The 58392-nt window shown below is 43.7% G+C and overlaps 2 protein-coding genes and 1 non-coding gene across 3 annotated transcripts in view; 1 reads left to right on the top strand and 2 right to left on the bottom strand.

Moving 5' to 3' along the window:
- Positions 1–233: 233 nt before the first annotated feature.
- Positions 234–307, bottom strand: TRNAT-CGU (transfer RNA threonine (anticodon CGU)). Its single transcript has one exon. It is a non-coding gene; the product is annotated as a tRNA-Thr (tRNA).
- Positions 308–18424: 18117 nt separating this feature from the next.
- Positions 18425–28922, bottom strand: GPX6 (glutathione peroxidase 6). The gene is made up of 6 exons (XM_072813760.1): positions 28766–28922; positions 28502–28640; positions 25335–25488; positions 21411–21528; positions 20814–20913; positions 18425–19351 (listed from the first exon to the last, which is right to left on the bottom strand). The coding sequence occupies exons 2-6, from the start codon at positions 28586–28588 to the stop codon at positions 19145–19147; spliced, it is 666 nt and encodes a 221-aa protein (XP_072669861.1). The 5' UTR covers positions 28589–28640; positions 28766–28922; the 3' UTR covers positions 18425–19144.
- A 22980-nt stretch (positions 28923–51902) lies between these two features.
- The window catches only part of GPX5 (glutathione peroxidase 5), an 8964-nt gene continuing 2474 nt past the window's right edge, over positions 51903–58392 (top strand). The window contains exons 1-3 of the mRNA XM_072813758.1: positions 51903–52103; positions 54998–55151; positions 58156–58273. Of these exons, the coding sequence (XP_072669859.1) occupies positions 52017–52103; positions 54998–55151; positions 58156–58273 (359 nt within the window). The 5' untranslated portion in view covers positions 51903–52016. The remainder of the gene's footprint in view (positions 52104–54997; positions 55152–58155; positions 58274–58392) is intronic.

Raw genomic sequence — 58392 nt, 5'->3', positions numbered from 1 at the left:
GGAGGTTAAGGTCACATGCATTATTTTTTGGCAGTGGTTTGCATTTCAATTGTCATCTCCTTAGAATCTACTACTTTTCAGGACTAAGGAAGTCTAGCAAGCTGCAACCCAGCAGCTTATAATACATGTGATCGGGTTCTTTCGCTGTAAATTTGGTGAGAATTTTGGGGGATCACGCAAATTAACCTGCCTACATAAAATGATTTTCAGAAACAGCTTCTCGAGAAAAGACCAGGCCCTACTGGGAATCGAACCCAGGATCTCCTGTTTACGAGACAGGCGCTTTAACCAACTAAGCCATAGAGCCACCTGAGCAGCTCTGCGCAACCGAATGAGCCTCATTTTATCCGGACTGGGTGCGAACAAGACTGTACAGTCCGGTGTTTTGGGTCTTCTGAAACATGCCAACCGCAGGGAGATGCTTCACTTCCACCGGACTCGCCAGAGGCAGGAAAATACCAAAGGCAGGACAGACGGGGGATTTTCTACTATCCCGAGGAAAAGCGTTACAGAAAGTCGGGGCTATGCAGTACGTGGTAAAGACCATTTAAAGGAAAAACTATTCATAATTTCAAAAGGACTCCAAGGATTGGCCTAGAGTCGCTGGTCCTGTGCGACTTCTTAACTCTGAGCCGCCTGGAGGCTCCGGATTGGGGAGGAAGGACCGCTCGGTTCTGGGGGCCACAGGAGTTCCTCCCGCGACAGGGCTCCGCGGCCTGGCTCCTCCGCACATCCCGGCGAGTCCCCTGCGGTAACCGCGGCCCAGGCGGAGCAGACTGGCGCGGGGGGTTCGGGCGGGGGTTGGGGATGGGGTGTGGGGTGCGGGGGAAGGGTTGGGACGGTGGTACGGGGTGTGCAGGGGAGGGTGGCGGAACCTTTGAAAATTCCAACGAAGAAAAGAGCCATTTGTTGGCTCCCCTTCTGTTCCTCTCGGGCTTTTATACTCGGACGGCTCTGAAAATCGGCTCCCAGGGAACGCGAGGCCTTTTCCCTCCGACCTCGGGGACCCGCCTCGCCGCCCCCGGGGTGATCCCCCCGAGGTCGCACCCCTCACAGGCCGACCGGCCCCCGCGGTGACCAGCGCCGCCTCCCCGAGGTCGTAAGCCCCGCGGTGACCCGCATCCCCAAGGTCACACACACACCCCGCGATGACTCGCGCCCCCTCCCGAGGTCGCACCCCGGGATGGGGGACCTGGACCAGGGGGTGCGAGCGGGCGGAGGCACCCGGGCGGCGAGGACTAGGCTGGGAGGCTGGGGCGCGGGTGCACCCGGACGCGCGCTCAGACCCCGCGGGGAGCGCCAGGCGGGTTCATTCTCCGCGGTGGCCTCCTCTGCAGCTGCCTGCTCCGCGGCCTGGCCCGCGGGGACCCTCGGGCTGCACCGGGCGGGGCCGAGCACCTACTGTCCAGCCGGCGGGGCCAACGGAAGGTCCGAGCACCGGGTTCCGACTCGTTGTGCGAGTTGAACGCTGCAGACTTCCCGACGCCTGTGCGAACAGGACGGGGTGCGCATGACCCCACCCGTCTTTGACCTCCTCACGTGTCTTCTGAACAATACAAGTAGCTCTGAAAAAATCTGCTTGGGGGGCGGGGGGAGGGGCGGGAAGGTCAGGACCCCAGGCCCGAGCGCTGGGTGAGGGATTAGAATCCCACCCCGGCGCTTGACGGGATGAGCACTGGGTGTTATTCTATAGGTTGGCAAATTGAACACCAATAAAAAATAAATTTATTAAAAAAAAAAAATCCCACCCCGCCAGTCAACTTGGTGCAAAAGCTACAGAGCGTTCTGGGGAGCGCCTACCGGTCCCCTGCCGCGGCACTTGGTGTCCTCGGGAGGTGGTGGTGTGGCCCAGGCGGAGGCAAACACGGCTTTATCACAATAAACTAAGGATAATTAAGATCCAGTTCAAAAAAAAAAAAAAAAAAAAAAAAAAACACACGAACCCACACTCTTCCTGTATTTCCCCTTTCTTTTCACATCTTTGGTCAAGCTCTGGAGTCCCAAAGGGACTTATTTTTCGTAGAACGATGATACGCCGCAGAGGTAACATTTTGACATAGGCCCAGCCAGAGAGAGTCAAAGCAGACCCTCCTTACCTCTTTACCCTCCTCCCCGCTCTCCCACCCCACCTCTCTAAGATTCAACCTCCCAGGCAAACATTTATTTCCAGGGACTTCGTTTCTGCACACAAGTGCATGCATGCCCATATATTCATTGTCCCCACTTTTTACTCAAACACACTCTTAAGCACTTTAATCGCTTCAGATACTCTTGAGTTATTCCCATAGGAAAACATAAAGAGCCCCCTTACCCCAGTATTTTAACTTCCACTGAATCTATACAGCCTCTCACTTTTGCCCAGACAACCCATGCTGCTGCAAACAACTTTGTATATGAAGCCTTTCACGTTTGTGGCAAGTTTCTGGAAGTGCAATGGATAAGTCAAAGAAAGTGAGATGGTAATTTTGATGGATCTTGCCTAGTAGCCTCCCCTAGATATTCATGCCAATTTTCACAACCACCAGCTACTTTGGAGTTCCCCTCTCACCATGCCAGGACTAGCGGAGTTTGTTAAATAGGAACGTTAAGCATTTATATAGTGCTCACTAGATGCCGAGTATTTATTGTCTTATCTTTACATTCCTTGACATTTGATCTTCATAACAATTCCATGAGGATAGTAGCATGTTTACCCATATTTAATTGATAAGAAAATAGGCTTTTCCTTTTAAAAAGCCTGCCTAAAGAGAACAGAGAACAATCAAGATTAGGTATCTGTGTTTGTATCAAAGGATTTTTTTTAGGGGGGCTATTTAATAGATATTTAATAAAGTAGTATCTCACTATAGTTTTATTTGTCCATACCTTCCCAATATTATAAGACTAAAATCTTCTCAAAAATTGTAAAGCCACTTGCTTTTCCTTTCTATGAAATGTCTACTAAAATTTTTGTCCATTATTTCTCTTGCAGTGATTGATTGGATTTTTTTCTTTGATATATGCTATCTCTATATTAGAGGTGTGTGTGTGTGTAACGAGCTATGAACGTTATTTTTGGGTCAGTTACTCATTTTTCTTTTCACTTTACTTGCAAGTTTTTTTTTTTTAAGCCAGACAAATGATTTGAAGCTCACAAACTGAAGAAAATTAGACATTACTCACCCAAACACTTTAGGGATCTGAAGTGTTTGCAATTATGGAGGTGGGAGAGAGGTTCTGGCCTTTCTATTTAGCCAGAAATCATGAGACCACTTTCTGGCATTTGTAAAGTAATGCCATTAAAAAAATTTTTTTTTAATTGTCACTAAAAAAAAAAAAAAAAAAAAAATCCTTTAACTCCTAGCATGAATTTTGTTTGGTGCTGTTGAATTAATTATTCTTGCTGGATTCTACTTATTAATATTTTATGTGAGATGTTGATCTTTAGCTGTGAGACTTGAATTATTCTCATTTGATTGGTTTTCTCTTGGGTGCTATTTGTATCAAGTTTTGGTGGTCCTAATGAGTGAATTAGGCAGTTTTCCATTTCTTATGCCCTGGAACTGTTCTCAATCCACAAGATCTGATCCTTGGCAATTTGATGGAACTTGCATAAGGGAATGAGCGTTTTTATGGGGGTTAGAAACGTAAAGAGCTCTGATACCCTCTTCATTTACCTCTGAGGTTAACACTCTATAAGAATGAAATGGGCATGTCCTATGGTGTCTGTTATTCTCAGTGTCCTCATTTGTTGAGAGATAACAATACTAAAAAAGTTAACCGATCCACTGTCTCTATTGTCCTAGTACACTCCCTGGAACAGGAAAGCTTTCAGTCAATGTTTTTCATTATTATTATCACATCCATATTGATAATTTATATTATCCTAAACTCTGTCATTCATTACACTTAGAACATCAGATACAGATGTATAAAGTCATAAATGGTATTTGATTTTTACTTAAGACATCTCTCAAAAAAAGACATCTCTCATCTATTCATATATCCACTCTTCATTTACTAATTTTGAATTCTGATTTCATATTTTCCTTTGATTAGACTTTCCACTGGGTTGTATTTTGGTTTCATTTACCAAGAATACTTTCTTAGTCTTCTTAGCATGTAAACACCTTTTCTTTATTAATTTCTTTCTTCTACTTTCATTTGATAGGTTTTGTGGTCTTTTATTTGCTTCTTAAGTGGGATACTAAACAGTAATCTAATCATTTTTAATCTTACCCATTTTCTTTTAAAAAATGTATCTGAAGTCATAAGTTTTTCCCTTCGGACTTACTTTAGTTACATCCTACTGGTAATGATATGTTGTCGTATTGTCATTCTATTCTATAAGGCTTCAGTATCAGTTTTGCTTTTCTGTCCAAGATATTTTTGGAAGAATTTGATATTTTAAGGAAAAAAAATTATATTTTTCTGATTATATTTTGATTCTAATTTTGTTCCTTATTTTTTAGTACATTATATTCTTTTTTTAAAATTTTTATTTATTTATGATAGTCACACAACAGAGAGAGAGAGAGAGAGAGAGAGACAGAGACAGAGACACAGGCAGAGGGAGAGGGAGAAGCAGGCTCCATGCACCGGGAGCCCGACGTGGGATTCGATCCCGGGTCTCCAGGATCGCACCCTGGGCCAAAGGCAGGCACCAAACCTCTGTGCCACCCAGGGATCCCCAGTACGTTATTTTCTAAAAAGAAATATTTCAACATTTTCTTACTGGATCAATATATAGTCAAGTTATGAAATTCCACAGGAAATTTTAAAAGAAATATTTTTTGGAAATAATTTCATTGTATTTATAAGGTTAGTTTTATTGCTTGTTTTTTAAGTTTCTTATAATATTACTTATTTCTTTGTCCATTGCTAGTTCCTGGACTGAGAATGATGAATTAAAGCCAATTATTAATTGTATCTTTCTACCTGTTTCTTCTGCAGGATGAAATTGTTCCTCTTTTAAAATATAAATATTGAAAGAAATATTTGTGGGGTTTTTGTATATATATTTTTTTATTTTTTCTTTCTTTGTTTCTTTCTTTCTTTTTTATTGGAGTTCAATTTGCCAACATATAGCATAACACCCAGTGCTCATCCCATCAAATGCCCCCCTTACTGCCTGTCACCCAGTCACCCCATCCCCCTGCTCACCTCCCTTTTCACTACCCCTTGTTCTTTCCCAGAGTTAGGAGTCTCTCATGTCCTGTCACCCTCGCTGATATTTCCCACTCATTTTCTCTCCATTCCTCTTTAATCCCTTTCACTATTTTTTATATTCCCCGAATGATTGAGACCATATAATGTTTGTCCTTCTCCGATTGACTTACTTCATTCAGCATAATACCCTCCAGTTCTATCCACATTGAAGCAAATGGTGGGTATTCGTCGTTTCCAATAGCTGAATAATACTCCATTGTATATATAGACCACATCTTCTTTATCCATTCATCTTTCGATGGACACCGAGGCTCCTTCCACAGTTTGGCTATTGTGGACATTGCTGCGATAAACATCGGGGTGCAGGTGTCTCGGTTTTTCACTGCATCTGTATCTTTGGAGTAAATCCCCAGCAGTGCAATAGCTGGGTCATAGGGTAGCTCTATTTTTAACTTTGAGGAACCTCCACACAGTTTTCCAGAGTGGCTGCACCAGTTCTCATTCCCACCAACAGTGCAAGAGGGTTCCCCTATCTCCACATCCTCTCCAACATTTGTTGTTTCCAGCCTTGTTAATTTTCACCATTCTCACTGGTGTGAGGTGGTATCTCATTGTGGTTTTGATTGGTGTTTCCCTGATGGCCAGTGATGCAGAGCATTTCCTCATGTGCTTGTTGGCCATGTGTATGTCTTCTTTGGTGAAATTTCTGTTTCATGTCTTTTGCCCATTTCATGATTGGATTGTTTGTTTCTTGGGTGTTGAGTTTAATAAGTTCTTTATAGATCTTGGATACTAGCCCTTTACCTGTTATGTCATTTGCACATATCTTCTCCCATTCTGTAGGTTGTCTTTTAGTTTTGTTGACTGTTTCTTTTGGTGTGCTGAAGCTTTTTATCTTGATTAAGTCCCAATAGTTCATTTTGGCTTTTGTTTCCCTTGCCTTCATAGATGTATCTTGCAGGATGCTGCTGCGGCAAAGTTCAGAAAGGGTGTTGCCTGTGTTCTCCTCTAGGATTTTGATGGATTCTTGTCTCACATTTAGATCTTTCATCCATTTTGAGTTTATCTTTGTGTATGGTGTAAGAGAATGGTCTAGTTTCATTCTTCTGCATGTGGCTGTCCAATTTTCCCAGCACCATTCTGTCCCATTGATCTATGTGTCTGTTTTTTTGCCAGTACCACACTGTATTTTTTTAATTTATTTATTTATGATAGTCACACACACAGAGAGAGAGAGAGAGAGAGAGAGAGAGGCAGAGACACAGGCAGAGGGAGAAGCAGGCTCCATGCACCGGGAGCCCGATGTGGGATTCCATCCCGGGTCTCCAGGATCGCGCCCAAAGGGCAGGCGCTAAACCGCTGTGCCACCCAGGGATCCCGTACCACACTGTCTTGATGACCACAGCTTTGTAGTACAACTTGAAACCCAGCATTGTGATTGCCCCCGGCTCTGGTTTTCTTTTTCAATATTCCCCTGGCTATTCAGAGTCTTTTATGATTCCACACAAATCTTAAGATGATTTGTTCCAACTCTCTGAAGAAGGACCATGGTATTTTGATAGGGATTGCATTGAATGTGTAAATTGCCCTGGGTAACATTGACATTTTCACAATATTAATTCTTCCATCCATGAGCACGGATTATTTTTCCATCTCTTTGTGTCTTCTTCAATTTCTTTCAGAAGAGTTCTGTAGTTTTTAGGGTATATATCTTCTACCTCTTTGATTAGGTTTATTCCTACGTATCTTATGCTTTCGGGTGCAATGGTAAATGGGATTGACTCCTTAATTTCTCTTTCTTCAGTCTCATTGTTAGTGTATAGAAATGCCATTGATTTCTGGCCATTGGTTTTGTATCCTGCCACACTGCCGAATTGCTGTATGAGTTCTAGCAATCTTGGGGTGGAGTCTTGGGTTTTCTAGGTACAGTATCATGTCACCTGCAAAGAGGGAAAGTTTGACTTCTTCTTTGCCAATTTGAATGCCTTTTATTTCTTTTTGTTGTCTGACTGTTGATGGTAGGATGACTGCTTCAATTTCCTCCCTGGTAATTGGCTTCTTCAGGCTTTTTTATTTCTTCCTCTTCCAGTTTTGGTACCTTGTGGTTTTCCAGAAATGTGTCCATTTCTTTTAGATTGTCTAACTTATTGGTGTATAGCTGCTCATAATATGTTTTTTTTTTCATAATATGTTTTAAAAATCATTTGTATTTCCTTGGTATTGGTTGTGATCTCTCCTCTTTTATTCGTGATTTTATTAATTTGAATCTTTTCTCTTTTGTTTTTTTAAAAGATTTTTAAAATTTATTTATTCATAGAGACAGAGAGAGAGAGAGAGAGAGAGAGAGGCAGAGACACAGGCAGAGGGGTAAGCAGGCTCCATTCCATGCAGGGAGCCTGACATGGGATTTGATCCCAGGTCTCCAGGACCACACCCTGGACTGAAGGTGGTGCTAAGCCGCCGAGCCACCCTGGCTGCCCCTCTTTTGTTTTTAATAAGGCTGGCTAATGGTTTATCTATCTTATTAATTCTTTCAAAGAACCAACTCCTGGTTTTGTTGATCTGCTCTACAGTACTTCTGGTCTCTATTTCAATGAGTTCTGCTCAAATCTTTATTAACTCTTCTTCTGCTGGGTTACTAGGTTTTATTTGCTGTTCTTCCTCCAGTTCCTTTAAGAGTGAGGTTAGCTTGTGTATTTGAGTTTTTTCCAATTTTTTGAGGGATGCTTATATTGCCATGTATTTCCCTCTCAGGACTGCTTTGCCGTATCCCAAAGATTTTGAACGATTGTATCTTCATTTTCATTAATTTCCATGAATCGTTTTAATTCTTCTCTAATTTCCTGGTTGACCCTTTCATCTTTTAGCAGGATGTTCTTTAACCTCCACGTGTTTGAGTTTCTTCCAAATTTTTTCTTGTGATTGAGTTCGTTTCAAAGCCTTATGGTCTGAAAATATTTAGGGGAAATTCCCAATCTTTTGGTATCCGTTAAGACCTGATTTGTGACCCAGGATGTGGTGTATTCTGGAGAAAGTTCCATGTGCACTTGAGAAGAATGTGTATTCAGTTGCGTTCAGATGCAAAGTTCTGTGTTTATCTGTGAAATCCATCTGGTCCAGTGTATCATTTAAAACTCTTGTTTCTTTGGAGATGCTGTGCTTAGAAAATCTGTCATTTGCAGAAAGTGCTGTGTTGAAATCTCCTACTAATAGTATATTATTATCTAATTATGTCTTAACTTTGGTTATTAATTGATTGATATACTTGGCAACTCCCACATTAGGGGCATAAATATTCATGATTGTTAAGTCCTCTTGTTGTATAGACCCTTTAAGTATGATATAGTGTCCCTCTTCATCTCTTACTACAGTCTTTGGGATAAACTTTAATTTATCTCATATGAGGATTGCTGCCCCAGCTTTCTTTTGAGGACCATTTGAATGGTAAATGGTTCTCCACCCTTTCATTTTCAGGCTGTAGGTGTCCTTAGGTACACCTAACGAGGTGTAGGTGAATCTCTTGTAGACAGCAAATAGATGGGTCTTGCTTTTTAATCCAGTCTGATACCCATGTCTTTTGATGGGATCATTTAGCCTATTCATGATCAGAGTTACTATTGAAAGATATGAATTTAGTGTCATTGTAATACCTATTCAGTCCCTGTTTTTATGGATTATTTCTTTGGGCTTTCTCTTTCTTTTACAGGGACCCCTTAATATTTCTTGCAGAGCTGGCTTGGTGGTCACATTTTCTTTCAGTTTATGCCCATCTTGGAAGCTCTTTATCTCTCCTTCCATTCTGAATGAGAGCTTTGCTAGATAAAGTATTCTTGGCTGCATGTTCTTCTCATTTAGTACCCTGAATATATCCTGCCAGCCCTTTGTGGCCTGCCAGATCTCTGTGGAGAGGTCTGCTGTTAATCTAATATTTCTCCCCATATAAGTTAGGGATCTCTTGTCTCTTGCTGCTTTAAAGATTTTCTCTTTATCTTTGGAATTTTCAAGTTTCACTATTAAACGTTGAGGTGTTGAACAGTTTTTATTGATTTTGGGTGGGGGACCTCTCTATCTCCTGGATCTGAATGCCAGTTTTGCTCCCCAAATTAGGGAAGTTCTCAGCTATGATTTGTTCAAATATGCCTTCTGGCCTTCTGTCCCTCTCGGTGCTCTCTGTAACCTCAATTATACGTAGATTTTTCGTTCTGAGACTGTCATTTATTTCCCTTATCGTTCCTCGTGGTCTTTTTTTTTTTTCCTCATGGTCTTTTAATTGTTTTTCTCTTTTTCCCTCAGCTTCCCTCCTTGCTATCAATTTGTCTTCTACGTCACTCACTCTTTCTTCTACCTCATTAACCCTTGTCGTTAGGACCTCCATTTTGGATTGCATCTCATTCAATTGATCTTTAATTTTGGCCTCATTAGATCTAAATTCTTCTGCAGTCATGAAGTCTCTTGATTCCTTTATGTTTTTTTCCAGAGCCACCAGTAGCTTCATAATTGTGATTCTGAATTGGCTTTCTGACATCTAATTGTAATCCAAACTCTGTAACTCTGTGACAGAGAGTACTGTTTCTGATTCTTTCTTTTGTGGTGAGTTCTTCTTTCTAGCCATTTTGCTCAGTGCAGAGTGGCCGTATGAGTGGGCTGAGTCAAGAATATAAACCACGACCTAAGTGAATTTCACCCTAGGTGATTCTATCAAGGTCAGGGACCAGAAATTGAAAACAAAGATCAGAATGAGACAAAACAAAAGGACCACTAAAGTGAAAAACAAATTTTAAAACAAAGTGATAAAAAATAAAAGGCCAAGAATCCCAACAAAGAAGAGAGAGAAAAAGAAGAAAAGAAAAAAGAAAAAAAAAGAAGAAGAAAGGGGGGGGAGACTAGGAGATGGTGGTGGTGACAAAGTTGTAGTGGAGGGAGAATGTAGTCTACCTGAGGGGCTCTAAAAGGGGATCCTCTTGTTTCTGAGTATATTAAGTTCTGTATGTTAGAAGATGCTCAGTCCCAAATTTATATAAACCAGAAATACTTGTAGAAGGCCCCAACATTGACCACCAGAACATAAATGAGATAAAGAGGGGGGCAGAATTGGAATGAGGAATCTCACGGAATGAACCAGCACAGTATACCACTTGGTTTCTGGGTGCATGCTGGTCATGTTTTAGAAGATATTAACTTCTGCCATTGTAGAACAAAATGAGGCAGAGAAAACAAAAAACACAAAACAAACAAACAAAAAAACATATCTCGTATATCTCCCAAAATTGAGTGTGTTGAAGGGAATCTAGAAGTGGAAAATATATCTAGGACCTGTAATTGTATAAATATGAAAGTCAAAAAGGAAGAATCTTAAAAATGAAGAAGTGGTAAAATATTGTAGTTAAGGTGGGAAAAGAGAAAAAAATTGAAAATTTACAGTCTGATATAAAAACGAATTGTCCTCGAAAAAGGAAGAAAAAAATAGGAGGGGTACCCTCTGGTTCTATATACTGTAAATCCTTCAACTCCCCCTGGAGCTTTCTAGCACTTCTTGGTCAAGAACGTACTCTTCCGGGATCCCTAGGTGGCGCAGCGGTTTGGCGCCTGCCTTTGGCCCAGGGCGTGATCCTGGAGACCCAGGATCGAATCCCACATCGGGCTCCTGGTGCATGGAGCCTGCTTCTCCCTCTGCCTATGTATCTGCCTCTCTCTCTCTGTGACTATCATAAATAAATAAAAATTAAAAAAAAAAGAACGTACTCTTCCCCTGTCCTTCCAGCTGGTCTTCTGGGGGAGGGGCCTGCTGTGCTGATTTTCAGGTGTGTGCACCTGCGGGAGATGCCCCGCCCCTTGCTGGGCGGGGCTCAGTGGGAGCTGTTTACCCCTTGAGGCCTCTGTTCCCTGGCACCCCGCCCCTCCCAGGCATTGGGTGAAACAAAGAGAAACAACAACACTGGCGGGGGCCAGCTCGCTCTCCAGCTCTGGAGTCAGCTTCCGCAGTAACTACCACAGTCTCCCAGTCCGCACTGGCCTAGATGTTCCCAGGCTGGCGGGGGCGCTGATTTGCACAACTTGGGGGCCCTGGGTGGCAGGATAGTCCTCGCTGTCCTGTGCCCTCCCCGCCTCCGCCTGTGGGGTGGGCGGGGGGAACGCAGGATCGTGGGCTGTGTCCGCCCAGCGCCCTGGGATCCGGGGCCTAGAATCATGCTCCCAGCACGGCTCCCAAAGACAGCAGGGCGCAGACCCCTCCATGAGGAGCCGCCTGCCTGACCTACCGGCCTCTCCCCATGCCCTGCTGCAGCCCTTTACTGAGATCCGCCCGAGGTTTGTGGCGCAGTTTACCGGGGGGCGCACTACTTCTGTTAGTGATTCTGGGAAACTGGAGGCTCCACTGCCCCTGCTGCAGTTCTGCTCCGATTTCCCTGCTAAGCGCCTTTCCATCAGGGAAGAATCTGGTGCAGATTTTTTAAAGTTCCTGCTTCTCTGGGGCTGGGCTTTCCTGTCCCGGAGGCTTTTGCAGCCTGGCTTTAGCCCGGCTCCTCACGGGGCCCCTCCCCCACTTGATTCTTTTTTATCCCCCCCCCCCCCCCCACACACACACACACCTTGCTAGAAGCGAAAATCCTTCTCTTTGTAGTTCTAGCTGTTCTCTCTTTAAATCTCAGGTCAAATTCGTATGTGTTCAGGATGGTTTGAAAGTAATCTAGGTAAGTTGGTGGGGCTGGGTGAGTTGATGACCCCTACTCCTCCACCATCTTTCCCTCTTTCCACCAGACAGAAATCTTTGTGTCTCCACTTATAACTTTCAGTATTTTCAAATTATGATTTGAAATTTTAAAATGCTGGAAAAAATTGAAATTGAGATATTGAGTAGATCTAATGTGTATCTTTGTAGAGAAATTCTAAGGGAATGGCATTTCTCATTCTGGCCCAAAACTCCCCAGAGACTTGAATATCTGGTGCAAGTGGGAGACTCACTCTTTTAATTAATTAATTAATTTTTAAAGATTTTATTTACTTAGTTTTTAGAAAGAGAGAGAATGCATGTGTGAGCAGGGGAGGGGCAGAGGAAGGAGAGAAGCTCAAGCAGACTCCATGCTGAGCAGGGAGCCCCATGTGGGACTCAATCTGATGATCCCAAAAGCATGACCTGATCCAAAAGGAAGAGTCCCATGCTTAACCAATTGAGTGACCCAGGTGCTCCTACCCTTTTATTTTTAAAAAAAGATTTTATGTATTTATTTGAGAGAGAGAGAGAGAGCATGAGCAGGGAGGAGGGGCAGAGGGAGAGGGAGAAGGAGACTTTCCACTGAGCACGGAGCCCCACTCTGGACTCCATCTCAGGACCCTGAGATCATGACCAGAGCCAAAGATAGATGCTTAACCAACTGAGCCCCCCAGGTGCCCCAAGAATTATCCTTTTAATATTGATATTTTCTAGGTTCTCTTTCATTTTCCTACTTTCCTCTCTGAGAGAATATCCATATGATTCCATAATTCACATCTTCAAACTATCCAGAATATGCTGATGACTTCTAAATATCTTTCTCACATAGACTTATTTAGAATTTCATAGGATGATAGCTGCCTGTAAGTCATTTCCACCACAGAGACTTGAACTCATCAGGTCCTTCCAATGATTACTTTTCTCCTTGTTATCACCACAATCTAGAAACTAGAGAATCACTCTAGATGACTTTCCATCATTCATTCCCTCCTCATGAACATATTCATCAAGTGAATATGTCACTTGCTGTTTAGGCTCAAATAAGAAACCTTTCCTAATTGTGGCAATCACAGCATTCATAGAGCATTCTAAGTAGAACCTACTATCGTGAAATCATAATTTGATTTGATTGAGAGTTATTACTATAAATTCAGTTAACTCATCAATAAGCCAACGAGTCCAAAGATAAAACTCTAGTTTAAAAATGATACTTGTTTTGTCTCTAGAGAAGCTTATAGTCCATATAGATACAAATCTGAGTTTTTGACTGGACAAAAAATTCTAGATCAAGTTTACCATAAGGTATAGTTGAATTTGCCCCCCAAATTATGAAAAGCAATCCTAATTGATGGCGAACAGTGTCCAGAGTTTGTTCTTCTTTTCATAGAGGGAGTTGTAGCCATTGGGCAACCTGATTGGTGGAACTGTAAGGGGCAGAGTGAGCCATAGCCCCATGGCATTTGAAATTCCAAGGTAAGCCCTTCATCCTCAAATCCATGCTACTTTCTGACCCCTGACTGACAGTGTCTCTTAACATGTAGGATGGGTGTGAGCTTTGGTTCCTGATGAACAACCAATTATGGAGCATCTGGCACAGTCTTTTTTCCCTGGGCCCTATATCACATGTATCTAATGCCAGATGTGCATCAACTACCCATTGTCTCTTAGACTGAGAGAAGACAAGTAGAAATAGAAAGTTTAAAGTTAGTTCACACTTTGGCTAGGGTTTGTAGACATGGTTTGCAAAAATGTACTGGCATAAAGTGGCTGATTTCCGGAGAACTTGATGGCAGATATCAAGAGCATGGTTTCTACATAACTTCACAAATTAGGAATATGTGTTGAAGACAGAAGATACCCTTAGAGCTCTTAGAACATGCTGATTAATTAAAATTTATTTTCTTTAATTTTATATTAGAATTTTAAACAGACAAAGTCATAAATGATTTCCCCTCCTTTGGTGGGAAGTCATCGTTTGAGACTCAGTTCTCTCTAAAAAGGGAATAGAAAAATTGCCTTGCTGAATGTCATTTAGTTTTGATTACCATGCATGTTTCTACTACTTTGTAAGTAACACTCCAATTTGTTGCATCATATAATCCTTGCATTCCATCTATCTTTAATGTATCTTGCAAGTTACTAATGTACTTACTATCTATATTTAACACAATTTATGAATTCTGCCTTTCTCACCAGCGACTTGCTTACTTGCTTATTAATTATCTGTACTTTGCACATCCTATGCATTTTCCCCTTTATCTCATAAAGCTACTAGCTTATGATCCATATAGGCTTTATCTATCCAATTTGTGTTCCCATTTTCCATATCAGAATATTATCAAATAATATAGCAAATTCCTATTTCATGAACCCATCAAGCTGAGTGTTCTGTATTTCTAGAGTAGGCTCCCACTGTCCTGTATGTGAATAATTCTGAGGTTCATAGGAGTCCCCAGGCTCAGGCTGTTAGGGATAGGGTATGAGGCTAAGGTATTAGAGTATCAGGTTCTCCAAAAATAATTTGGTGACAATTTCATTTCCTATTGATTTGTCTGTTGGAAGCAAAGAATATAAACAGGGGAAATTGGAAAGAGAAAGATCTGAAAAAAAAGAAAAGATTCTGTTATCTTAATTCTTTAGTTCCTCTGAAATGATCATCTAAAAATTGATTTGAGCTGTATGTACGCTCCAGGTGTCGCCCTGAGGATATGAAATGCTTCACACAGACCACTGCATTTCAGAGGCTAAAGGGCATCTGAAAGAATTAAAAGTATGTCGCTCTTCCTTTTTTTTGCAGAGGAATAAAAGGGTGGATAGTCTGTATGGTTTCATAGGGAAAATTTAGGGGATGGGGAGGGGAGCAGAATCTCTATCAGGAGCTTCCCAGATTCAAAGAAAATAGTGTTTCTGACCTGAAACTTGAAAGGGCAAGAGAAAACTTCTAGTCAGAGCAATGGATGAATGGGCAGCAGGGGGTGAAGGGAGAACAGGAGGTGAGACTTGGCTACAAATCACAACATACATCTGAGTCAATGGGAAGATGTGTTAAAGGGAAATTGCTTTGACTTGTTAAAAAAGTAATGAAGACTTTATTTAAGACAATTGCCACAGAGAGCAAGTATGGCAGTAGGAGAGCAAGGCTGAACTCAGCTCTGAACACAACAGGGACACTTGGGGACCTACAGCTAATAGGCAGAGTGAGAGCAATGGACAGAATACCACCAGATGACATATCAAGGGCAGAAGGATAAACTGACGGAGCAGGATTCTTGGTAAAGGCTGGGTGAAGTCAAAACCTGGTGAAGGGGACCAGAAGAGCCTGACCAAGGTCCGGTTAAGGAAGGAGTCTGTCGGATAGTATACCACACCTTGGATTTGGACCCACCTGGAAACCACAAAGGTCAGAGACTGATGTCACTAAAGCCAAGGGGCTGGCTGAATTGTCCGTGTCAACCCTGGGGTCCTAGGAACACCTACTGCTGAGTGGGGATGCAGTGTGGCCAACAGTGAGCAGAGCGTCGGTAACCAAAAGAAGTATAGGAGAAATTCTCCTCATTCCTCCTGTGTCAAAAATGACAATATTTTCTGCAGACCCTCCCTTCCCTGGAGCTGTGGTCTTCAGACTGTAGCATGTGCTAGGATCACCTGGAAGGCTTTTTAAAACGGAGATTGCTGTCCTCACCCCCAGAGCTTCTGATTCAACGAGTCTGGGAGGGATCTAAAAACTGCATTTCTAACAAGTTCTCTGGTGATGCTGTTGCTGGTGGTCAGAGGATATCACTTGGAGATTAATTCCTTATTGATAGAGGACGAGAAAGGGAAAATATGAGTGAATGAGGACCTGTGTTATAATGAATTATCTGTGGAGGGGAACAGGTAGCCTCCAGGGCCGTACGTAGACGGCGCACCCACCCAAACTATGCTGAGTTTTGGCTGCTAGTGGCTCACGGCTGCCCCTTCTTCAGAGTTTCATTTGCCAAAGGGGCCACCTGCTCTGGGAGGTTATGTCCCTGGGGCCCGTGGGTGATTCCGCAGCCAATAGTTGACCGATCTGACTTACACAAGGCCAGCCCTCTGCCTTCAAGATGGAATAAAATTGTGTGATTTATTCTGAAGCTAATCTCTGGCAGAAATCTAATGTTATCTTCTTTCTTCTTCTGCCCCTTCCTGCTTCACTGATTTCTTGCTTCTGGAACCACTCAGGAAATTGTGTTTGCCTGAATCCTAGTCTCAGCTTCTGTTTACTGAGTATTTCTGAGACCACAGGATAACACCTGATGTCCTCTGGGATGGACTTTGGCCCTCTCTTTCTCAGATTTGGGGGCTTCAGCTTCCAGAACCAACATGAGCAATCTTAAAGGCCAGAAGCTCCCAGTGTTTACATGGTCCTCAGGGAAGGCATGGCATCTATGCGGTAATCACCATGAGGGAAACTGTTGGGGGCCTCCCTCCAGGAGTGGATGCTTTGAAACTCTGGGAATAAATTATTAGCGAGGGCCTGAGTCCTGGTTCTCTGGACTTTAGAACCTGCCTGTCCTGCCCAGGGACTCTCTCAAAGGTTTTGGGCATTCATCATTTTAGACACCTGTTCGGTGGTTTATGGGGTAGATGTATGGGAAAACCCTAGTTTTGGAATTAATTAGCTCAAGTTTATCTAATTTGCATGATAGTCTGTGGGAACCTCTGGTTCAAAGAAAAAATGTGGCAGCAATAATAGTGCCAGTGAGGTAATGATGATTATCATGACAGTAACAGAAAGGTTCTAACTACTTTGGCGGGCTGGAGCTCCCAAGACTGTCCTGGGCACTCTGCTTGCTCCTGGAAGGTTGTGGCTTTCCTTGGTATCCAGCTCTGTTATAGGGGTTGGTGAGCAAGGGAGAAGTGGTAAACCTTTATCTCTGATTGTCCCTTTATAAGACATATACATTCTCATCATCATGGGCATCATTCTGATCAGGTCTGCTGCCCCACACTTGCCCCCCAGTACACTCACCTCCCTATGCAAGGACATTGTTTCACACTTCTCTGATCTGGGCTGTGCCCAGATTAACATTGGTTTTCTGTTCAGGGTCAGCCCGTGGTGGGCACCAGGAGATCAGAATTTAGAGCTCTCAGAGCTGCTCAGGATGGAGCCTTTGGCAGATCCTCAACACAATGCGTTCAGGTTGAGGCTGAGCGCTCTTCCTTCATTACTTCGAGACTTTTCCATGGATTCAAGGAGGCTGCTCCCCTGGAGCAGTAACTTTGACTCAGAGAATACAGTTCTTGGGTTTAGGCTGAATCTACACTACATGGCCCCATCCTCCTGGACCCTAATGACTCGGATCTGGAAATAATAATGGATTTGGATCCCTTCTGAGGACTACTGAGGTCCTGGGGGTTCTCAGGACATCAGAGACTTAGGAGAAACTCAACAATGAAACACCTTTCTCAACACCACTGCCGGCTGGCTCTGGAGCCCCTCATGGCCTCATAGCTGCCCTGGTGCTTGCCAGGCCCATAGAAATCCCACACCTCATGGCTATGGCCACACATGGGCAGATATTCCTTCCTTCCTAGACTTTCAAGAAGATAAAATGTCCAAACTTTTGGAAATATTTTCCATATGTGTCTACCACTTCTAAATTTTATTTATGAGTTATTTATTTACTTACTTACTTTTTTGCCTCTGAATTTTAGAAGCATCCCCCTCCTGGAGGTGAGACCCCAGCTGCCTCCTTTGTGGCAGTTACCATGTAAATGTCACATCTTCCCCGAGGACCACGTGAACACTGCTGGTCCCAGGGCTTCAGGGGTGCCTGTGTTCATCTTGGAAGCTGGAGTCCCCAAATCTGAATCACTTCCCTTGTGTCCCTGGCTTGGTCAGTTTTCACACTGCTATCTAAGAGTTAAGGCAGGGATCATTTCTATTTGGTACACAATAGGACTTGTGCTTCATTTTACCGCTAATACTTAAATTCCCTCTACTTTTCAAGTGCAAAATAATATTTTAAAGTACAAAAACTTTAAAAAGTATTTGAAATATGTCCAAAGTAGTTTTGAAAGGGAAAAGAAAAGCAGCTATTTTCTTTCACTTCCTCATACAAGTTTAGTTCGTGTTATTAGTTTCTGTTGTCCTGAAATAATCTCACATAAAGGACTGTGATGGTAAAACAGCATGTTCTTGACTCCTCTGATTAGGGGGAGGCTTTGTCATACTTTACTTCTGGTTTTATGTGGTTTTAGATTTCTAACAGTGACCAGGAATTTTATAGGCGGGCTGTGTCTCTGTTTGGAGGAAGCAAGGCTGCCTCCCACACTCTCTCCCAGTCTAGGGGGTGGCTACATCCCGGTCCCAGCAACTCCCCAGGTCCCAGCAGCTCCCCAGCTCCCCAGGTCCCCCCAGCAGCTCCCCAGCAGCCAGCCACACCTGACCTTCTGGAAAGGTCAGGGAAAGGTCCAGAGTGTGTTAGAGAAAAACAAAATACTGAGGAGCTAGGTCAGGTATTGAAGGAAGCAGGGACAAAATGACAGAGGAGGATGCCCCAGACATAAGCTGGGAGCAGGAAACACTGATGGAAGCCCACCTGCTGCAGAATTTTCTTTATTTGACAGTGATGAGAAGGAGTTTAAAGGTGGAGCAGCTCAGGCTGAGGGGAAGCCCATCCTTCAGAATGAAGAGACATCCCTGCCCAGGTGCCGTGGCCTGAATGCACAAAGGGACAGGCACCCAAGAAGGCTCTGGTAGGGTCCGACCGCAGGGGCTTGGGAACCCACCATCATGGAGATGCCCTCCTTTCATATGAGGCCAGGCTTCCACTCTAACGCCTACAGAGAACTACAGGGTGTCAGAGGAGCAAAGGCCTATTTGGGAGAGGAAGAGTTTAACAGCGCAGGTTTATCTTGGAAGAGAGAAAGGCTGCGAAGGAGATCCTGGGGAGTCGTGCTGCCAGCTCCTGCTTCTTTAAACCTTCAGGATGGAGAAAGGATGGAGTCAGAACTTCTGGGGATTGCCTTTTTAGGGATATTGTGTAGTCCGAACCATCTACCCTGAAATATGCTTTTCCTTGGGAATGGAGCGGAAAAACTTGATATTTTGGGAGTAGAGAGTTGGGGAGAAAGGTTTTCTTTCCCGTGTTTTCAAACACACATATGAGCACATGGACACTGGTGTGCACATGTACTCGGGTAATACGGGATGGTTTGGTCATTGGGACGCCGAGTGGGAAGGAACGTAAAGTAAAATGGATCCAGTGTTCACCATGTTTCTTAGGTGTGGGGCAAGGGGCTGATGCTTTCCGGCCTGTTCTACTCGGTTTTGAGCTGTTTCAGGTAGGCCAGGATGTCTGCCTTGACAGTGCTGACGGGAGCCTGGTGGAACCAGCGCATGACAGGGACCCCATCGGGCCCCACCAGGAACTTCTCAAAATTCCAGCGGATGTCATGGACTTTCATGGGCTCCCAGAAGAGCTGGTTTGATGAGCCCAAAAGATCAGAGGTTGGAGGGCAGGAGTTCTGGAGCAGAGATAAGAAAAAGAGAAGTTTTTTTCCCCCTGCTTCTGCCATGTGGTAATCTACATATGGATCACATGTGCCATGTGGTAATCTACATGTGGACCTGAAAGTCACAGCAAGTTTAGAGCTGCCGAAGACCACAGAAGCACTCCGGGTTCTCTGAGACCACTGGTTCCCGCTTGCTGGCCTGCCACACAAGTCTGGTCCTTGTTGAAATTTTCATCCATCCATGGCAAATTGAAATAAAAAAGACAATGTGGGGGGTTTTCGCAAAATTCCACTTATTGACTATAAAAAGACCATCATTTTATAGGACTGTGGTCGAGTCTTATCCCCAACCCTAGAGAGTCTACTCACCATCATATGTCTCAATTTATTAACTACCAGGTGGGATCCCAGTGAACCACAGGGATTTCAATGCAACATCAGCAATCAACCAACCAAGAGCTAGAGAGTATGATGATAAACAGAAAATATTCCTCTTTTCCCTGTCTGCCCCTCCCATGATTATATTATGGTGCTTCAGTAAAATAATATCTTCCATTTTCTTTGATAAGTCATTTCTATAGTTTTGGTTTTCTTAGCTGAAAAAAATGCTTTGGTTTAGAGTAATGGTTCCCAGAGTTAGGGCTTTGTAGTCTGGTAAAAGTTCAGCAACTATTTTTTTTTTTTGAGATTAATGCAGAATAACCAACATTTATTTTAATAGATAATAAGAAAAGTCAAAAGCCAACTATAACTGTAAATTTAAATATTAACATATTTGTAAGTATTAGATTAAAGAAAATAAAATCAATCATATCACCATTTTTGGGCAACACAAATGATAATTTGTGCAATTTAACTAAATATTAATTCAATATCAGAGTTAATGATGGTCTTTTTAAAGTCAATAAGTGGAATTTTGCAAAAACCCCCCACATTGTCTTTTTTATTTCAATTTGCCATGGATGGATGAAAATTTCAACAAGGACCAGACTTGTGTGGCAGGCCAGCAAGCGGGAACCAGTGGTCTCAGAGAACCCGGAGTGCTTCTGTGGTCTTCGGCAGCTCTAAACTTGCTGTGACTTTCAGGTCCACATGTAGATTACCACATGGCACTCTACATGCTCCATGTCTGTCACCCTGATTACATAGGGGTCCCTCAGGGAGGAGCTGGGCCCCATGGATATTTGAGAGTGCCCTGAATGGCACAGCTCCTTACACCTACGAGGGCTTCCATGGCTGACGGTCGAATGAACAGACATTGTCATTCAGTAGGGGGCGGCAGTCCATATCAGACCTGCCACATGTTCTGATTCCTATACTTGAAGCTCAAGCCTCACAATGGATATTGCCATGATTCCTGAACTTATCTGAGCTTTTCTTTCCAAGGAGTGCAACCTTAATCCTAGGACTGAGCCCCAGGCTTTCAGGGTGCCTCTACCTACCTGACCTGGTCAGGGCAGATGTAGTCACTCACCTTCAGGAAGGTAAAGACCTTCTGTTCTTTCTCTCCATTCACATCCCCTTTCTCAAAGAGCTGAAAATTGGGGACAAAGCCACCACCTGGACGCACATGCCTGCAATGAACCAGAGGGCCCCAAGAGGGTCCAAGTTAGGACAAAAAGGGATGGTAATGGCCACCACACCTCTATCACAAAAGGAAGTTAGAGATAAAGAGGGAGAGATGGAAGACAGGGAAGGTGAGGAAATGGGTCTCTCGGGGCCAGGACCTCATGCTTTATGGAGCCAACAGAGAATTCCATGAAAACTGGAGGGCACTATTCTTCAGTCAGGATTCCCGATTCATTTCTATTTCCCACATTCCCTCCTTTGCCCTGTGCTTCTTTTCCAGTAGATATTCCCCTAGTGTTACCGTCAAGGAACTCAAGGCAGAATGAATGCTTAAGCATTGCCAGCAGGGCAAGTTTGCATGCAAGCCTCACAATGATGTTCTTGAACCCTGTGATCTACCACCTGCCCTGCCCTCGAAGTTTCCAGAAGAGGAGAACCTCCAGGCAGAAGGAGGAAGGGAAACACTGCCAGGGCCTAGGCAGTGTCCTAAGCAGGTACTCACTTGAGCCCAGAAAGAATCTCTGAGTTCTTTCCTGGTTCTTGTTTTCCAAACTGGTTGCAGGGAAAGCCCAACACAACTACACCAAAAGACTTCAGCTCCTCCTGCAGTGCATTCAGTTCTGTAGGGAGACAGCAAGCATCATGAGTAGCGTGGCCTCTAGCCCTACCCTCAGCAATGAGAGACCTCTGGATGTATTCATTTATCACATGAATAAAGTGAGGACTGTAAGGGGAATATTCAAGATTACAGAGATTGAGGGGATCCCTGGGTGGCTCAGTGGTTTGGCGCCTGCCTTTAGCCCAGGGCATGATCCTGGGGTCCTGGGATCGGGTTCCGCGTCGGGCTCCCGGTGTGGAGCCTGCTTCTCCCTCTGCCTGTGTCTCTGCCTCACTCTCTCTCTATGTCTATCATGAATAAGTAAATAAAATCTTAAAAAAAAAAAAGATTACAGGGATTGAGAGGCAGAGCAAAAAGCCAGAATGCAGGTTTCCAGGAACATACCTCTTGTGCAGTGGTTTCCAATGTAGCTGCACTGCACCATCCAATAGGGGTGCTCCTACAAAGATTGGGTAGCCCTGTGGGGTGGGGTGGGTTTCTGCTTGATTCTGAAGGAAATTGAAACTTGAATGCCACTGCCACCTACCTTAGGAGTGGATTGATTGACCGATCAAAAATTTTTCAGGAAAAGGCAAATAAATGGAAATGTCCCCCCTCCCCCCAACTATGCCCCATGATGACACATCTGACACCCCAGGCATCCTCCCAGGAGCGCTTTTTGGTATGCTCACCTAGGAGCTGTGGAAGGGAGCCAATACCTGAGTCTGGCTCCAGAGCACTCTCTACCGTCTTGTCAATTCTAGTGATCTGACTGATGCCATTTCCTTGGGACCTTCACTGGGATTCCAGGCTACAAACTCCACTGCACTTTTACTACTGCCAGGAGGGTTTCTACCTTGTCCGTCTACACCTGTACCGTGTTTCCATCTTCAGCTCCACTCAGCTCCCAGTACCAATGCCAGCCAGTCCCACTCAGACTCAGCTCCACCTGCCAGGATCTCACCCCAAAAAATTCTCAGGTGAGAGAGCCTTCCTGGTGTTGTGCATGTCTTCACTTATTATCCACCCACCTTCCTCCTTAACCATTAAGAACATGTCCTTCCTATGGCAGAAACACTTAGCAGACCCTGCTTCTAGTCCTCTGGCAAATGCTTCCAACTCTCTCAATTTCCCCATCTGGAGTAAAATTAGAATGAAACACTTTTAAAAATTCTCATGTACTAGTTTACTAAGTTATGTCATAGCAACGGAGTAGAAAACTCTGCCATCAAATAAATGAGGAAACTCATCACATACCGGAACAGGTGAACATTTGAGTATTGTATTATGTGAAAAAGCAAGATGCAGGATCAGTTGTATTTGTGTATATGGGATTTTTGCTTGCATGTACATTAAAGATTTATGAAAATATGCACCATAAACTGATGATCGTAGTTATCCAAAAGGAAAAAATGTGAAGTTTTCACTTTTTTTTTTTTTAACATGGAGCCCAACCATAGGACTTGAACTCACAGCCCTGAGATCAAGGCCTGAGCTGAAATCAAATGTCAGACACTCAACCAACTGAGCCACCCATGGATCCCTGAAAGTTTCTACTCTTGAATCCTTCGGTATCTTTTAAACTTTTTTTTTTTAATTTTATTTATTTATGATTCACAGAGAGAGAGAGAGAGAGAGAGAGAGAGAGAGAGGCAGAGACATAGGCAGAGGGAGAAGCAGGCTCCATGCAGGGAGCCCGACGTGGGATTCGATCCCGGGTCTCCAAGATCACGCCCTGGGCCAAAGGCAGGCGCCAAACCGCTGCGCCACTCAGGGATCCCTCTTTTAAACTTTCAATGTTGTGAATATATTTCCTATTCAAGACAAATTTAAATTAACAATTAAAACAGATTTAAAAGCAGATTTGCGGGATCCCTGGGTGGCGCAGCGGTTTGGCGCCTGCCTTTGGCCCAGGGCGCGATCCTGGAGACCCGGGATCGAATCCCACATCGGGCTCCCTGCATGGAGCCTGCTTCTCCCTCTGCCTGTGTCTCTGCCTCTCTCTCTCTCTGTGTGACTATCATAAATAAATAAAATCTTTAAAAAAAAATAAAAATAAAAAAAAAAAATAAAAGCAGATTTGCATTCCATGGAACTGCTGTCTATATATTAGAACTTTTTAAACTTACTATAATATTTTCAGATTTAACTCTTTAAAGGAAGGAAAATTCCTACTTGCTGATACTAAACTGTGAGATTTCATATAAATTAAGCAAAGATTTAGTCTGTAGCTTTTCAGGTTTTTCCTACGGTTATCCATAAAAATAATAAATCTAAAGTGATCCTGAAATTCTCTTCCTAATAATCTGTACTTTTGAGAGTATCATTTGAAGCACAATTTCACCATTAAATTTAAAAAGTCTTTAGATTCTTTTGGTGAATGTGAACCTTTTTTTTTGTTGTTGTTGTTCTTTGAAGGAAGAGGTATTTCAATATACTTTTTGCCTAATCAAGCAGCCCCCTCTATATCAGTCCTTTTAGGCTGCTATAACAAAATACTGTAGACCAGGGGCCTTATGAACAACAAGAACTTATTTCTTACAGTTCTGGGGACTGGAAGTCCAACATCATGGTGCCAGTATGGGGCAGGTCTGGCAAAGGCCCTCTACCAGGTTGCAGATGGTAGGCTTTTCACTGTGTCCTCCCAAGGTGCAAGGGCCAGGGGGTTCTGTGAGGTTTCTTGTTATAAAGCACTAATTCGGTTCATGGAGGGTCCACCCTCACGGCCTCAAGCAGAAAAATTGTTTGTGGCTTGTCAGAAACTGTATTTATCTCTACTTCAATCCATCTAAAACTTTAAATAACCTTTTCTGGATCAACAGAGAAACCAAACTCTTCCCCACAAGTGCACAAAGAAAATCCACCTCAGTTATCACAGAAGGTCGGGCCAGGTTTGGAAAGATGGAGCATCTTTCCAAATAGCCATTACACCAAAGACCACCCATAAGAAAGCTACGTTTCCATCTCCCCATCACATGGAGGTACTGTGGAACCCAAGAGCATTTTCCAAAAGATCTGCTGTCGTTCTCAGAAGTCACCAATGAGGAGGATACAGGCAGAACCTGGAAGCTAGCCTTTTGGGCCTGGGGGCAGGGGGTCACAGCTGGGGCGTGGTGTTCTGTCAACAGTCTAACAGGACATCAACATCATACATCATGGTCATGTCATGATCATGATGGATCAAGACAAAAACAAGACCACTCCATTATCATGTTTCAACACAGACAGAACAGGGACCTTGTCCAGATTACAAAAATGGCCATGCATCTCCCTATTCTTGCCAATATAAGTGACTTCTGCTTCTTTACCAACTACAGTTTTAGCCTTGTTTTATTCCTCCGACCTTGTAGATATGATTTATTAAGACAAATCTTAATCATGGTCACAGAATTGTCCCCATTTCATTTCCTGACAGCAGCCCATTCAGAGCAAAGCAATTCTTTGAATCCTTCCCCAAAGTACCTAACAGAAGCCCAGATTCTCAAATAAGTTCTTTCTAGCACTTTCTTACTGAAAAGCTCCATGATTCCCTATAGTATGTGTTCTCCCTCAGGGCATCGAACAACAAGTACTACTTGTTCAGTGGTAGATATGTTCCTGGTGGTCTTTGATTAAATCTTTGGGAGAATCTCATTTCTCAAATCTGAAGATGATTCTCTTGGCCTCCTAAGGAGTAGAGGAGTGATAGGATTCAGGGGGACAGATTCACACAACCACTTAACCCCCCCCACCTCTCTCCTCTCAGTAATAAATTAGGAAAACCTCTGGAATTAGAATATGGCCATCTGACAAAGCTAGTTCCAAAAGAATTGAAACATGAGCTCTTACCAGGATACTGAGCTGTCAAGCCTCAGTAGGTGGCCACATTGACAAAGAGGACATGCTTGCCGGCATACTGCTTGAACTGAACGTACTCCTCACTGTTGAGGGTGAGGGCTCCATACTCATAGATGGTGCCCATCACCCCGTTATAGCAATCCACCTGGAATGTAACAAAAATAACCACAATGATGTGATCATAAGATAAATAATAACTCCCAGCATCCAGTGGCTTCTCCAAAGTGCTCAAAGATATTTCATGTAATACCTGGGAATTCTAAGAACTGAAGAGACTTTTTTCCAGTAATATTTTTAGTTATGGCGAGGCCAATACTAGAATGTGTGTTATGTAAGTTAAAACCCTTTCTTTGTGGGAGTGCCCAGCTGGCTCAGTTGGTGAGGCATTCGACTCTTGGTCTTGGGGTTGTGAGTTCAAGCCCCACATTGAGCATAGAGATTACTTAAAAAATAAAATCTTAAAATAAAATAAAATAAAATAAAATCTTATAAAAGTGTGTGTGTGTGTGTGTGTGGCAGGACAAGTACTTTGTGATGATCTTGCCTTCCCTGGAAGATTAACACAACTCTCTTCCACCCTCTGACACTCAGCATCCTGACACCAGGCTCCCACTGCTCCAGCCCTTCTCATATTTTCTTAAGAGATCTTTGTAATCTGACATCAGTGTCTCATCTAGATGTTCTTAAACTGCAATTTCCTTCCCCCAGAACAGGGCAAGGAACACACTCCTCATCTGGATCCCACGGAGGCCCTTCCCAGAGCTTTGCCAGTGGGCTGCTCACTGGGATGAGAAACCCATCCTGGGTACCCTTTCTTGTACCCTACACTGTGGAGAGGTGGCCTTGACTTCTCCTGGGTAGGGACAGTGAGACAGGAAGCAACGGGAAGAAGCTTCCTGCCCGCAAACATGCCAAGGCCAATAGGCAGATGGGAGCTGGCGTGAAAGGAATATGCTTTTTTCTGAGGAGCTCCACACTCCTGGAGGTGTGCACAAAAGTCAGAGAAGTGTAGAATGAACGGAAGTGAGTTTCAAGGGATCTCAGTCCATAACAGTTTGCCTGGAGCAGTAAGGGAACAGCCGGTGGGCAAGCTCTCCTGAAGAGAGCAGGGTCAACAAACTGTTTTCGTTTCCTGAGTCTGTGCATCTGCCATCAGGACACCAGGCAAGATGTCCATACATTCCTACACATCTGAACACAAACACATTGCTCCAAATATTCGGGAATAGTAGCCTAGGAAAGCCCTGCTGGAGGAGCTGCCATCTCCATGCCCCTAGGTCAACTTGGCTCCATGCCAAAAAAAATTCTATTTGTCCTTCTCACTACGTAATAGAAAAAGTCACATGGAAATCATTGCAAGAGCTGTCATCTGTGTGCCTCCTGCCTTTGTGCTATCTTAGATCTGGGCTCCCCAACACCCAGCATGTGTCTCTCACATGGATGCTACCCTGTAAGCTGGGATGCCAAATCCCAAGAAAACTAGGCTGGAAGGCTGGGTCTTTCCGACTCCAAGATCAGTTCTGCTCCAGCTTGAAGGGATCCAGACATTCAAAAATGCAGCCTTTAGTTCACAAGATGGTTTTCTACAGCTGAAATTGTACCCTAGCCAGGCAGTAGTGGCTGACAGACCTGGCTGCCCTCTCACAGGTTGCCTTTTATTATTATATTATTTCTGAAAAGGAAATAGTGTTACGAATGTTGGTCTTTGAGCATTTCTCATGCATCATCTTACACATCATAGGGACCCATTAACAGAGCACTCAAAGTGATTTGAGGACCTGAACAAGTATCACCAGGGCATATTAGGAATGCAAGTTCCTGAGACACTTCTCTAAAGAAGACCTACAAATGGCTAACAGACAATATGAAAAAATGCTCGACATCACTCATCATCAGGGAAATACAAATCAAAACTACAACGAGATATTATCTTACACAGGTCAGAATGGCTAGAATTAACAACTTAGGAAATGACAGATGTTGGTGGGGATGTGGAGAAAGAGGAACCCTCTTGCACTGTTGGTGGGAATGCAAGCTGGTGCAGCCACTCTGGAAAACTGTGTGGAGGTTCCTCATAGAGTTAAAAATAGACCTGCCCTATGACCCAGCAATTGCACTCCTGGGTATTTACTCCAAAGATACAAATGAGGTGGTCTGAAGGGGCACTTGCACCCCAATGTTCATAGCAGCAATGTCCACAATAGCCAAACTGTGGAAAGACCCCAGATGTCCATCAACAGATGAATGGATAAAAACGATGTGGTCTATATATACAATGGAATATTACTCAGCCATCAGAAAATGGAATCTTACCATTTGCAAAACATGGACAGAACTAGAGGGTATTATGTTAAGCAAAATAAGTCAAAGACAAATATATGATTTCACTCATATGTAAAATTTAAGAAAAAAACAGATGGACATAGGAGAGGGGAAGGAAAAATAGATAAAAACAGGGAAGCAAAACTTCACAGACTCCCTAGTTAAGAGAACAAATTGAGGGTTGCTGCAGGGGAGGTGGGTGGAGGATGGGCTAGATGGGTGATGGGCATGAAGGAGGCACCTGTTGTGATGAGCACCAGGTGTTAGATGCAACTGATGAATCGCTAAATTCTGCTCCTGAAACCAATACTACATTGTTATGTCACTATTATGTTACTATATGTTAACTAACTTGAATTTTAAAAAGAAAAAGAAAAAGAAAGAAAGGCAAGTTCCTGGTTCTCTGAGACCCGCTGAATCAGAAACTTGGTGAGTGGTGACTGCAGAAAAGGGAAGAGGCAGACTCTGCTGCGGCCAGCTGTCCCCAGGCAGGGTTCCTGAGGTCCAGGTTCCCTCTAGAACCTCCTCGAACGTGTTGCTACCATAACTTTGCTCTAGTTAGTGTAACTTCACTCTTGTAACATAAACACCCCCCTCCCCCGGTTTATGTTAGCAATCCTCCTCCAGGCGTATGGCCCGCTGACACACACCTGAAGGGCCTCAGGACTCAGGTTTTCCTAAAGGCACAGGGCGCCGCCTCCAAGAAGCAGCGCACAGGCCTGCTGAGCAGGGCGTGGAGAGGCCTTGGAGAGGACGAGGGGGAACTCCTCGCATCCCTGGAGGCTAGGCTGGTCACCAGGTGCTGCAGTGCGCTGGCTCCCCAGTGGGACACTCACCTTCATCTTTTGCGTGTTTTGGGTGGGCTGCGCGAGGCCGGCCAGGAGCAGCGGGAGAAGAGCCGAGGCCCAGAGTTGCGGGACCATGGCTGGTGCGCGCGGGTCCAGGTGCGTCCCGGGCCCAGTCACTTTTGAAGCCCTGGTGGGGATGGGCGTGGAGAGGTGTCCTCCAATCGCAGAGCAGTGCACGCGCGTGCACATACCTGAGCCCCCTTCGCTCCCCCCCCCCCCCCGCCCCCAGTGCATCCGGGAGGCCACCTGCACCTGCACCTGTCGCCCCGCGAGTTCTCCTGGCGAGTAGCGCGGGAGGCCTCGCTCCTTGGGGTCAGAAGCGCTGGGCCCAGCCTCCAAGGGACTGGGACCCCCGGGTGCTCGCTCCGCGTCCAGGAGGTAAAGCCAGAATCAGAATCTGCTTTTTAAAAACAAGAGCGTCACGTGGTTTCCATGCAGTCAAGCTCGAGACACTAATCCTCCAACCCGCCCCTCAGCCCCTCAGACTCCGTCACTCACTCACTGTGTTTCCTGATGATGAGGTCCAGCCGCGGGGCCTGAGGGTCTCAGACGCCTTGGAGGCACCGTGTCTCCTGGACAGGACTAGTGCGTGCAGGTGGCACAGCTGAGGGGGACACAGGAGCTAGTGCGTGCAGGTGGCACAGCCGAGGGGCACCTCCGCAGCGGGGCCGCCCTGGGGAACAGAGCCCTAAGCTGAGTCCAGAGGGCACGGGCTGGAGTTTCTCGTTCTCTGGAAAGCCCTGCAGTCACCTCTGCCTTGCCTGCTCCAGAACGCTGTTCTGAGGCCCTAACGGGAAGCAAGTGGAAAGCTGTTGGAAAGGGAATCGGCGAAGGGGTACAGAGTGGTCGCTCCCACCCTCCTGCCCCCACCCCCCTCCCTTAGCGGCTCCCTGCGGGCGGCTCAGCTTTGCTAAGCTCCTTGTGAATTAAGGCGATAACTCTTTCCTTTTTTTTTTTTTTTTGTATATTTTTTTTATTGGAGTTCGATTTGCCAACATATAACACCCAGTGCTCATGCCATCAAGTGCCCCCCTCAGTGCCCATCACCCAGTCAGTCACCCCATCCCCCCTCCCCCCTCCCCTTCCCAAACCCCTTGTTTGTTCCCCAGAGTTAAGAGTCTCTCATGTTCTGATAACTCCTTCCTTGTTGGCCTCAGGCCCTTTCCAGCCCGCCCCTCTACCTGCCCTGCCGGGTCCACATTCAAGGCGTGCTCTGCTCCTGGGGCGAGGCTGGCTGGGGTTGAATTCTTGGGAACCCCTTGCAACATAAGCTTCTTGTTGGCTCAGATTTCTGAGCTCTTCCCAAAGGCCTGTAGACCTGCCAGGGGGACCAAGCCTTGCGGAACCCAGGGCATTCACAACAACTTGCAGGAGGCTCCCTCCTGGGGCACAGACTTATACACACATTGGCTTCTCCCCCTCCTCAGTTCAAAATAATGGCTGAACCTCCAACTGTGAGGTGACAGAGACACCACTGAGTTCAAGACCTGTGTGTGCCACTGACCAGCTTCTTGACTCAGAAATGGTTAACGTCTCTGTACTTTAGTTTTCCCATCTGTAGAATAGAAGTAATTAATAGAGTTTGCTTGCTAGGACTGCTTTGAACAGTAATAATGACTCTACAGGACTCCTGCCAGCACTGGGCACAGGTAAGCAACGGTTCAGACACTCAGCTTTATGCTTGAGAAAAAGAAGCAGAGAGAAGTGATATATTAGAGCTCACAGGTTGGTAATGGTGACATGAAAGCCAACTCTGGATTCCTGCCGTAGATCTCTTGTTCTTCTTCCAAATGCATCATCAGTTGTGACTAAATCTTCAGAGTCGTGTGCCTTTGCTCATCTTGCAATCACGAGGAGACACTCTGCATTACGGACCTTATCAGTAGGTCCAATGGCCTCCTGAATGAAACTCCAGCTCCTCACACTCCTGTTCCAATATTCCTGGTAAGCTTTTGAGCATGGTCGGTCCTGGCCTCCAGCAGCAAGAAGTGAAGGTGTGGAGCACACCCGGAGCAGGAGGAACACATCGCTGGTCCACTGGAGGGTATCTCAGAGCTACAGTTTTCCTTGTTTCCTCCAGAGCCTGTTCCATGACCTGCTTACAGGAATTTTGCTTTTGCCCCTTTGCCTGTCTCCTTCCCGCTGGGTCTGTCTTCTTCCACACTCTGCCTCTGCTCCAATTTTCTAAAGATCAACTTTGTAGATGTCACTCGTTAAAAAAAAAAAAAAAAAAGATTTTATTTATTTATTCATGAGAGACAGCGAGAGAGAGGCAGAGACATAGGCAGAAGGAGAAGCTGGTTCCCCATGGGGAAGCCCAGTGTGGGACTCGATCCCAGTACCCCAGGATCATGACCTGAGCCAGAGGCAGAAGCTCAACCACTGAGCTACCCTGTTGATATCACTCTTTTATTAAAAATGCTTTGGTTCCTCCCTAATTCTTCCACCTTTGATTTGAAATTATCTCATGGAACACTCTGGATTTGACACTCAACAAATTTCCAGGCATGCCCTGCCTTCCATAGATGTTATGTTTTTGGTAGATTGAACTGGCTCCATCACCCCAAATCCACCCACTGAGGTGTCAATTATTGACATTCTAGATAAAATCTGAGCCAATACTTTGGGATCCTTCCTGAAAGATTTCTTGACTTATTTTTATTCAAAATGATGGATCACAATTTTAACAAACAAGACTTCAGAGGTAACTGTCTGAGGCCTGAGTCACAGATCAGGTCCGAACCAGCTCCACCAGGCTTTGAATTGATCAGATCAGGCCTGCTGCCTTTCACAAATAGCCTAGGGCAGAAAAGGGTGAGCCTCAGATCAGGGTGTCTCAGTCACTGTTTCTGTGACCCAAGCAGGATGGAGTAGTTTAAAGGACAGAGGTAGGAGTCCTAAGGGGACCAATGATCTATCTGCACCAGGTCACAAGGGGGTTATGGGCTGATTATGTTCCCCAAAAAGACATAGTGAAATCCTAACCCTCTGTACCTTGGATTGTTGCCACTGTGATTAGTTAAGATAAGGTCATAGTAGAGTAAAGCTCTTTATAAAGTCCAACCCAGTGTGACTGGCGCTCTTCATAAAAAGAGGGCCATGTGGGGCTGTCCTGTAAAGATGGGGACAGATGCCAAAGTCATCTGCCACAAGCTGAGGATGGTCTGGGGCCACCAGACGTGGGAAGAGGCGAGGAAGGCTCCTTCCATACGGCTTGCAGAGGAAGCATGGCCAAGGTGACCCCTTGGTTCCAGACTTCTGGCTTCAAGAACCATGAGACGATACATTTCCATTGTTGTCAATCATTTAGTTAGTGGCACTTGGTTAGGGCAGCCCTCATAAATGCATACTAATCCCTATAAGCAAGCTTCAGTTCAGAGAAAGGAACTCAGTTCTGTCTGACCGCTTTCATTTTTCTTCCATTCCCTGTGTCTGTCCCATGCTCACTATGAACCTCCTTCATTCTCAATTTCTTTGATCAAAAAGGAAACAAAACTCTGTATGGCTTCCATACATGCCTTCATCTGAGTTCCAGAACAAAACTACTTCTTTGTTTGCCGGAACCCCAACTTAGAGATCTGAGCTTCTGCTTGATCGCTAAAAAAATTTTCAGATCCAGTCCATCTTCCCAGGTACATGGGGGCTGCCCTGTCAGGACTCCAGCATCTCCTTTCTCTGCCTGGCAAGTGAGAGACACAGACTGCAGTCCTGGATCTGCTGTGTTTATAATGCCATTTCATCATATTGTAAGTCATGCTTCCTCATTTACTGGTTCGTATAGTCCTTACCACCAGACTACCTATGAGGCAGGAGGAGCACCTGTCCCTCAATTCACAAATGTGAGAGTAGGATTTGAAAATATAAAGAAGGAGGAGGGGCAGAGGGAAAGAATCTCAAGCAGACTCTTCACTGAGCACAGAGCCTGACCTGGGGCTCCATTCCAGGACCTCGAGGTCATGAGTCAAAAACAAGAGTTGGCTGTTTAGCTCACTGAACTGCCTAGGTGCCCCTGCTATTACGTTTCTGTCCAAGTCCATGTTTACTATTGCCTTATCCTTGAAAACACCCCAGATCCAGGCTGGCCATGGTCCTAATCCAGAGCCTTCACAAAGGCAGCTGACAATATCCTCCTGGGGGCTTTGCCACTATTGCCAGCATTCCCACCCTCATCTGCTCCACGAAATAATTCTGGTGTTTGGTGAAGCTCTTTCCCAGGTAATGCTAACGTCCATAATTTCCACCATCTTGTTCCAGGTAGGTGCCCCTGTGTCCACACACACAACCATCAGTGTCTGAGACACCATCGGCACCCACAAGAGCTAAGCAACTTATCTGCCATAGAACCAACTGTCCCCCCAATAAGGCATGGTCCCAGAGCTTCTGAGAGAGGAAGGAATATGCCATCTTGTACACTGCAAGCCCAAATCCAACTATTACCTGGCAGGGGTGTGGAGCTATAATATGACCACCTTCAACTACCTTTGTCACTTCATATCTTTTAATATTTCTACTTCTTTTAAGAGGTGCAGATCTTTTGGTGATTTAATTTGACCAACTTCTGCCTTGAGAAGACTGGGAAGAGGAAGTATTTACTCGGAAAACTCTAAACTTTTAATGCCTGGATATCTTAGCTTCTTATTCACCTATGGCTTTTCAGAGGCCCAGAAATTGACCCTTTTGACCTTGAGTAGCTTTACCTAAAAACAAGCTCTGTCCCTGTAGCCATCAAGTCAAGTCAGGGGCAACAAACAGAAGCTGGTAAGCTACTCTGCTCCCTGTGGATTTCTACTGCCAATGGTTCACACGGTGAGTTCTAGCCAGGAGGTCCCTGCAGGTCTCAGCCTATCCTGGACCAACTCTGTCTCCCCCTAGACCCGACCTGCAGGGGCAAAGTCAGTGGAAACAATGGATGCTGGAGGAACTGAATGCCAGAGCACGAATAGGGAGAAGTTAAAGGAGAAGTAGGGGCATGATGGAGAGGGGAGATAAAGGGAAGAAGGAGGGAAGGAAAGAACAAAGTTTGAAGGACAAAAAGGGAGGAGAATCAATCTGTGTTAACTCCCTGTTTACTAGTATCAGGAATGTTTAGATAGATTTTCTTACTGAAGCATCACCAAAATAATCACTAGGTTAGTATTTTCTCCATTTTATAAGTAGGGCTATAAAGACAAAGTAAAAATAAATGTCTTCTCAAATTACAGACCTAGTAATTTGTCTAGCTGGTACTCTCATTCAAGTATGTTCTGATCCCAAATCCAGACTCTTGTGGTAGCCTGAATAAAGGCCCCCACGGATATCAGGTGTTAATCCCCGGAACCCAGATGTTATCTTATATGGAAAAGATTTTGCAGATGTGATTAAGTTTAGGCTCTTGGGATAAAGGGATTATCTGGATTATCTGCATGGGCACCAAATACAATCATGCATATTCTTAGGGGAGGGAAGCAGGAGATTTTACTAAGAAGATAGGAGAGATATGACAATGGAAGAAAGAGGTTGGAGTGGTGCCAGAAAGGGCTCATGAATCCTTTCAGTTTCCCATGACATGTTCCTCCGTTCCTTCTCACCCTTACTGGAAGCATCCATATTTCTGCAAGTTAGTTCAAGACATTCTAGGCTTTTTCTATCATGCACCTCAAGGTTCTTCAAGCCTCTATACATTATCCATTTTCAAAGCCACTTTGAAATTATATAGATAGATAGATATCTGTATCTATTTATATCTATATTTATCTACTGTTCAGTATATAGATATCTATATAAATATATATATTTGTGTGTGTGTATATATATATATATAGAGAGAGAGAGAGAGACAGAGACAGAGATAAAGAAACGGAGACAACGAGACAGAGACAGAGACAGAGAGAGGGAGAGAGATTATAAGGAATTGACTTACCTGGTTATGGAGGCTGAGAAGTCCTCAGATCTGTTATCAGCAAGCTGAGAACCCAGGAGAGCTGATGTTTGAGTCTGAAGGCTTGAGAACCTGGGGAGCTGATGTTATAAGTTCCAGTCTGAGTCTTAAGGCAGAGGACTAACGTCCCAACTCAAAGACAGATTTCTTTCTTACTCAGCCTTTTTTTCTATTTAGACCTTCAACAGATGGGATGATGCCCACCCACATTATGGAGAGCAACCTGCTTTACCTATTCTACCAATTTCAATGTTACTTGTATCTGGAAATACCCTCACAGACACACTCAGAAATAATGTTTAACCAAATTTATGGGCTCCCTATTACCCAATCAAATTGACACATAAATTAACCATCATGGTAAATGTATTATGATGATTGTGTAAACAGTATCTTTCTCTTTATATATTTAGATAAATAATATGTATCTCTGTTTAATCATACCAATGATTATACCATATACTTATATATTTCAAGAGCACAGATATAGTGTTATAAAATTCTGAGGTCTTTACATTGCCTAGAAAGAGGGTAAAAAGAGGCAAAATAACTATTTATGACTAGGATCTGATATATCCTGAGTATATTTTGTAATTTCAAAGAATGATCACAATGTGTATAACTACCAACTTTATGGGAGTGGGGGTCCAAACAGTTCAAAAGAAAACTAGAAAGAGAGAATATGGGATATAGAACAAGAGAGACAAAATTCACATCTAACATGGAGAGATACATAATGCCTGAAAATGAAAGGATGGGAAAGAGCAAAAATAAACCAAAATAAACCAAAACCAAGCTATGTTGTTTTTAGACAAGGTAGACTTTAAGGCAAAATGGATAACCGTGAATTTAGAGAAATTTTTGTAACAAGCATACAATTCACCAGGAAGATAAAATTACTCTAAATCTGTAAGCACCTAATAACAGAACTAATAATATATAAGTTTAAAATGGATAGAAATCTACAGTGAAATATACAAATCTACACATTACAATGGAAGAACTTAACATATGTGTTTTAGTAATAGAAAAAGCAGGATTGAATAATGATAGGTGAGATTTAATCAGTACGTTTATCAAATTAGACATAGCAGACGTATACAGAACATCCAACAACTGCAGGATATAAATTATTTTAAAGGCCACATGGAGAGTGGCCCAGTGGTTTAGCCCTGCCTTCAGCCCAGGCTGTGATCCTGGAGACCCGGGATTGAGCCCCATGTTGGGCTCCCTGCAAGGAGCCTGCTTCTCCCTCTGCTTATGTCTCTGCCTCTCTCTCTCTCTCTGTGTCTCTCATGAATAAATAAAATATTTTTTTAAAAAATTAAAGCACACATGGAACATTCACAAAAATCAACCATATGCTGTGCTATAAATCAACTGTCTATAAATTTCAAATGACTGAAGTGATATAGACCATATTCTCTGACTACAGGCAATTAAGCCACTATTCAACTAACAAATAACTAGAATATTCCTAAATATTGGAAACTGAGGACTGAACTATAAAATAACATATGTTTGTAAGATGACATGAGAATGGAAATTGTAAAATTTTTTCTCTTGGAAAAAAAGTTTCGTGCTTTGAAAATACATTTCAATTAGTTGGATCATTCATCCTTTGCCTCCAGGTAGAGTCCTCCAACACTAATAGCTTTCCAAAGTGTCCTTGATTTCCTTCAGATAACGTGCTGTTTTTCTTCCTTTCCCATGTTTCTATGTCCTTCACGGCCTGCTTCTGGACTCTAGGAAGTATTTTGACCGGAATAATATTAAAACTATGACCGCAACCATTCTGGGCTGCCCATGGGATACATGGAGGAAATAAAAGAAAATGGAAGAAGGAATTGTAACGGTAGAAGTGAGAACTAATGAAATAGAAACCCGATATACAAAAGAGGCTGACTTAATCAAAATATTTTAAAAAGATTACTGTTACTGATAACTCTGTGGCAATAGTGATCAAGAAAAATGGAGAGACTGCACAAATAGCTAATATTAGAAATGGAAAAGGAAGGGGCCTGGCTGGCTCAGTTGAGCAGGCAACTCTTGATCTTGGGGTTGTGAGTTCAAGTTCCATGTTGGGAGTAGACTTTTCTTTAATATTAATAATAATAATAATGTTAATAATAATAATAATAAAAAGAAATGGACAAGGAGACATCACTTCAGATCCAACAGGGGGTAAGAACAAATATCATGAACAATTTAATACTGATAAATATATGAGTTTAAATGAAATGGGCAAATTAGTAAAAGATACAACTGTAGCTTTTCTATATTTCTTTCTGTAATAAATACAAAATATGACCAATAATTTAATGTGTAAAGATATTTGATTTGTTTTTTTAAAATCCACAAATAATTTTCCAGGTATAGATGATTCTACTAGTAAATTCTACCAAACATTTGAGAACAATCAAGAGCTTACAAAAAATCTTCCAGGGACGCCTGGGTGGCACAGTGATTGAGCATCTACTTTTGGCTCAGGTCATGATATCGGGGCCCTGGAATTTAGTCCCACATCGGGCTACCTGCAGAGAGCCTGCTTCTCCCTCTGCCTATGTCTCTGCCTCTGTGTGTGTGTGTGTGTGTGTGTGTGTGTCTCATGAATAATTAAAATCTTAAAAAGAATATTCCAGAGGATAGCAAAAGAAGAAAGAATCCTGAATCATGTTATAAGGATACTGTAACATATTGTCAAAATGTGACAAGGACAAAAAAAAAGTAACAAGGAAAGGAAACTATGAGAAAGAAAAACCATAAGCTAAATCTTTTTCATGAATGTTGTTGCAAAAATCCTACACAAAATATTAGTAAACCAGATTAAGCAATATAAAGTTGGAATTCCCCACCCCCCAGGAAATAAAAATGGTTTAAGGTTTAACATTCAAAATCAAGCAATTAATATACCATTTTAAGAAAATCATGTCACATGGCCATCTCAATATGTACTTCAAAAAGCATGTGAAGAAATTCAGCATTGATTCATATTTTAAACTCACAGCAAACTGAGAATAGAAGAGACCTTTTCTACCTGATAGAATATTTAACACAAGCCTGCAACAAATATAATACTTAATGGTGAAATATTTCATCATTACCCCCTGAAATAATTTTCAAGGAAAGGATGTCTCTGTTACTACCTCAATTCAATATTGCATTGGCAAAATGAACCAGTGAATTTAAGCCAAAAGACAGAAATTTATTGTACAAAGATTAGAAACAAATGAAATTATCATTAGTACACCTTGTGAACATATAATTTAAAAAGAAACTAGCGATAAATTATTATAATTTTATGACTTTAGCAAAGTTACTAGATAAAAATTAATGCAAAATTCACTTTATTTCTATATACTATTTATAAACCATTGAAATTAAGCTTAATTTTTAAAAGTAACATAATAAAATATGCAGCCATAAAGTTAGCAAAAGATATACTAGGTTGTTTTGATGAGAAATGTATTAATTGGTACACTTTTGAAGAGTCCTAAATTAATTTTTAGTATACACATTATGAATTAGAAGAGAATGATGTAAGAATGTCAATTCTATCCAAACCATTCTATAGATTCAGTGAAATCCCAACCAAATTCCCAACTTTCTCAAATTCTTAAATTTCTGTGGAATTTGAAAAAAAAATGATTAAGAAATTTAAGTGTGGCTAAACTAAAAAACACAAGAAACAAGAATGTTAGTGGAGATGTGGAGAAAGCAGAATCTTCTTACATTCTTACTGGGAATGCATAATGGTACAGCCACTCTGGAAAACAGTATGAAGTTTCCTCCAAAAGTTAAAAATAGGACTACCCAATGATCCAGCAATTGCAGTATTGGATATCTACTCCCAAAATACAAAAACTCTAATTCAAAGGGATACATACACACTGATGTTTATGGCAGCATTATTTACAGTAGACAAATTATGGAAGCAACACACACATGCACACACACACACATACTGGAATATTACTCAGCCATTAAAAATAATGAAATATTGCCATTTGCAACAACATGGATGGAGCTAGAGGGTACTTTGCTAAGTGAAATAAGTCAGAGAAAGATAAATACCATATGACCTCACTCATATGTGGAATTTAAGAAACAAAACAAAGGAGAGAAAAAAGAGACCCACCAAGAAACAGACTCTTACTCTAGAGAATACACTGATGGTCACCAGAGGGCAGGTGGGTAGGGGTTGGGGGAAATAGGTGAAGGGGATTAAAAGGACACTTATCTTGATGAGCACTGAGTAATATGTAGAATTGTCGAATCAGTATATTGCACACCTGAAACTAATATAAACTGTATGTTAACTATACTGGAATTAAAATGTAAAAACTTAAATATAAAACAATCTGAAAAAAGATTTTTTTAAAAGATTTTATTTATTTATTCATGAGCGACACACAGAGAGACGCAGAGACATAGACAGGGAGAAGCAGGCTCCTTGCAGGGAGCCCGATGCCGGACTGGATCCCTGGACCTGGGTTCACCCTCTGGGTCAAAGGCAAACACTCAACCGCTGAGCCATCAGGCATCCCCCCCTGCCCCCCCCCGCCAAAAAAAGATTTAAATATAAGTGCAAATGGTCAAAAACAGTCAAAACACTTTTGAAGAGGGTAGGAGAACTTATAAAATACAATTGCACACTAAAGACTTTTTTTTAAAAAAGATCTTATTTATTTATTCATGATAGAGACAGTGATCATTTTTCTATTTTGTCAGCATAAGTGTATATTTTTTATTTTTCTTTTTTTAATTTTTTTTTTATTTTTTTTAAGATTTTATTTATTCATTAATGAGAGACAGAGAGAGAAAGAAGCAGAGACACAGGCAGAGGGAGAAGCAGGCTCCATGCACGGAGCCTGACGTGGGACTCCATCCTGGGTCTCCAGGATCACATCCTGGGCCAAAGGCAGCGCTAAACCACTGAGCCACCCGGGCTGCCCAAAATTTATTTTCCTTCTTTCTTTCTTTCTTTCTTTCTTTCTTTCTTTCTTTCTTTCTTTCTTTCTTTCTTTCTTTCTCTCTCTCTCTCTCTTTCTTTCTTCTTTCTTTCTTTCTTTCTTTCTTTATTTCTTTCTTCTTTCTTTCTTCTTTCTTTCTCTCTCTTTCTTCTTTCTTTCTTTCTTTCTTTCTTTCTTTCTTTCTTTCTTTCCTTTCTTTCTTCTTTCTTTCTTTTTTTTTTTTAAGATTTTATTTATTTATTCATGAGAGACACAGAGAGAGAGGCAGAGACATAGGCAGAGGGAGAAGCAGGGTCCCTGTGGGGAGCCCGATGTGGGATCTGGGGATCATGACCTGAGCTGAAGGCAGACGTTCAACCGCTGAGCCACCCAGGCATCCCTTTTAAAATTTTCATAATAAAAGCTTTGAATAAATGAAATCTAGGAGTGTTGTAGATATAAACATGAAAGGAAAAAAAATGCAGCTTGTAGAAGACAACAAGTAGTAACTTTATGACCTGGGGACTAAGAAAAATTTCTTCGATAAGACACAAGAAACATTGATTATAAAGGGAAACATTTTTAAATGACTAAAGAAAATTATGAAATTTTGCTCATCCAAATACATCATAGTGCAAGTGCCTTCAATAGTATACTTATCATATTTTGTTTAACATATCCAGCTATTGTGCAGAGAGGGATTTTTCAGGATCATGAGTACGAAGATGTGTACACTGTGTAGCACCGCCTGAATGTTCCTTTACAGAGCTTATCAAAGTCTGTCCCCTTCTTGTGTATTTAATGAAATGAATATGTGCTGATTTATGGTATACCTAATGCATGAGGGGTAAGTACCAGGAGTGCAGGTTACTTGGTCTGATTTGTCTAGAAAGCAACTACCTTTATTTATTAGGGTCTTAGTAAGCATTTGTGGAATGAATAACTAGACCTCTAGATATCTTAGAACCGTAGATCATAAATTTGGTTGGAGGAACATAAGCAGTTTTAAAGATCTATTGAAAACTATGGACTCTTCTCCCTCTAAAAAAGTGACACTTTTCTAGAAGGAGGTAACACATTTAAAATATGTGTATACTGTTAATTTGGTGGGAGAAAAAAAACAAACCCGTTTTCCTTTTCCTTTCTTTTCAGGGAAGAGTGAGCATTCTCATTAAGTTGGAGCACAATTTAGCCAAGACAGAGTATCAAGGGAGGGGTTATGCCAGACTGAAGCCTTGGCTTGAGGTATTTGAACGTTCTACTGAGAAGTATGGACTTTATCCTATTGGCACCAAGAAAGTCCATGAAGCTTAATGACGATGTAGAGCAGAGTAACAGGATCAACCAGAAAAGCCTGCTTGTTCTTTCCCGAAGACCTGCAACATATTTCCATAAATTATCTGTGAATGTGATTCCACTTCTTGGATCTCTAGCAAAGACACGTTGGGGTACCTCAGAAACATTCTTTCCTGCTTGCTTTTAGCAGGCTGAGCTTTGGCTTGTTTAGGTCCCATGGAAGCCTTTGCATATGCAGAGATGAGAGTACAGAGGCTTTATTATAAACCGTTTTGCTTGTACAGGATCTTCAATCACAGAACTGCTCTGTCCACCATGCTTCAGTGCTGCAGCACATATGAAAGCACGGAGTGTTATTTAAGTGCACTGACCTGAGTTCACAAGGCTGATGTGTGTGCTGCTCCTTCAGTGGGTACATACATGGCCTCAGCAGTGGACTTACTCTAGGGTGGCAGGTTTTCATACTGTAGCCCAAACCAGGAGCTAGTGATGAGAGAGAAACTCTGCTTCTGTATTTGTTTCAAAGGCTCTGAATAAACTGGGAACTGGCAGAATAGTATTTGGCCAGAATGTCTACTCCTATCAGTTTCTGGGTGCAACTCATGTCCTTAGAGGAAAAGCTTTTCTGTTCCTGATATTTTAAACAAATCTAACATAGCTATAGACAGCAGTGAGTATTGAGGAATCAGGAGACCCTTGATATTATCATCATAGGGCATAGTGTCACTTTTCTAGAGGGAGAAGAGTCCATAGTTTTCAATAGATCTTTAAAACTGCTTATGTTCCTCCAACCAAATTTATGATCTACGGTTCTAAGATATCTAGAGGTCTAGTTATTCATTCCACAAATGTTTACTAAGACCCTAATAAATAAAGGTAGTTGCCTTCTAGACAAATCAGACCAAGTAACCTGCATTCCTGGTACTTACCCCTCATGCATTAGGTATACCATAAATCAGCACATATTCATTTCATTAAATACTCAAGAAGGTGACAGACTTTGATAAGCCCTGTAAAGGAACCTTCAGACGGTGCCACACAGTGTAAGCAGGAGTGAACCGCATTAGAGGAGTCAGAGAAGGTCTCTTGGTTGAGGGTACACACAGGTGGGACACGAAGCAGAGGGAGATGCGGTTCAGAGGAAGGAGCAGGTGGAGATCCGGGGGAAGCTGTCCCGACTGTCAGCAGCGGGTGTGAATACTTGGCAAGCCAGAGTCCAGCCCGCTGGACAAACAAAACAGGCCAGTGTGGCAACAGGTAACGAGCTATGAAATAGCCTGGAAAGTACTGTGGGGTGCAGATTCCCCAGGGCCTTATAATCACGGTAATTCTGTATGTTCACTGAGCAGCGTTGTTAACTCCAAGGGGGGAACCATTGCGATAGACTTAACAGTTTATTTGCAGAAGTTTGCCCGGCCTCTGCACAGGTGAGGTCCTGGAGGGCACCAATCAGAGGCAAACAGATCATTTCTTCCTCCCTTCAATAGTTCATCCAGCCATTCTGCTACTGGGTCGCTTGGTTCTTGTTCCAGATGCCCCAAAGACATGGAGGCCCAAGACCAGAATAGGGAGACAGTTCATTGAGCAGGTAAGTCTACTGCCCGCTGAAGACAGACAGCCAGACAGTTGCTGCATCCTTTTAAGCCTGCCCTTTGTGTATGTAAATTTGATTTTGGTTGACATTTTTGATCAACAGCTGGCAGTTATAGCACATTTTGGCTTCTGTACGTGCACCTAATCATGATGCATTCTGTTATGAATGTATGTATGAATATATGTATTTGTGTATGTACCGTGTATTTATGAGTTTCTTTTTTTTTTTTTTGTATTTATGAGTTTCTAATAAGCTTTTGCTGTGAATTTAGGCTATGTTGCATCTCTTGTGCTCATGCTCAACTCTTGGACGTCCCCTTATGGGTTCGGAGCCAGCTCTGTGGCTGTGCCTTTCCTCTCCTGTTAGCTCTTGGGGGTGGCTCCCAGGTGTGGCTTCATCCCTTCTTGCTCTTGTCTAACTGCCCGACAATTCAGCAAATATATATTGGAAGCCAGCTTACCTCCTGACTCCCTTCCCTGGAATATGGTCTGATTTGTTAATTTACATATATTAAATTATATGTATTTATAGAATTTCTATATGCATTAATTTATATACTATTTTATAAATTTTTAAATTTTTAAACGTTTTATTTAAGTAATCTGCACATCCAACATGGGGCTCAAACTCAGGACTCCGAGGTCGAGAATCATATGTACTTCTGACTGTGCCAGACAGATGCCCTTATTAATTTACATTTTAATTTGTTCTGTCTGCAGGTAGAAGCATTTCAGATCTGATGTGATCAATGATAAACACATTTTTTGAATACTGTACACTAATCAGTTTAGTCCAAGATAGCATTATTATCTCTAATATCATCGAAACACTATCAGTTCACTGATTTTTATTTTTATTGTTTTCACTTTTGACTTTTAAAATCAATCTAAGTTTATATGAATTGCCCTTATGATATTGGTGCCTATTTTAGTCTATTCACCTAGGCAATGGAACTTTTAACACTTAATCTGTCATGTATCATACTAGCTATTTTTCCCAGCTATCAGTGATCTGTGTATTTAACCAGCATAGGTTTTGTACCTCCCACGAAATAAAACCTAAGTCTGTAGGGCAGAGAGGGGCTAAGTGCAGAACATTCTGCCCAGACCTAGAGTTTAAGATGCTTGTGGTTGACTTTTGGTAACCCCGTGCTGGTGTACAGCATTCAGCACCCACTCGTTCATAAATAATCTATTTAAATATGTTGGCGGGCACCTGGCCTGCTCAGTGGGAAGATCATGCAGCTCTTGGTCTTGGGGTCGTGAGTCTTGGCCCCACATTGGGTGAGGAGGTTACTTAAAAACAAATAAGCAAGCATAAAATAAAATAAAACAAAATAAACCAAGATAAGATAAAAATATGTCATAAATGGCAGCAATGGCTCTCAGTAGACCTCGTTCTATAGATTTTAAAGTTCTTCTCCCCCACTTTGGAAAATCAGGTCCTTTGTGTATCCATCAGGACATCTGCTTCTTGTGATTACAGGCGGGGATTCCATGGCAATCTGCACACCACCTGTTGGAGGCCAGCATTTGCTGTGATTGGTTGTGCCCATTCTGCAGGGTTAAATATTCCAATGTCCCCTTTGATTACAGAACAAGTGCAGGTTAAATTATGGTTTTAATTTTTATCTTGAGATCTATCTTGTCTGGCTTGCATCCACAAATTCACATACAAGTACATGGCTTTTATTAATCCCTGGTTTTAACTTTAAATTCTCTGTCTTGCATTTTTTTCTTCTTTTAAGTTTAAATATATATTTTTTCTTAACGGAGAAGACAGAAGCAAAGTAGAGGTTAAGTAACATTACCTTCTCGTTGTCAATGATTAACCTATCATTTCTCCCAAGTTCTGTATTTATCTCTTCCTTGTTCCCTTTCTGCTATAATTTAGCTTGAAAACACACACACAGAGTCTCACACACACTCACACACATTCACACATTCACACTCACAGTCACATACACACCCACACTCTCACAGTCACACACTCACACTCTCACACTCATAGTCACACATTCACAGTCACATTCGCACACTCTCACACACACACACTCACAAGGAGTTAGTGGCAGGGCCAGTCACAGGTATCTGGGAGTTCCTGGATTCTCCTGGGTGTGGACACCAGTAGAAGACAAGGACAACAGAATTCGTGTTCCCTCCACAGCACGCTCAGCAGATGGCATGACAGATTTTCTCTTAACTCATCCTGATGACAGATTAATCATGCCTCAGAAGAGTCTTGGTTGAGCATGGTGCCCCCCCTTGTTGCCTGTTGTTCCAGGAATAGCTCTGGAAGGCCTTCTTATCAACCCAGTCCCTGAGGCTGAATTCACTGATCCTCCTTCACTCTCCTATTTTATTTCCATTTCTACACTCTCCACCCTTCACTGTCTACTGCTGCTCTCCCTCCCCATTGTGTACAGGGAAAAAAGTTTGGATTTGGGATTTAAACAGGACTAGCTTTGAGTTCTTTCTAGCTATGAAATTTTGAGCAAGTTATGTAATTTTTGTATATCTGTTTCTTCTTTGTAAAATAACATAAAATAATGACTTTTAAAATAAAGATGAAGAATCTATACCTGGAAATGTCTGGCATGAATAAGGACTTAGTGAATGCTCATGTAAGTCCCACTGTTTCTTTGTCTTCTTTCTTCCTTCCTTCACTGCTTATCTCTCTCATTTACCTTCTGACATGCTCTATTCCTTTTCTATCCATTAGTTTTAAGAAGTCCTCTACTCCAAGTGTCTCTAGTGTGTTACTTTTATTTTATTTTTAAAGATTTTATTTGCTTATTTGTCAGAGAGAGAGAGAGAGAGAGAGAGAGAGAGCAGGGGGAGGGACAGAGGGAGAGAGAGAAACAGACTCCCCGCTGAGCAGGGAGCCTGATGTGGGGCTAGATCCCAGGACCCTGAGATCATGACCTGAGTCAAAGGAAAATGTTTAACTGATTGAGCCATCCAGGTGCCCTCCAGCATGTTACTTTCAATTAAAACTTTTATAATGGAAAATCCCAAACATGCACACTCTACAGAGGAGCATATGATTCGCCTCACACACCTATTACTACATCAGCTGTGAGCAGCACAAGTGGTGGCTAATTTCATTTTGTCTGCATCCACCTGTGCTTCTTTCCACTGCCCCCAATGCTCCACATGCACATACACGCAGAATCATTTTGAAGCAAATTCTAAGCATTGTGCCACTTCCTCTGTAAAAATTTCTTGACTCTGTTGATCTGAACCAGAAAGCAAGTCTACCTTGTCCCTAGGTATCCCTGGGACAACTGCGGGGAGTTTCTAGGTCAACTCCGGCTGTTTCCTACTGGCCTGGAATGCCCTTCATGAGGTGCCACAGGCCAATGGGCTGTAGAATGGGAGAGAAGAAGCCAAGCGTCTCAATCTCAAATCTGTTGTTCTGAATCTCATCTGATTGCTATGTGGATGGAGAGTTGTGAGGGCAGAGTTGTGGCTGCAGCTGTCTGGTCCCAGCCTTAAACTAGGACAGGCCATCTTTCCACTCTCCTGAGCATCTGGTTCTCTCATATACATTTGTGGGCTGGAAAATCTACATGACCTACATGACCCACATGACCTATATGACACAGTAGAACTCAAAACTCATAGCATTCCTTGATTCTTACTCTTGTCTCCCAACCTTCTAGAGTAATAACTGGTCAAATCAGCTTCAGAGGCAATCAGAATCTCACAAAACCTGGGAAAATAAGCTGAGAATATCAGCCTTAGAAGGGACTTTTGTGATTTTCTGATTTATAAATGGGCAAACTGAGGCTGAGGGAGGTATTTTCCCAATGCCTTGCTGTCCTATTAAAGCTGTCAGTGATGGCTGCAGGGTGTGCTTGCTGATATAGCACGTTTGTTCTTTCCCTGGGAGCAGCAAGGGCCGGAGGCACAGACTAGAGATTTGCAGGTGGGAGCGCTCTGGTTTTGAATGGTGTGGGTTCCTCAGATTCCGGTGGTTGTGCTTGGACATGGAGCTCTCTCCCACGCCTTCCCCCAGCCCATTAGGGCAGGAGTAACAGAAAGAACACTGCCTAGGGGAGCACACATCCTTCCTCTCACTGCCTCCCCAGCCTAACCCCAAGAAGCAGAGTTCTTCCAGCCTTCCTCCTCCCCAAGGGGCCAGGGAGGAAAGCTAGTGTCACTGACACAACCTCCAGAAAGTCTACGTTTCCTGGGCTAGCTGCCTCTGTGAGGCCCAGGGCCACAATCAGCCTCGACCTGGAGGGAGCCCCAGACCTCAGCATGTTTGAGGAAGGAAGTCAGAAGGTTAAGAAAACATGAGTATGACAAATGCAAAAGTGGTTTCTCTAGGACTTTCCTCCATTTCCAAACATGTTTTATGGGGAATGGAGCCGAGTGGAGAGACAAATGAATTTGAAATAAAAACCCAAGTTTATGGGGCCCCTGGGTGGTTCAGTGGCTGAGCATCTGCCTTTGGCTCAGGTCGAAATCCCGGAGTCCTGGGATCAAGTCCTACATCAGGCTTCCCAGGGAGTCTGCTTCTCCCTCTGCCTCTTTCTCTGTGTCTCTCATGAGTAAATAAAATCTAAAAAAAGAAAAGAAAAAACTCAAATTTATGGTCTAGGTCTACACTCTTCTTAGACTTTGCCCAAGTCCCATCCCCTTTCTGAGCCTCACTTTTTCCATTGCAAATTTGAGCAAGGAACTCCTGTTCTCCCTCTGTCAGGGACTCAGGGGGAGGGCTATGTGGGGATCACTGATGTAAAGAATATTCGTGAACTCCAAATATTATATAAATATTATTTTAAAGTTGCAGATTTAGGAATAGGTCTTCTGCTTCTCACACTTGTACCCAGAAAATCCTGGCGGTCTGAATGGGTATCCCAGATACCCATTTCTCTGATCTAATTCAGAGAAAACACTCAGGGAAAACTGCCCCCAAGTAAATGGGGACACAAATCTCTAAGTCAGGTTTGGGTTGCAGAGGCTGGGTTTGAACGTGGGGTGAGGACGTGGACAGCATCGCAGCAAAAATTTCTTTTATGATCAAAGGAACCAAACTTCTGCTACTTTTAATTAAAACACAAGAAATTGGTATTGATTGAAATTGGCAGGAGTCTGAGGGCTTTCTTTGAGTCTTTAAATAAAAGATTCACTAGCTACATGACCCTGGGCAAGAAAGTTCTCCTCCTAAGAGTCCTAGTTCAAGGAAAACGTGGAGTCTGAATGGGAAAAAAGAGGCAGTGTTGAGACATAGTGATGCTTGCCAACTTATCTATTAGGATTATGGACTACTTGCAATTGTAGGATTTTTAAAGTCAGAAAATGACAAGAGTTTATGGCCAATTTAGATCCAGAGTGGTTTTCAGCCTTAAAGCTATTGCTCAGGTCACAAACATTTCCACTTGTTCGATAAAATTACATTCCCTGTCCTCTCAGTGAGCATAAATCTAGATAATTTGGAGCAGGGGAGGTAGAATCCCAAAGTACTCAGAATAATTGACCTCCAAGATCAAGACTCTAAGTCCAGATTCGCCTGAGTGGCTTTGAGGTTGAGGGTCTGCCTTCGGCTCAGGGCATCATCCCAGGATCCAAGATGGATTCTCACCCCCCACAGGGCTCCCTGCAGGAAGCCTGCTTCTCCCTCTCCCTCTGCCTACATCTCTGTTTCTCTCATGAATAAATAAATCTTAAAAAAAAATCTAAGTCCAAATAAGTGTGTTTTACTCATTATGTGGAATTTAATAAACAAAGCAGAGGATCCTAGAGGAAGAGAGAAAAAAACTTTTTTAAAAAATATTTTATTTATTTATTCATGAGAGACACAGAGAGAGAGAGAGAGAGAGGCAGAGACACAGGCAGAGGGAGAAGCAGGCCCCATGCAGGGAGCCCGACCTGGGACTGGATCCCAAGTCTCCGGGATCACGCCCTACAGTCAAGGCGGTGCTAAACCGCTGAGCCACCCGGACTGCCCATGAGCCACCGGGGCTGCCTGAGAGGAAAAATTAAAATAAGACGAAATCAGTAAGGTAGACAGACCATAAGAGACTCTTAATCATAGGAAACAAACTGAGGGTCGCTGGAGGGGAGGGGTGGGGGCTGGGGTCACTGGGGGATGGGCATGAAGGAGGGCATGTGATGGGATGAGCACTGGGTGTTACATGCAACTGATGAGTCACTGACCTCTACCTGTGAAACTAATAATACATTATGTTAATTGATTGAATTTAAATTTTAAAAAATGATTCTGAGCTGAATTTCCCCATTTCAAAAAGACAAAATCAACCCCAAAACTCCAAGGAGGTGTGTTTTAGGGAAGGGGTGCATTTCGTGTGTGTGAAGAGTCACAGGAGGGAGTCCTGAAGGAGGTAGAGAGCACCGTCAGGAGAGGTTTGGGTACACGTTGCAGCATCTGGGTGGGGGGCTCACCTAAACTGGTCGGCCTCGCTGTGTGGGTGGAGGGGTGTCACCGGGCGGAGGTCTGGAGGCTCCAGTGGCTGCCGGAAGGGAGGAGTCTGGAAGGGAGAAGACAAGCAGGAGAGTTTCCACATTCCAGAAAGGAAGTGACAGGGATTTGAGGGGTGCTCCGGCGGATGGTGGAAGAGGAGGCAGCGGGTGCTGATGCCAGCAGGTGCACCCAGACAGGCAGCACCCCCGGGCCTCCTGTGGCCTCATCCTGGACAGAGGTCCTGTCTCCAGGGAGACGGAGACCACGGGACACAGACTTGGGGAGGTTTTAGGCCATTTGATGGGACCGCTGAGGCAGAGTTTGACACCAGTTTCTCTTCTACTCTAGGCGCCCTCATGTGATGAGCAGAGAGAGAAAATGGCAAAAAGAGCGAGGAATTACAGGGTGAGGAGCCGCGTGGGTGATCTCCCACCACGGGGGCCTCCTCAGTGTTCCTACTTGAGCGCTGGTTTCTTCCCCTGTTGAGGAAACGGGGCGTTTACCTTGGGGCCAGGTCCCCGCTTGGAGTTTCAGTGAATCTTTATTATCCTGGATCCGCCCTGTCAGTTTCATCTCCTTCTGCGAATTTCCCAAAGGCGACCCGGAGGCACAGAAGGTGACCTGCGAGTCACACGGCTCCGGGAGGCCAAGGGAACTGAGAGCATCGTCAAGTAACAATTAAAAGCGACACTCTTGGGGCCGGTACTTCAATCTACACGGTTCTCTGAGCAGGGGGGGCGGGAAGCGGGCTGAGGGGGTGGTCCGAGGTCCGGGTTTCAGATTAGCGGCCTCTGCGGGGAGCTGAGGATGCTCCTGCTGTCCCCGACAGCTCAGAGGACCGAGCCCCAGCACTGGGGCTTCCAGCAGACGGGGGGCAGCGCTCCGAGTGGTGGCCGAGGGGGGCTGCCGAGGGGGCAGGGCCTGGGAAGCCGCCCCGCCCGGTCCAGCTCAGGGACCGGGTCTCCAGCCTCTCAGCGGAGCTCAGGCGGCTGCTGTCCTCTCTGACTTGGGATACTAAGCTTCAGGAGCAGCCACCCCCACGGACATGCAGCCTTGTTTTAGCCATTTGACCTCGGAGGTCACCAGGGGTCACCAGCCCTCCAGGCCTTAGAGAGGTTTCCTGACACGAGTCCCCCCAACGGCCAGGAAAGTGCGAGTGGATGCGGGGACAGAAAACAATTTTTAAAAAATTAACTGAAGAGTCACCTGAGTGGTTCAGTCTATGAAGTGTCTGCCTTCGGCTCAGGTCATGATCTCCGGGTACTGGGATGGGGTCCCGCATGGGGCATGGGGCTCCCTGCTCAGCAGGGTGTCTGCTTCTCCCTCTCCTTCTATCTCTCCCCACCATTCATTTCTCTCTCTCAAATAAATAAAATATTTTTTTAAAAATTAGCATAAGAGGTGCCTCAGTGGCCCAGTTGGTCAAGCATCTGACTCCATCTCAGCTCAGGTCTCCATCTCACTGTGGTGAGCTCCAGCCCCACTTTAGGCTCCACATCCACTTTTAAAAAAATTAATGAGGGCAGCAGTTTAGCACCGCCTTCAGCCCAGGCCCTGATCCTGCAGACCCAGGATCTAGTCCCACGTCCAGCTCCCTGCATGGAGCCTGCTTTTCCTCTGCCTGTGTCTGTCTGTCTGTCTCTCTCTCTCTCTGTGCGTCTCTCATGAATGAATAAAAAATCTTTAAAAAAATTAATGAACTAAGACAGTCTCTGCACAGCCTAATGATGATCAAGTGCCATAAATTTAGGAGTTTAATTAATCATTTGAATCTGACGTCCAAATGGGGGGTGGTGGTGAGTGATGTTTTAAGCTTCAAGAAGCTAATAATCTGGGCAGCCTGGGTGGCTCAGCGGTTTAGCACTGAGTTTGGCCCAGGGTGTGATCCTGGAGTCCCGGGATCGAGTCCCACGTCAGGCTCCCTGCATGGAGCCTGCTTCTCCCTCTGCCTGTGTCTCTGCCTCTCTCTCTCTCTCTCTCATGAATAAATAAATAAAATATTAAAAAAAAAAGAAGCTAATAATCTGATGAGGAAGGCACAGGTTTTTCAAGAATACAAACAGTAGAGATATTAAACGTATTTTACTCATGGGGAGACCAGCGGGAGAATGGGGTTTGGGAGTCAAAGCCTGGGAATAATGGACAAAGCAAGAGAGGGGCCTTATGCAGATCAATCAATAACAATGGGTTCCGGAGTGCCTGAGCTCAGCCCCCAGCACTTGAGGTCCAAAGGTGGATAGTGTTGTAGGCAGGAGGGAGGAAGACCTGGGTGAGTTTCCCCTGGGGTGGGGTGGGGGTGGGGACAGACTATGTTCTGTAAGTGGGAAATCCAGCAATTCCTGGGCTCCAGGTCTGTGGCCCCCAGCAAGTACCCCCGTGAGCAGAGACTATCGAGCTGCTGGAATGCCCCTGAGCTGAGCGTCAAAGCATTTTTATTCTTAGAGGAATTTGTGTCTCCTTTCCTCATCCTTCTCAGGCCTGGGGCTTCAAGGGATTAAGAGCACTTTTAAAAGACCTGCATTCAGAACGGTAGATAATAACCGGAACATGGGCGGCCCTAGTGTTTCCCCTCCCTAGGCTGGTGTGTGGGGCCTCCTATACCAGATCTTCGAAACTCAGGCCTGGGGTAACACCATGCCTTTTAACTTAGGCCAATCTGATAAATACAGAATGCATCTTTTCTTATTTATACCTCTTTGATTACTGCTGAGGAGGAACATTGTATCCCAGCACAAATGCCATTTGGTTTACTGTCTGGTGCCCATGTGTCTGTTGGGCTGGTTGTGTAATTACTGATTTGTAATCACTTGAAGGCAGTTGTGTAATGAATATAGTAATGTGCTTCTTTCACATATGTTGTGAATATCTTTTCCTCCTCAGGGCCATGTTCCTTCCATCTCTCTTGGAGAGGTCCTAAATGGTCCACAAATCATGATATTATGAATGGTATCTGGAATGTCAATGTCATTCCCTTGGTAGTGACTCTACTGAAAAGCTGGGGAGGCTTTGTCTGCATCTGGACACTACTATTCACTCGATTAAAACAGACAGTAATCTCCAAGACCATGGATGCTTGCCCTCACCTTTTCACAATTCTGCCAGAATTTATATGAGTCCCAGGTCCTCATCGCACTGGTGAGCACAGAATGCCCATGGGGGTGTGTGTGGGTGAGGATGTGGTTTAAATTCTACATCCCCACTCATGCCACAGAAATCCTTGCAATTGGTGTGCACAGCCTTGGCTACAGGATCAAAAGCTTGACAGGGTGTGTGTGAGATCCCAGCCTCAAAAACTACATCTACGGACTAGTCATGACTGCATGGTTAGGGGCCTCCTACGTTTTGCCTATTCTGCTAGTCAGCTTTGTGCAGACAAATGCCAAGCCTGAGAAGACAAAGGTGAGCAGCCTCCAGAGAGGGTGGGGCAGGGCCCCAAGGTGGAGTCACTGTTCTGTCCTGCTCCAGTCATTCTTGTAAGACTCTGACCTCTGCTTTCTTTCATATTGGGGTTTTCCATTAACCTTTCTTTTCTACTTGCCTCTTCTTCATTCCTATAAATGGATGCTCCTTGGGCTGAATATAGGTAGGGAAGAGTCTCCTTCCTGCAGTCCTTGCTCTCCTCCATCTCTAGTTAGGATTACCTGGATACTCTTCCAACACGTCAGTATCTGCATCAGAGCTGGGCGCCAGACAGGGGAAGCAGTGGGCACCATGGTGGGTGGCAAGGTTTGGAGGAGAGGGTGAGCCAGGTCATCTCTGATGCAGCTCAGTGGGACACCTACAACAAGAAGGAAAAAACCAATGTGGAAGGTTTTTTGCAGATGGATAAAATCGGAGAGTTAATCCGAAAAACATAAAACATAGGCAAAAATAATTGGAGGTCTAGGGGCGCCTGGGTGGCTCAGTTGATTAAGCATCTGCCTTTGGCTCAGGTCATGATCTCAGGGTCCTGAGACTGAGCCCAGTGGGGAGTCTGCTTCCCTCTGCCTCTCCCCACCTCCCGTGCACATGCACACATGTGTGTGTGTGAGCACACACTCTGATAGATAGATAGATAGATAGATAGATAGGAATTGGAGATCTAAAACAAACAGATTTAGAATCAGGGGTTTTGGATTCTGGCATCAGTCTAGTCCTAGTTCATAATTCAGTTGCCTTATTGATGAAATGTGTGTATAACATAGGGAGGGGCAGCACTGGGAAGGAGAGCAATGATCTGGATGACTTGGAGGCAAGATGGAATCATGAAGTGAGAGGCAAGCAACCTTTCATCCGTGTAGTGGGGCAATCATTTTTGGTCTTGGACAAGTCCCTTTACCTTTGTTAGCTTCTGCTTTCTCATATACATTTGTAGACAACCGTATCTACCTTGTGGGTAGGTGAACAATAATTATGACACATATAATGTGCTCAGTAAAAGGCAGCGCTGGTAAGATCTTCCTACCACTCTGAAGTTGACCAGAGAACCTCCTGGGTGACTCTACTTTTGAGAATTGGTGTGGCTTTTCTGTGACTCAGTGCTGCCTAGTTGAGTATGAAGACCCTGGATCCTCAGCTATAGAATTTGCTTAATAAAAAACTGAGTCTGGAGGTATTAGAGACATATCATATGGACTTACATACATTTGAAGCAGCAATGAGTGTCAGGAGTAAGCTGGCCTGGAAAGGGCTTTCCAGTTCAGAGTCTCTCTAAATTCCCATACTCTGGTTACTTAACATGATTTTCAGTAATTTTCATTGCAGTACAAAGGAAAAAAAAAAAGACAATTTCTTTAAAATGTTTAACTTAGCACCTGGCATTATGGAAGTTGAGATGGATATTTTCATACAGTATTCTCTCTATGCACATCTCAGTTTTGCTGGCATGTGTCTGTGTATGCACTCAGGGGAAAGTGCAAAAGCCTGCACAGAGAAGGCACCTTTCTGCCCCAGAGCAGGGACCGAGTACTAGAGTCCGGTGTGCTAGTCATGGAAGCAGTTGGCCTAGAAAGTTGGAGAAAGTCTGGTTTTGTTTGTGTTGCATCCGGACAGGTAGTGATTGGCTGAAATCCTTTCTAGTTCATTGGATTTCCAGGGAGTCTGATTTAATCCTAGTTTAAATCTAGACCTTCCTTATCAGATTATGTCCTTCTCCCCTTTCTCTGATCGGTTCCTCTTTCCTCATTCTCACCATGTAGTTTGGTGGCTTCCTTTTCACACTTCCTGTTTTGTACTCCCTGTGTTCCATGAGCAACCGGCAGCAGCTTTCCCAAGATAGGAAAAGGAGTCCTTCATGGACCCTATATAGATACAGTGGAGGAAGAATAAGGTGAGATCTGCCTTGCAGAGGAATTTAACCGAAGAACAGGCGACAAGAATGTCATGGACAACTAATTTCTGTTATGTGGAATTTATTTGTGTTACATGGAATTCTGCTCCAATATGTTCAAGAGATTTGGGGAGGAATAGAATAGATGGGGCCAGTGGTGAAGGCAAATATTAGATACCTAGAGCACAGTGGGGTGGGGAGCACTGGTTATGTGCAGCTGGGTGCTGCCAGATAGATTTTAGTAGCACTAGCAGGTGGATTTGGGCTCTCCACCTCCTCTGCTGGGAGCCACATAAAGAGTTCCACAGTAGCGGCTTGTAGGACTATCATGCGAGAATGAGAGTGACAGGAGAGAGAACACTGTTTCAGGCAGGGCTAATATTAGATTCTGGAATGTTAAACTGGGAAGGCCCCTTGAGGACCTGTCAGGAATGTAGGTGAATGTCATTTTACCAGTGGGGGAACTGAATGTCAAGGATGAGAATTGCCCAGATTCACAAGGGAATCTGACTACAGAGCTGGCTTCTGATTCCCAGATCAGAATTCTTGCCACTATATAAGCAATCCCAAACCTTCCCTTCACTGGGAAAATCCAGACAGAATATCTCCAACCCAGAGCCAATGAATATCCTCATCCTCACAGAAGCACAAAAGGCAGTGGGCTTTTCTCTTCCGCCCCTGCTTCCTTCCAGAACTTCCCATCCCAGTTCATGAATCTCTGCTCTGTTCATCTTATCCCAGCACATTTCCTGGTGTCCTGCCTCTTCCAGGATAACAGGAGGGGACACTTGACTGTTGCTTGAAAACCACTGGCTTCTAAATCACAAGACTTAACTTTCTATCCTGTCACACACACCTTAGATAACTCCTGTTTGTTTCCTGGTTTGTTTTCATTTAATGCAGGTATTACTTGGAGTGCTTTGAAAGCTTACACTGATGTTAGGAATTGTTGTTATTAATATCATCATTTTTTTAAATCTTCTAGATGGATTGCTATAAAGATGTGAAAGGAACCATCTATGAATATGAAGCCCTCACTCTCAATGGAAATGAACGCATTCAGTTCAAGCAGTATGCGGGCAAGCATGTTCTTTTTGTCAATGTGGCCACCTATTGTGGTCTGACAGCTCAGTATCCTGGTAAGAATTCATAGCCAAATCTCCTTGGGGCTGAATCTTCCAGCTCACTATATTCTAAATCATAATTAGAATTACATTCTAATTACATATGAAAATAAATGCTCATGGTCAAGTGACTTGGTTCCCTGATGTCAGAAGCCACAATGGCCCACAGGCCAAATCTGGCTAGCCTGCTTTTGTAAACAAAGTTTTATCAGAACACAGCCATGCCCATGCATGCCCATTCTTACTGATTTTACGCCTCCAGGCAGAGTTGAGTAAGTTGATGATAATGGTGACAGAGACCACCTGGCTCATAAAGTCTAAGGTATTTACTATCTAGACCTTTATAGAAAAAGTTTGCTGATTCCCTCCCCATGTCCTGCTTCTGCTTTGCTCCTGAGAATTTCCAGGAGAATCAATAGATCTCTGAGGACTAGGAGCCTCTCCACCGATTCTAGAACTCTCCTCTGTGAATACAAGAGACAGAAACAATGTTTTTGAAACTTTTCTAGGGTTTTACAGGTAACTGACAAAGACAGAGAGAGGGGGATGGGGTTTTATACCTGGAGCTGCGTTTGGCTGGAGAGTTGGTAGAGCAGGTGGTGATGGGGGAATCTTCCTGCTCCAACTGAAGGCCTCCTAGATGGAGATTCCGCCTCTCTGTATGTTACTCAAGGAGAGATTTTATCTTTCTCATATCTCAGACCATGTGGTTTAGAAAGCAATGGATAATGAGTAGGATGGAGTGTGCCTAGGTGGCTTGGTTGGTTAAGTATCTAACTCTTATGCTCAGGGTTCTGAGTTCAAGCCCTGTGATGAGCTGCATGCTGGGAGTGGAGCCTACTTAAAAAAAATAATAATAATAGTGAATAGGATGAATGTTGCCAGAAACAGAGGGACTTATATTTAAACTAATAATAACTTCATTTTTTGTTGTTTTTGATTATGTTGTAAACAGGTAATATATTCACAAGGCTCACAAATTATGTGAATCAAAAAGTTTAGAGTGAGAAGCCTTTCCACCTCCTCCCACCTCCCTTCAGAGGAGAATACATAGGTAGAGGTTTTTTTCTGCTTCTCTCCCACCCAGTTATAAGATAATATAAATACTACATCCCATTTTGCTCTTTGTCTTAATTAATAAAGTACTTTAGAGTTCAGACTATCTCCTCATTCTTTTTTAAGGCTGAATAACATTGTGTTGGACCATAATTCATCTTACCAGCTTACACTGACTTTAAAAGTCAATTTAGTCAGTTCCCATTTTGTACATAACAGACAAGGACACTAAGCAATAGTTAGTTGCTCAAGGACTGGAAGACAGGATTCCTAATTTATTGTCTCCTTCCTAGAGGAAGTGATCATGTACGGTGACTGAGGACAGAGGGGAAGGATGTGGGGAGAAATACTGAGGAACTATATGGAATCAGGAAGGCAATCTCTAGTTTGTTTTTTTTTTAATTTTTATTTATTTATGATAGGCACAGAGAGAGAGAGAGAGAGAGGCAGAGACACAGGCAGAGACACAGGCAGAGGGAAAAGCAGGCTCCGTGCAGGGAGCCCGACGTGGGATTCGATCCCGGATCTCCAGGATCGCGCCCTGGGCCAAAGGCAGGCGCCAAACCGCTGCGCCACCCAGGGATCCCCAATCTCTAGTTTTTAAAAAAAGAAAGAAAAAAGAAGGAAGGAAGGAAGGAAGGAAGGAAGGAAGGAAGGAAGGAAGGAAAGAAGGGAGGGAGGAAGGAAGGAAGGAAGGAAGGAAGGAAGGAAGGAAGGAAGGAAGGAAGGAAGGAAGGAAAAGGAAAAGAACAGGACTAAGAGGTGGTACCAGTTGACCAGTTGGCTGTGGCAGAATCTAAGTGGTACTGGCTGGTGTTTGTCAGGGGACTGAAGCCATGTAGCCCAGAAAGCGTTAACAGAGAAGTTGATTATAAAAAGCTGAGCAATCAAATTGGAAAACAGTGGAAGAAGGCAGGAGCAAACTTGTGTTTTGCTATGTCAGTGAGGACCATGGGGTAGAATGTCTTTTCAACATCCTGAGGATTGTTCCAGGAAGCTGGACCTAGAATTTCTCTGTTTCTCCTTGCCTCTGTCAGGCTTATCCCTGCTCCACCCAGAGCACCCAGTCTGTACAGAGGAGAAAAACCCATTCTCCTCATCTGTGTCCTTTCCTTTATTTATTTATTTATTTATTTATTTTATTTTTTTTTAAAGATTTTATTTATTTATTCATGATAGTCACAGAGAGAGAGAGAGAGAGGCAGAGACACAGGCAGAGGGAGAAGCAGGCTCCATGCACCGGGAGCCCGATGTGGGATTCGATCCCGGGTCTCCAGGATCGCGCCCTGGGCCAAAGGCAGGCGCCAAACCGCTGCGCCACCCAGGGATCCCATGTCCTTTCCTTTAAAAAAGACAGATTCAGTTTAGCAAGTAACCAACCAGGGAAGGCAAGCTTGTGTGTGTGTGTGTGTGTGTGTGTGTGTGCGCGCGTGTGCATGTGTGTGTGTATATAACAAAAGATGTAATATAAAATTTACAATTTTAACCAGTTCTAAGTGTACTCCTTAGTAGTGTTAAGTATATTCACATTCTTATGAGACAAATCTCCAGAACTTTCTCATCTTGTCAAAATGAAACTGTACCCATCAATAACCCTCCATACACTTGCAGTTATACATTTTACAATCTACAATAACCCTGTGAAGTTTTGAATATTAAAGACTGGGGCTCATCTCAGAAGAAGGGAATCAGAATTCTCTGGGATGGGAACTGATCTTCCCTATTTATCAGAAAGGGCTCTCAGTTGATTCTGATGTGCCAGAGATTTGGGAACTATTACCCTATAACAAAAGGCTCTGGAATGCATGTCTGGAGCTCCAGCATCTAACTGCAGCCCTGCCACTGAGAGTCTTTCCAATCTAGAGATTTTTCCTCCCCTAGGGCTCTGTTGCCCTGAAAATGGGTCAATCCCACAGATCTTTCTCTACACAAGGTCTCCTTATTGTCCCTTATCTACCCACAGAACTGAATTCACTTCAGGAGGAGCTGAAGCCCTTGGGCCTGGTTGTATTGGGCTTTCCCTGCAACCAATTTGGGAAGCAGGAGCCAGGAGAGAACTCAGAGATCCTTCCGGGGCTGAAGTAAGTGCCTACTAGGAACCCCACAGGAAGCCTACCTTTTTTCAGACTGCAGAGCCACTTTTGTGCTGAGGACTCCCTGAGTGGGTGGCAGATTAGGGGCACCTGCAAGCTGACATCAG

This window comes from Canis lupus, chromosome 37 (genome assembly GCF_048164855.1).
Source record: "Canis lupus baileyi chromosome 37, mCanLup2.hap1, whole genome shotgun sequence".
Lineage (NCBI taxonomy): Eukaryota > Metazoa > Chordata > Mammalia > Carnivora > Canidae > Canis > Canis lupus.
Note: the sequence above shows the minus strand (reverse complement) of the source record. Positions and strands in the feature narration are given on the sequence as shown.